At 40.3% G+C, this 72,089-nt stretch overlaps 1 protein-coding gene across 2 annotated transcripts; it reads right to left on the reverse strand.

Annotated features, from left to right (window-relative positions):
- Positions 1–11,157: 11,157 nt before the first annotated feature.
- Positions 11,158–27,453, reverse strand: MED30 (mediator complex subunit 30). Of its 2 annotated transcripts, XM_058813744.1 has the most exons (5): positions 27,348–27,453; positions 26,802–27,006; positions 25,785–25,943; positions 22,604–22,714; positions 11,158–11,584 (listed from the first exon to the last, which is right to left on the reverse strand). In XM_058813744.1, the coding sequence occupies exons 2-5, from the start codon at positions 26,973–26,975 to the stop codon at positions 11,489–11,491; spliced, it is 540 nt and encodes a 179-aa protein (XP_058669727.1). In that variant the 5' UTR covers positions 26,976–27,006; positions 27,348–27,453; the 3' UTR covers positions 11,158–11,488. The 2 variants fall into 2 exon arrangements, with proteins under 2 accessions (XP_058669727.1, XP_058669734.1); XM_058813751.1 differs by lacking the exon at positions 25,785–25,943.
- Positions 27,454–72,089: the final 44,636 nt, after the last annotated feature.

The raw sequence follows: 72,089 nt of genomic DNA on the forward strand, positions 1-72,089 counted from the left end.
ATTCACTGGCATCACAGAAGCAGTATTGGAATTATGCAAAAACTATCTCTCTCTTATTCCTTTGGCCTTACCTACTGTAGCTAAAGGGAGCACTTGCTCATTCTCTTTCTGAAATTTTGGGTTGACCCTGCCTGGATGCCAGGTACCCACCAAAGCCACTCTATCACTCCTCTCCTAAGCTGGACAGAAGTATAACAGAAGGCCCATGGGTTGAGATAAGGGTGGAGAGAGATCATACACCAGTTCTTGTCATGGGCAGAACAGGGTCAACTTAGGAAAATGAGTTTAATTTGTTACCAATAAAAATCAGAGTAAAATTGTGATTAAAAAAAATCTTAAATCACTTTCCCCTCCCTCCTCTCTTCCTCCCAGGCTCTACATCTAAGTTCTCCGAATCCTCCCCCCAGCAGTACAGGGGAACAAGGAATGGGGGCTGTGGTCAGTTCATTACACCTTGTCTCAGCTACTCCTTCCTCCTCATTGGGAGGATTCCTCACATTCCTCCTCTGCTCCAGCATGGGCCCCTTCCACAGGGTGTAGTCCTCAGGAACAGACTGCTGCAATGGGAGTCCCTTGCAGGGTCACAAGTCCTGCCAGGAAACCTGCTCCAGTCTGAGCTTCTGTCCTCAGGGGTCCCTGCCAAGAGCCTGATCCAGCACAGGCTTCCCAAGGAGTCACAGCCTCTTTTGGGCACCCACCTGGTCCAGGCACGGGGCTCTCCAGGGCCTGCAGGTGTATCTCTGCTCCGCCATGGATCCCCATGGGCTGCAGGGGCACAGCTGCCTCACCGTGTTCTGCTCCATGGGTTGCAGTGAAATCTCTGCTCCAGCCCCTGGAGCACCTCCTGCCCCTCCTTCCTCACTGACCTTGGGGCTGCAGGGCTGTTTCTCTCACATATTCTGACTCCTCCAAGCAGTTTTTTCTCTTTCTTGAATATATCATCCCAGAGGTGCTACAACAGGCTGATGGTCTCCGCCTTGGCCAGCAGCAAGTCCATCCTGGAGCCTGTAGGCATTGGCTCTGTCAGACACAAGAGAAGTTTTCAGCAGCTTCTCACAGAAGCCACCCATGTAGCCATCCACTACCTAAACTGCCACAAAACCCCAACACAGCCGTATTTTCTACTTTTCCCTTTTCTGGATCAGCTATTTGATTTGCACTCAGAAGCTGTATCTTCCAACAAATATAAATTATGCACACAGTCTGTGTCATCTGTTTTCATGCAATACATGTTTGCCTTCTCTCTCTGCAGTGAGGCTTCTGTGTATGCAAAAAAAGAGACTTGCATACGAGAGCACACCTTCCAGACACCAAGCTGGCTCCTTTGGGGCAGGACTCACTCTGCTGCACCATCCCCACCTCAGTCTGAGCCTGATGTGCTCCCAGAGATCAGAGAGCTGAGTTTGGGTTCTTTGAGGCAGTGCTTTAAATACCAGTGGGATGGGTGCTGCATCCCACGGTGCAGTCTCTTGTGCCTCACTGACGAAATGCCCCCCGGCGCCAGTTCCCAAGAGTGAGAGGTGATGAAAGGGTCAGCATGGACTTTTGCCAACATTTAGATCTTATCTAGGGATCACAGCAGCTCAGTTACATCAAGGCTTTGGCAAGATTGTGAGTTCCTGTTAGCAAAACCTGGGCTTCAGTGTTACAGTAACACACACATCTACAGGCTAAATGGGATTTGAACACAGGTATTGGTGTCGTTGTTGGACACTGCACTCGAAGCATCCATGCAACAGTACTCAGCATCCAACGCTTAAACAACAAAGCAATTGCACACATAAATAGCCAGAATTAACCAGGTTTCATTACTTGCTGTGTTATGTAATGATGCAACATCACAGTTACTGTATTTTACAAATTGGTCCCTTCACACTTGTTCCAGAGAGATGTAGACTAATGAAGCAAAGTTCTGTCATGGACTCAAGAGGCAGAAATGTCTCCGTAGATATTTTAAAAAGACCCTTGCTTGAAGAATTAATGTTGATAGAATAAAATGAAGATTGGAACAGGCTCTCTAGTCAAGAAATTCTGTCTATTACAGCTATCTTCCAGAAATAACATGTGCGTTCCTAAAGCTGTGCCTTCTGGAAATTTTGAGGAAATTTATGGGCCTTAAAAGTCAATGTTCTTAGACATGGATAGACACAGAAGAGAGGCACAATACAGAACAGAACTCTCTCAATTAAATGCTTAAAATGTTCCAGTAACAAACTCCCCCACATTAAACGAGATGACAGCTAAGTGAGGCATTTCTGATGTGTTCAGCTGCTTTGGTGCCACACAAGCAGATATCATCTCTAGAAGGTACAAGATCCAGCCTACAAAGGCTACTTTGTGTACTGTTTCTCTGAAACAATTTTTAAAGCAATTACTTGGAAATTATGTTCCACTGCATTTGCCATTAGCTTCAGTGGAATCAAGCTTTCATCCATTTCATATCAGCTTTAGGGCTGTTTTTTTTCTGTTTTCCTATTTCTGGCATGATGCAGTTCAAAGAGTAGCTGCAATCTGTCATCTCTTGGTGGATACTGAATGTATGTTGGGGGGAGGCAGGGGAATTAAAAAACCCCAACCTGCCAAGTCTTTCAGCCTTCAACCTTTGGTGCAGTACAAGGTTTACACGATGATTTAAAATCTGCATGTGTAGGAAATAAGGAAGATGGGCTGACTCTATACAGAAAATGGGTTTGGGACAGACACAGATTGATGGCTTTGTGACAATGACACTAAAGTTAATAGCTGATACAGGCAGACAACAGAGTCTATTTTAAATTTCAAATTGAACTCTGTGTCGCTCACAGCATCATACTGACCATTCATTGCTAGACCTAATTTTTTTCTGCTAATGACTACAAGAAGCAGAATAGATAATGATGTGCTCTGCTGAACACTTGGGAAATGGCATTAACTGATTCTCCCCCCCCCCCCCCCCCCCCTTCCTGTTTTAAAAACAACCATTTAATGATTACTAGGGGTGGCTATCCTTGAACACTCCTGAAGGGTAAAAATTAGTCACTCCTCTGGGGACATCTCTGTCGCCTTTCCTTTCCTCTTTGGAGACAGAAGGGGTGTAAATTGTGCTTGCAACAGACTGGGAAGGCTGAAACTGCTAAAATATAAGACCTTGACAAAAACCCTGGAGATGATGTATCACCAGTCTCCTGGGCAGTTGCACTCCACATTCACATTTGCACACTGCAGATAATTCCTGCCTCTCAAAAGCCTGAACCCAAACTTCAAATGCAAATTGTCTTGGAGCTGGAAATGGAAACCTGCATGCACTGAGACAGTTATTCACATATTTAAATAAAAAGCTGACAAACAAAAACCAAATCCTTCAGTCCAGAGGGAAGCATTTCTTTGCTGTCTAATTAATGTTTCTGCCATTAATCCCTCCTGTTTATCTAACCTGCACTTCAGGGACACAGATACCCATTGGTTTTGTACATCTCCACTGATAGAAACAGAGATCTTGCTTGGCATACCAATGCATGGCTGATCACCAGAGACTTGGCTTTATTACATGTCAGTGAAAGGCCTTTACAAAGCACACCAACCATAATACAAGGGGCTTCTGAAGTTTTATATGCATGGCACATAAAAGCAACTGAATTTGGGAATAAATATTTGTGCCTCAGACCTAAACACAGCCAGCACACATGCCTGAGGTGAGTGTTGCTGGTCTTATGCGGCAAGTCTGGGCTCTGTCACTGAAACCACTTTTCTTGGTAGGTGCTGTGTTAATGTGTGGCAAAATGGTAGTAGTGCATTTCATAATTTGCTTGCAAACTGTACTTCAAAGTATCAGCAGGCTGAAATTTCCACCTGCTTTCCTTACTCCAGTCTGTGACACGTTTGCACATCTGAAGGATTTGCTGTTTCTCTGCCTAATTTTCTGTTCAACAGGAAAACTAGCTGAATTGTTCACATCAAGTTCAAAAGCTCTAATATGAAAGCCACATACTTTTTGCTTGAATTAATTCCAACCCCACCCTGGCTTTGTAAAACTGATTTAAATTATAGCAGTGTCTGCAACTTCCTGTTCCTATTTATTGTCATAATAAAGTAAAATAAAAAAATCTAATTGTATGTGGCCTTACTACTACCACAAATCTGCTTATTGCTTTCTAAATGGTATGGTGGGACTCATAGTTTCAATAAAATCTAAGCTACAAATTATTTTGATGAGAAATTGGGACTGTGACAATCATAAATATACATGTAAAATCCCATTTTCTTTTCTGTGAGGAAGAGCAATGCCTATATTCTATTTCCATCCCTTACTTCTGTCTTGTGTGAGTGCTGGAGGGTATTTAAGATGTGGTTACTTAGACTATTCACAATCTTTAAAAAAAAAGTTCTTGTCTCTAGAAAGTAATTGAAAACTTCCACATCAAAAAAAAATATATGTAATATGTGTAAATGCTATAAAAGTAACATGTGGTTTACATAACCATTTTGTAATGCTGCTTCATATCTGAGGCAATATGTGATCAGATATTTTACATGCTTAGATCATGTGTGTCTGTGTCTGTGCTGTGTCTGTGCTGTCCTGGAGCAGACTGTGACAGCAGCTCATGCTGCAAGGCATGCAAGCACTGCAGCTGGTTTTGTTATAAGATGGGGAAGGGTGGATAAACAGCAACACGTGCCCCGTTAGTAAAAGGCTTTATAAGTTCTACTGAGTCAACAGGCAGTAATCAGGTATCAGCTACTTCACTAGGAAATGCATCAAAACTAGGAGTGGGAGGCTTGGGATGTGAGGTGGGGAAGCAAAGAGTGAGAAACGAGGTTCATTTCTTTGTCTGCTCCAATTTCATTCCTTTAATAGAAATTCTATGTGGGCATGTTAACCTGAGGAGGAATTTCAGCAGCAAATCATCACAAAGAAGGCAGGAAAGCCTCTTTAATACTTGCAGGTGCCATCCAGTCCAGATGCTCTCAGGAGCTCATTATCTGACAGTCATCTGATAAATATGCTTTACAACTGTACAGTCTAAAGGTGGAAAAACAAGTCAGGTCAGCTCAGTCCACCTCTTGCTCTGCCAATCCAACACAGGATTCTTTTTTTTTCGTTTTCCCAACATTTTGTTTAGCCTTGTTGTGCTGTTTTGCTTTAAAATTTCCATGTAACCCAAGAGGTATCTTCTAAACTGCAAGGGAAATTAGTACTTCATATCTTGATGCTAAGAGGTTTCCCTCTGCACTGCTGTTTGGTGAAATAAGTTATTGTTTACCTTCTTTCACTGTTCTATAGTAGAGCCACTCTAAATCATTTTAATTACCTCCCCTTTGCATCTACCCAAGAATTTCTGTATTTGAGCCTTGTCTTTGCTTTCACAAATTATTCTAATCATTATTCATATGGGACCACATCAGTATTCTTCTCTTCTACTGTGTTAGTATTATGGTGACCCCAAAACTAATTCAGTATTTCATGCAGAATTACAATATCAGAACTATTAATTTCAGAGCAAGAGCTCTCACACTCCCTACTATGCAATATTTGGACATGCATCCCAAAACCTCAGTGGCTTTTTCCCTCTCACTGTATCCACATTTGTCTCTTTAATGCAGGTTTAAAATGTGTTTTCCCAAGTCGTCTTTCATTGCCTATATGTTATGGCCGGGGAGTACCCGCTCAAGTTTTGATTGTTGCTGTTGTATTTCTTTATATTTTCCCATTAATTTTTGAAAGTTTTCCCACTCCAACAATGTATTTCAGTAACAGACTGTCTTCATGAACTTCCTCCCCCTTCTCCAGGACTGTAAATACCACTAAACCCACTATATGATTATAGAACAACTGCATTTCTATCCATTGCTACTCAGACAACTTTAAAATCACAAATCTTTCTTTCTTTCTTATAAGGCAAATCTGAATTTATTTTTCAAGCAAGATTTCATCATAAGCCACAAAGTCACAGGAGAAAATTTTAGCACAGACATGTACGTAATTCATTCCATTCATCCACTCCATTTCAACCCCATTCTGGAACATTGCTCTGTAGCTTTGGAGCAGGGGCAGTCAGCTGAAAGTGAGAGCCCAAGTGGCCTAAGCACATCAGGTCTTTTATAGGATTTAGGCAAAAAAAATCAGAGTTTCTACAACTTCAGCAGTGATTATCAGATACCATCAGCTGCTGGGAACACGTGCAGAAGCAGAACTCCAAACAAGCTGAACATGGAGGCACTCAATGAGCTGTGATGCTCCCAGAGTTAAGGAGACACATGGAAACTTGCCTCTGTTTGTTTACCTCAAACACACTGATGGTCTTTACTGGGCCTAGTCTGGTCAGAAGTGCTGGAAAACACAGATTCTGCTTCTGACTAAATTCAATCAATACAAACACTGTTGCAAATGATTCTTCACAGTGTTATTTGTTCTGTAGTGTTGTAACAGATGCCAGAATGCCCTTACGCAACATGAGCAAAAAAAATCGTTAACATTTACACAGACATTAGACAACAAAAGTTTTACTATGTTGTATTTATTCAGCTCTTACATTCCACTTTTCCATTACATTGTGTTAAATAAAAACTGACATTGATACATATTTTCTGTCACTTTAATGAATATCCTGCAATATGTATCAGTCAGCTTGCTCTTTTTACCTATGGAATAACCTTCCAAGTCAGGAAAAGGCCCTTCTCTTTTAAAGCCTTGATGCTCTACCACATCAGATTTCATTGTTATTACATAAGGGGAATGAGAAAACTACTCACTTCCTTCCCCAAATATTATTTCTTCACTGATGTATTTGTAAATTCCTTTATAATCCCCCATTTCCTCTGCTAGCATGAAGCAATTAAACTAATCCATCCTCTGTCAACCCCAGCCAACTCATAGTGCCTTTGGGTGCCACTGTACATTTTTTAAAATTTTTTTCAACTTCAGGTCTTCAAACCTGTATCTGGAACTTACTGTTCTCCACAGCAATAGTCAGCTACCTTCAGCTGTAGTGCTTTTAGTTTATGCAGCCATCCTGCACACCAATGAAATCTTGATTCCTATGAGACCAGAATCCTTGTCCTCCTCCCTCTAAATCCATTCTTTAGTGATTAATTTGAGTAGCATTTGTGCAAAAGTTCCAGCTTCTCCATCAGTAAGAAATACTACAGTCAGAGCAGGGTTTTTCTATGGGACAACAAGCATAGTCATGGATTTGGCCTTGCTGCCTCTATGGAAGACAAGAGGCAAGGGAAGCTCCTTGCATCTTTCCTGAGCAAGGCATAAATCTGCTCTGAACTTCTGTCTTTTTATGTAAGAAAAACCTTGGACTTTGCATAGTGCCTAGCAGGCATCTTCTGTGCTGTGACACTTCACCACACGCTCAACAGCCGTTACTTTGTGTACAAAGGTGTTGGATTAATGGTGGCATTTTAGAGTGTGTGTTAACTTGGACTATTTTCCACAAATGTGCTTTAAATTATTCTGCATTGTAGCTCTACTCACCCAGGTTCTATCCGGGCAAAACAAAGCCCCAGGAAATCCAAACCTCTCAAATATTTTTGTATTCCAAAAATGTAACGATCATACGTTCTGGTATCTGCTTTTGGAAGTGTCAGTATGTTTATCCTGCTTCTACCTTATCAAAAATATAAAAAATAGCCACAGAATCATAGAATAATTTAAGATGGAAAAGACCTCTATGATCATTGAGTCCAACCATTAGTAAACAGCTAAACTTATTACCAGTCAAATGAAAATGATGCTCCAAGTGAAGAGGGGGCACTTCCAGAGCCAGTCAGAGCTCTGTGTGTTCAGGAGGGACAGCAAGCCCAGCACTGTTGCAGCCAGCAATTCTGAGAGCCACCAGCCTCATGAGGAAAGCAGGGCAGTGCCAGAAGCATGAAGATAATTTCAATGATATATAATGATATAACAGTCAATGATACATAAACCAAACACTGAAACATCTGTGTTTGTATTGCTTTACTGGTATTTGTAAATACCTCATCTGGTGCCATTTCATTAAGCAGCAGTTAAAGTTCAGTTAGCATTAATAAAATATTAAATTTCAGAACATGCTGACACCCAGTAATTCATTCAAGTGTTTCACAGCTGAGGAATCACCACTTTTCTTCAAACTGTCATCTTCTTGGCCAAATCCTATACTTATCCATGGATCCGATAGCATTTGAATTATATTCACTATCCTTACTTTCATCTGTGTAAGTCAAAGTGTATGGTTTTGGTCCAGCACCTTGCACAGTCCTGCTTTGACAGTATTTACTGTGATAATTTACAATTCTGTCTATTTCTGCACTTTGCAATTTAGCTACTGCCCATCTATTCTGGTAGTGGTTTGAAGTGTTTCTCCTCTCTCCCAGATGAAAAACTGTAGCACAGACCTTGGCTACTGCTAGCAGCTACACAGAGAAAGCTGAATATTTTATCGCCCAGACATCTACTTGCAATAGCTGCACTCTTACTCACATTTTAGGTTACTTCTGTACTGTTTGTGTGTAATAAAAAAGTCACCAAACTTTAAACACATTTAGTAAGAAGACCTAGATGCCATATGAGCCATACAGTGAAGTCTAATCTCCATTTTTCATAATTGTTCCAAAAATAGAACAAAAATATGAAGAACTGAGAATTTTACATAATTAAGATGATGGTGCCATTTCAGAATCCACTTCAAATACTTCTTCTAGACTACTTGCATGCTTATGCATGCACTGAACAGAAAGCTGCCACTACAGCATGCAAATAGATAAATGCATTTGCATTTTAAACCAACAACAAAGTAAAATCTCTACTTGCAGTCATCTCTTTTTCAAAAGTTTTGCATATGGAATAGTTACAACTCACAGCTGCAGAAAAAACTATTATTTCTGACCAGCAAATCTGCCATAGTGGTGAATCCAAACAGGGAACAAACAATTCTGCTGCAGCCTTTGCCAGACAGTAAGAGATCTACTCTTGCATTTGCCACATGGGAGAAAAGAGAGAGATCTTATTTGTAAGGTGTTTCGACATCTACTCACACCTGAGTATTGTCATACTTTCAACTCTAGGTACACTAATCAAAATCAACATTTTTTACCACTTTATTTTCAACTGTAGGACTGGATGCCCATTTATCTGTTAATATTTATGGCCTTTGAAAAGAGAAACAAGACAACTATGTTGTACCTATTTTCAGGGAAGTCACAGAATGTTAACCAGGATCTGTTATGAGTGATTTTTACCTCAAGGAGTAGACAAATGATTTGAAATTATTAAAAAAACAGAATTAAAGAGAGTGATAGAACAACAAAACACCTGTGAGGGTGGTGAGACACTGGAACAGGTTGCCCAGAGAAGCTGCAGATGTCCCATCCATGGCAGTGCTCAAGGTGAGGCTGCAGGGGTCTCTGAGCAACCCTGTCTGTGGCAGAGGTGTTGGAACAAGATGATCCTCAGGGTCTCTTCCAATTCTATGAAAATCAGTGTAACCTTTTAAAATCCATGAATCTCAAATCAGTAAGCACTCAGTATCAAACCATTAGACTGCAAAAAAGGTAGCTTTTAAAAGGATATCATTTAACTGGATTTTAAAAGGATATCATTTAACTGGACAGTTCAGGAGGCCCTGAACAAGTTTTTCACACAAAACTGCTATGGAGTCTGCCTGGGCATGGAATAAGAGTTAAAAGTGATACACAAGAAGCAAATACTGAGGATGGCTAGTTTTCAACCTGATAAATACTAAGAGTAAAGCGCCCTATGGATTTATACTGAAACTGTTGTTTTATGTATCTTTTAATCTGAAGAAAGAGACATAGTACACTGGTAGTATTTGTAGATAATAAAATTTTTCAATATTATTTTCAGGGCAAATGAAAATTGTGAGGAGCAACAAAGTTAGAACAAAGAAAGATGGAGGTTTACGATTAACTCAAAATAATGAACTGTTCATATACTCCAAATTTACTAGGATTGATAGCCACAGGGAAAAGATTAATGAGGTCTTTATTCAGTGCATTCTGATAAACAAAACCAAAGTATTCCAACCATAAATACAGAAATACACCACCAGTCACAGTTGTTCAGAGCCAGCATGGCTTCATGAGGGGATGTCCTACTTGATGAACCTGATTTCCTTCTACAACAAGTAAACCCATCTAGGTGATCTAGGAAAGCCAGCAGATGTGATCTTTTGGGACTTCAGCAACGCTTTCAAATACTGTCTCTCACAGAAGCCTTCTGGACAAAGTGTCCAGCACACAGCTGGATATCTGAGTCACATGACATGTAAGCAACTGGCTGATGGGTTGGGCACAAAGTGTTACAGTGAATGGGGCACATCAGAGTGGTGACCGTCCCTTACAGTGAATGGGGCACATCAGAGTGGTGACTGTCCCTTACAGTGAATGGGGCACATCAGAGTGGTGACTGTCCCTTACAGTGAATGGGCACATCAGAGTAGTGACTGTCCCTTACAGTGAATGGGGCACATCAGAGTGGTGACTGTCCCTTACAGTGAATGGGACACATCACACTGGTGACTGTCCCTTACAGTGAATGGGGCACATCAGAGTGGTGACTGTCCCTTACAGTGAATGGGACAAATCACACTGGTGACTGTCACCAGTGGGGTTCTGCAGGGCTCCATCCTTGGCCCTGTGCTCTTCAATGCAGGACTGGAAGGAATACTCAGTAAGTTTGTGGATGACACTGAATTGGGAGGAGCTGTCAACTCCCTTGGGGTCAGAAAGGCCCTGCAGAGACCTCCACAAATTAAAGGGTTGGGCAATCTCCAACGGTGTGAAGTTTAACAAGGGCAAGTGTCAGATCCTGCACCTGGCATGGGGCAGCCCTGGCTGTGTGTACAGACTGGGGAATGAGAGGCTGGAGAGCAGAGCCATGGAAAGGGACCTGGGGGTCCTGGTGGATGGCAAGTTGGACATGAGCCAGCAGTGCCCTGGCAGCCAGGAGGGCCAACCCTGTCCTGGGGGGCATCAGGGGCAGCATCACCAGCCAGGCAAGGGAGGGGATTGTCCTGCTCTCTCTGCACTGCAGATAATATAAAAAATACTGCAGACTGAATTGCAGTATCTGATTGCTGATTTCAGCCCTCTAGTTGTCTGGAGTAACTTTCCTGTCTTGCAACTTTTCCTCTCTGTAGAGGCTATTTGCGCTACAGAATAAACTGAATATAAACATATGTTTTTATAATTTTTAATTGTATTATAAAGAAAATCCAGAAACACTTAATTTATAAAACCCCTTTCTGCATAGGAATCCAAACTACTACAGTAAATTACTGAGGCTGTAAGCAGAATCACAGAGGTAAAACTTACACAATGAATCTTCTATAAAAACAAACCCAAAACCATTTACATTACTAGAAAACAACCCAACATTTTAATCTTTGAGACTTTTCAAACATTACTGCAATATAATTGTGGAAAAATATGTTACTTCTTAGAAGGAAGTTAAGTATATCCAAACAGATTTGTATCTTCTTCAGTTACAAAGATTGATTTTCCTTGTTCAGTTCCTCATTGCCAACATGGCATTTATGTCCCAAATAAGATTTCGTAACTGATCCATGATCTGCTTCAGCTGCTGATTCTTCTGTTTCAGTTTCTGTGGGAAGAGTTTATTAGAAGTTTTTTTTGTGAACAGTTCAAATAGTGCACTCAAAAATTCAACAAAAGTTACAGTGCTATGAAATGCCATATAAATCTTTTTCTCAGCTGTCAGTGAGCACTATTAGTGGGATAATACATCCTCTTTAGAGCACATTCTAAAAATACAAGAAAGCCTCCAAAGTTAAGGACCATTGCTAGAGGGGAATGCTGGTTTGTTTCACAGCAGCCTTTTATCAAAACACCTGACACCTTCAAAAGCTGGAGGCTTGTGGGGATAGGTCCTCACTTTGAAAAGTCTAAAAGAGAGCACCCTAAGCTGGAAGAAAAAATATGGGAAGAAGGTAAATTTATGTGAATATATGTTTTATAAATTTGGTTTCAAGAAAAATGAGGCATTAACAATAAGTTTGAACAAAGCACAGGGTATAGGTGAAACAAATTAAGCTTTTGCAGCCCTTCTGCTATGTAGGTCAACTGTAATGCTTTAAGAGTCCTATCTTGGAAAAGGTTTTCCCAAGCATGCTGAATTTTTAAAAATTATAATTTGTTTTTGCAAACTGCAGAAGCATTTGGAGGAATAGGAGAACAGCAAACTAGCTTTCATTTGGTTGCATAGCCAAAACTCAGAAATTATGTCTCTACAGAAGAAAGATCATGGCATCAAGACATCACACAATTTCACTAAACTTTCATGTTTCACAATAATACCCATATTTATTGTTTCATTTATTCATTTTCCTGCTCAAATCAAAGCTGTTAAAAAGTAAGTTAGGTTGTTGTTAACAGCACCCAGTTTGTCTTTCATTTCATTCTGATGTGATAAGATGTCAGCCTTCCAACATCAGAGATCAAACTATTTATTCATTAGGGAAGCCCGGAGTTCCAAGTAAAGTAAAAGCCCAGGAAAGACTTGCTTCCATCAAAACAGAACAAAATCTTTCAGGTTTGATGTAAGTTTGCTATTTGCACTACACAAAAGGCATTAAAAGCATGACTCAAATCAGTAACACAACTGAATTTACTGAAACAGAGAGAAAATGAAGCAATACTCTGAAAATTAGTCTCCTGAATTTTGATGCAGTCAACACAACAATATTTTTAAATTGCCAACTGGTCAGCTGGGAGAGAAGTCCAGAGAAAAAAAGGGAGCCTATTCACTTCAGACCTGTAAAAACCAGTCTGCAGTAATATGGTAATTAGGCTTAGATTACATGGGGACCATAGTAAGGGAAACATTCCTAAATACAGACTTTGCAGGACACTGGAAGAGATAACACTCAGATCTAGACTCCTAAGAAGGATACAAAAACATATGCAGGACAGTTCATGTGCACTAACATGGAATTCCTAACCAAGTATTTGACAGGCTGAAAAGTGTTTTAAAGAAAAATACGCGCGTTTATCTAATGCCTCTTTCTTTTTCATTTGCTGATGCAAGACTTCACAATATAGAGCAGAGATTCACCTCCTAACTACAGACAAGAGAGAAAGCTAAGCAGCATGTAATTACTACAGCACTGAAATGACAGAATTGCAAGGGTCTTCCTACCAAAGGTCATAAATGCAAAATCCTGATGCTTGAGAAAGCACAAGAGGGATGAGATAAACAAGCATGCTCATACCTGTGGCATTTTTAAACATAATTCTGTTTGCCATCCTCAACATCCAATCCTAGAGAAATCAGTGACTGTTACATCAAAACTATCCGTCTAATGCAAGCTGTAACTCCCTCATACCATGCCATTTCAAGGTATTTCAAAACCCGCATCAATGGAAATGAAGGCTGAACAGCTGGTGATGGTAACTGAAGTCACAGACAGAAGTAAGAACCATTGACCTCTGTTTTCTCCCTCCATCCATGTCTAATGGTACTGTTAAATGCTGTTACTCACATGAACTTTGAGTAAGCTATGCCTGAAAGACTCATTCTGTAATACTGTTTTCCTTTCTTGTGAAAGCATTATGACACTGTAAATTGTTTGATCTTTCTCTGATGCTGCTAGACAGGGGAACATTTAGACAGGATTTCATTTGTTTTCAAAGCATCTGTAAGGACAAGAAGTATAAATTTGTTTATTTATCTGAAGATAATTTTAGATCCTCATTTTTAGTGAGGAGCTAATTTCTTAGCTCTTCTACTTATTCTGGAATCAGAAAAAACATCTAAGATGAAGCACAATCCCTGGGTTGCTAGGCTGTTGAAAGAATAAAGAGAGGAGAAAAAAAATCTACTTCAGAGAGCACAGTCTCCTAATTGAAATGCATACAGTGATCTTTATTACTGATCTTTGACAGGCAGTGGTCCACACCACAAAGTACTACATAATTAATATGTTCTGCACCACTGGAAGTGCTGCCCTCTGCTTAAGACTTTGCTGAGCCAGTAACATCTCAACTCAAGCCTAACCTTGAAAAGCTAGGTGAAATGGTCTTCTTGGGAAATGGGCAAAATCTTTAAGCAGCTTTTGCAGCAGTGACAAATTTTCATTTGAACAGATTGCTTGCAAGTTGTCTCCCACTCTTTCCTCCTTCTGTTGAAATGACTTAGTTGAACTCTAGGCTGCTTCTCAGGATTAACAGTTGTATGAAACAAGAAAAAGTACTTCATCCTACATACATGCTTCTGCTTCTGACTGTTTTTAGATAGCACAGGGAAAATCTATGAGGCAGTTTATAATGAGTTTAAGAGCCCTAAATTCAAGTTACATCTCTCAGGCCTGTTTCTGTTAGTTCCTTCCTGTCAGAAAAGTGATCTGACTGCAAACCTACCCTAGGGGGTCTTCTTTGGTGATGTTAATTTTCAGTGGGGACCATTTTGACTGACCTTGCAAGTATTATGGCCATCATGATGGGGCTGGCAAGGACTGCACCTCCCAGTAACCAACGAGACCTCAGCTGGCTTAGGCTGGGTAGGTCATTTACGAAAACATTTACTGAAGCACAAAACCCACATAAATGAAATGAGGTGGGAGAACCATAACAAAGATCCAGGAAACAGCTGTCTTTCAAGGAAGAAAAGCTGCCATAAAGAACCTGCCATGTTTCATACAGATTTGGGTTCAGTAGGACATGGTAATTTCAACTTTGACTGAAATCCATTTTTTACCTAAAGTCCTTTTTGCTTCACTTGCATTTCATTAGAAATCAGTGCAGTCTAGACCAATTCACAACTTACAACCAGAGATGTATCAAAACCTTCCTTTGCACAGTGTTCTTGTCTCTCTCCTCGTTTAAGCTCATGTATCCTTCAAATTTTAAAACAAAAACATCCCTGTGAGTCATTATGCTGCACTCAATCCACTTGTTAGAAATCCCTTATTCAGGTAAAGGAAATAATGTAAACACCATGGAAGAGTAAGATCATATTCCAAGTGGTGCTTGTAAAAACATCAACAGTACCTGTCTAAGTTGTACAGGGTCTTCTTTTGCTTAAGAAAAAAACCAAGAAAAGATCTGTTTCTATCTTGAAAATCTTGTATTGAAGACCATTCTCCTGAATGCTGTGCCAGCTGTGGTTTTTACCTGCTCTATTCAAGATCTACCACAGTACAGGCCAGAAGGACATCTCAGTATCTCAGTGTAACATTAAATATTAATAACCACAGTACTTTTACTTGCATAAATCTTAGCAAAATTTTAAAAAATTACTTTGTTGATTAAGAGTCTACTATAGAGAACTTGGATCACATTCTTTCCTAGGAGTATGGAATCATGGAACAGTTTGGGTTGGAAGGGACCTTTAAAGGTCATTCAGTCCAACCCTGCAATCAGCACGGACATCTTCAACTAAATCAGGTTGCTCACAGCCCAGTACAACCTGACTGTGAATGTTCCCAGGGATGGGGCATCTACCACCTCTCAGGACAAGTATTTTATCACTCTCAGCCTAAAAAATGTCTCCCTTATATTTCATCAAAATTGGACTTCTTTTAGTTCAAAGCCATTACCCCTTGTGTCCTACCACACCAGGCCCTGCTAAAAAGTTTGTTCCCATCTTTCTTATAAGGCTCCTTTAGGTACTGAAAGGCTTCTGTAAGATCCCCTGGTGTCTTCTCTCCTTCAGACTGAATAGCCTCAACTCTCAGCCTTTCCCCATAGGAGAAGTGTTCCATCCCTCTGATAATTTTTGTAGCCCTCCTCTGAGGCCACTCCAACAGTTCCCTGGCTTTCCTGTGCTGAGGAGCCCAAAGCTGGACACAAGACTCATGTTACTCCTTTGGACCATTGAACTGCTGTAGGAAGTGATTCTTGAAGGCCTTATGAAGGTGACAGTGGCCTCTGTGTTTCCAGGTAAGCCAAGCCCAAGAAATTCCTACAGAAACACGATGTTTGTAATAGGAAGGTGACATTTACTCTGTTCTTTTTTTAAATGAATCCTTCATAATGAAATCTCTGAAGTATGAAAGTGGAAAAACCTCTTCTTTTCCTTTGCTAGTTAAGAGACTATCACAATGCTATATGCATATAGCATATGTTATATGCACATAGCTGGAAAAAAATATTATGGAAAAAGTGCCCCCAACACTTTGGTTGAACTCTCTTAGAGCTGTCAAGCAGAGTCTTAACTTATGGCTGCTCAATTGATACCAAGGCTCATTTTCCATCATAACAAATGCATATATCAATCCATTTTTATTTTTTCCAAAGGGATGAAATATATTCATCACTAATACAGTAACTGCTGTGCAATTAAACATTAACACACTCACTGTCCAGTATCTACAGCTTTTCCTGATGTCACCCACAGGCATGACTGTTCTACACTTAGTAGAAATGAGAGACTGAATTTTCCGCCTTGCATCTCATCTGACAGCTGAAAGGAAAACTGCTCCTTCTGCATGTGTAACCCTGTGCTCCTGAAACAGAAACACCAGTGACAACCTGTGCTCTGCTGCAAGCTCAATACTTTTCACCTATTGACCCAGACAGGATTGTATTTATGCACTGATCTGTTGTTCTGAGAGGAATAAGCACCTTCATTCAAATAGATGGATGTTTGCTTCATACCAATTATTTATCGTTTGACAATGAGGTCTGAGGTCTTGTTTACTGAGTACCATCTAAGCTCTGTAGCTTGTAATGGAATTACTCATTCTCCAAGGTGCTTCTCCACCACACTCCTCAGTGTTACATCCCCATTCTTTATATGAAAATCCCCCAGATCTATGATCCTCAGCTACAGATGGCAAACTCAGTCACATGAACACTACAGATAAAACTGCACTGCTGCCAACTTTGTCCAAAGATATTTAAGATTCATGTTCATCTCTAAATTTTGTATTTTAACAGCTTCCCACATATTCAAAGCTACCATGAGCCATAAGGGGAAAAATGAACAACTACCACAGATAATTCGTGGCAGAGAAAAAAAAATTCAGCTCCTAAGAGCTGCCTTAGTTAGCTACTCACTACACACAATAAATCCTTCCTTCTCATTCCCAAATTCCCTGCTTACTCCATAGCCTAATGCCAGTTAGGCAATTCACAAACCAGGATTTTTATAATCTTATTTACTACAATACTGATTCAATCTAAATATTGCCTAGTCTGCCACAAAAGCAGAATAGCTCAAAGAACTCTTGCAGAATAGAAAGTGGGAAGGGGGGAAAAGGAACCAAATGTGGTAATGCAATAAAGGTTGTATAATATACATCTATATGAGGACAATATAGATTTTATAGGCAGCTTTATGCTCACCTTTTCCTAACTTTTTTCAACTTTGTAAGTTCGATATGGTTTTGATATGGATACAATGTGAAAAAAATTGTGTGCAACATTTTATACAAAACTCAAAAGGAAATAATTTATGATCTGGAATAAAAATACATCTGAGTCCTGAGAAAGCTGGTTTATGACATAACAAGACCACTCTACTTAATTTTCTACAGGAGAGGGGGGATATGCTCCTGATGAAAAAGGGAACATTTCAGCTCATTTCCAAGAAAGACAACGAGGGGGATCCAGAAAACCACAGGCTACTCAGCCTAACTCTTGACTCCAGAAAGACTGTGCAGCAAATCCTTCAGAAAGTCATATCCAGACACACATGATAAGGTGACTGGGAACAGCCACACTGGATTTGCTACAGATGCCTTGTGCCTGACCAACATGACAGCCCTTCTATTGAGAAATGACTGGCTGTGTGGCAAGGGGAGAGCAGGAGATTTTCTTCACTTCCATAAAGTAAAATCATTAATAAGTCAGGCTTTTGACACAGCCTCGCATTGCCTTTGAGCAAACTGGAGATGTGGTTTGGATAGGTGAATTACTGGGTTGATGGAAAACTGGCTGGACTATGGGATTCTAAATGCTGGGATCATCAGTATTAAGATCAAGTGCTAGTTGGTCACCCTTGAAGCTTCTCATATTGATACTAAGGTGAATATTCTTAATATCCTCATTAATGACCAATCACACTTAATGACCTAATCACCATATCAAAGTTATCAAATTGATGGGCAATGCCAAAATATACTCAGTGATGGCATACTGGATTCAGAGGAGCCTCATCAGGTGGGAAAGGCAGGCCAACACCTATCTCAGGAACTTCAATTAAAGCAACATCCTACATCTGCACACAGAATAAACTCGTACAACAGCACAGGCAGAGGGCTGACTGAATAGAAATAAAATTTGCAGAAAGGGATCTGAGGTCCTTTTAGATACTTTCTAACAAGTTTAACAGGAGTCATCAGCAGATCTTTTTTGCAACAAGGAAGACAAACTGCCCTCTGCCCTATATTAGCAAGAGTGTATCTCTCAGGTCAGGTGAGTACCTCTCATACTCTCCTCTATTTGGCTCTGGAGAATGACTGACCAATTTAGGGATCAATACAAAGCTCTGTCATACCGGATAATGCCCAGTGGGGGGCCACCACAATGATTAAAGCTGTGTTTGTTCAATCTTAAGCAGAGAAGGCCAGAGGGAAGGATCACAGTGCTATCTTCAGCCACCTAATGAAGCTCACAGAAAAGAGAAAGCTGGACTCTTCTTGAGTATACAGAGCAAAAGGATGAGGGACAGTGAATAGACAAGTTATGACAAAAAAAAAATCCAATGTAACATTAGGAAAATTTTCACAGTAAAAGTCAACCATTAAGAAGGGCCCAGAAAAGACAGAATTTCAATCCTTACAGGTATTTGAAATGGTGGAGCATGGACATGACTTGGAGAAGCTGGATCTAATTTTGCTGGTTGACCCTGTCTTGGGCTGGGGGCTGAACCAGATAATCTCCAGACCTCCCACTGAGCCAAAATTCCTCTGGTTCTATCATTGCAGAGAGTCAGTTTGGTACTCAAAAATTCATGGAGTTGTCTCCAGTGCAGATTAATCTGCCCAGAAGGTGTCCAAGTAACTAATTCTCCCCCTCTCTCCAAAGTGTTCCTTCATGCACACTCATATTTTGGGTGAAAAAGGACTCTGCACATATCAAACCAATTAAAATAAATGCAAATACTCTGAAAGGTGGTTTAAAAGGAATTTAGGTTTTCTTCATAGTCCTAAACAGCATCAGCTGCCAGGCACAATGTTTGTGCTACTAAAAAAAGCCCAGAGCTAAACTTGTTACTTAAGCTTAACTTAAAAGTCTGTCACTTAGATTGTCTTTTTCTCCTTAGCAAGATCACTGTTAAACACTTAACAAACATTAGTTAAGAATATCAAATACAATTGTTTTCTAAGGGCTACCTGGAATGCCCAAATGCTATTTTGCTTTGTTTTCACCCAAATGTACCTACACTACTCATTATGTGATGGTTTTCCTAAGTGCTCCATTGAAACCAGACTTACAGCATGAATGAAACCTAAGCTGTACTTGCTGCATTTCTCAAAGTGAGCACTAAAGAAAACCATTGATAGGACAGCAAAACAGAATAAATAATTCTCAAATTTTGATTTGGTATTTCTGTTTCAAGTCCTGTCAAATGTACTACAAGACCACAGACTGAAGGTGAGCCTGACATCTTGAAAATAATACTGATCATTCTATACTTTAAAGATAAAAAACTTAAGAGACAGAATATTAAACACTTGAAAAACATGAGCAGGAGAGGAAATCTTGGGAACATCTTCCACTTGCTGCAAATAGATTAATTTCAATGAAAACTGGATCAAAACATGTACTAAAAGACCAATTCAAGTGCTAAACTGATTCTGGAACAGTAATTTATTCCGAAAAATTCAACCACCTCAACGATTTATAAGCCCTGAAAACATATACAGATAAAAAAGAATAAGATACATTTTTGGGAACTGCAGGAGAGAATTGTTTAAGACAGATAGAGGTAGCCAGTGCTCAAGAAATGGTTTGTTTTGTAATAACGGTAGAAGCTTCTTACTGTGGGCAAAACTCCCTTGTGCTATAAAGCTTAATAGGTTTTATTTAAACCTACAGTTGCTAATTACTACTGGATTGCTAGGACAGAAATTCATTGCCTTGTAAACTAATCTATATTTTAAATTAACAGACAAGTACTTACATAGCCAAGGTCAGCACATACGACTTTCTGACCTAAAAGGTCCCAAAATAGCAGAATAACTAAGTAAAAAGGTGTCACAGTAAACCAAGATGAAAAGCTCCTGCAGTTTTTAGGAACTCTGTTACATCATCAGGTTTGCCTGCCCCATGAACGGGATGGTGAGCACAGGAAGCACCCGATGCTCCCCTCCTCCTCCTCCTCCTCCTGCTGAGGGTACTCCCTTCCCAGACACCTGCAGTAGCAAAGGAAAGCTGCTGTTTTTCCAGTCAGTGGTTCATGGAATGAGGAGATTTTGATGTGAGAACATATGATCCACAAGGTTTATAAGAGCTATTACTAGTTTTGGCAGCACTCCACACAGTGGGGCAGTTTGTGTCTTTGACTAAAGAAATCACACTGGCTGGGGCATCACAGCAAGAAGGGCAAAATTCAGAGACCCATGGCAGTGTAAGAACTAATTCAAATATCACAATTCAAATATCACAATAGTGGCAAAGTCCTGGGTTATTGCAACAGTGATTTTTTGGTACCAATAACATGTAAGACTGAAAAAAATAATGCTTATCAAAGCAAAAAGGATTAGGTGAGAATAGGACAAGGAGCTGAAGGAAGATTTTGTCAAGAATATAAAAAGCTTATTTAACTACCATGTTGGTTTCTCTGTCACAGAATTCTCATCAACATTTTGTATCACTGAAATTTTCCTAAAATTAATTCATCAAATTGAGTTGGAGGTGGACATTACACACTAGAGAGGCCTGAAGAGCTGTCAGATGTGCCAGCTAGGAACCAGAGCAAGCCCTCCTTGAACCCAGCAGCCAGTGTTAGAAATTAGGCCAATTATCTGATTCTAGTACCTTTTCTTTGCAGAAAAAAAAAAAAAGAAGGATTTATATATTTCTAGTCATAAAAGTGTTACCTAGTCTGTAATGTATTAAAATTTGAACTTTGAAAATGGTAGTAGATGTGCTTATATAACTGGAGGGAGACAAAAGAAAATAATCACTGAACTTTCAAAAAACAAGAAGTTTAACTTTCTTTTGCTGCAGTTACTAATACTTGTCCACAAGAATACTAGAGAAAGTTCAACTATCTTGTGAAGATTTCCTGAGGAAAATCTGGAAATTAGGTCTAGGCATTTAAGTATAAATACAGGATTTCACCCTATATTTACATGAAGATTTCAATGCATTCTCAATTACCAGTTTGCTACCAATGGTCCTGCAACACCATCAACCTTCTTAAGGCTGAGAACTCTTCATAAAAATTTATGAAATTATTTTCACAAGATCACACCAAGGAGGTTTAAAACCATATTAGCATACAAGTACAACAACAAGGGCAAAACCATGTCACAGAACTATTAAAACCACAGCAAATATGGACAGTTAAGGTTATTAATACCTAAAGATTGCAAATAAATGTGCATTAATTCACAGTACAACATTACATACAATATAATATATTCAACCCTGCTACATCAGCAGTGAAGAGAAAGATTACAACAGGAGAGCTGACAACTTCATTTCCCTAAATTCACACAGTCCTCATTCTTTCCTGTACAATACACATGCATTTTTCTAAATAAATGGGTTATGAAAAATTCAATACATGTATGATTGTGGAAGACAAATTAAAACATTGGAAATATTTTAAAAGCTGAAAATCCATCAATTATTCATTCCATAAATAAACATTTTATCCATTTATTTCTTTTGTTCGGTTATTTTTGTAGATTATAACTCCTTCTTACTGAGCATTTGCAGATATTACAGCTATAGAAATATGTATTTAATCCTATCTTTGTATTTTACAGATTGAAGAAACAATGTTCAAAATTGTGGTCTGCTAAAACTATGTATTTTTAATCTCTGTATTACATTAGCTTTTACTACAGCATAATTATTTTTAGATTTGAATCCCTCTTCACTAATTGTACCCAGTTGCACAATGCCACTCAAACTGAAAATTTAACATTTTAACTCATTTAACTTTTATAATTCATAGTACATTTTTCCTGAATGTGCCAAGATTCAGTAAATGTTCCTCTTTACAAAAGGAACTGTCTTCCTCAAACTGTCAAAATCCAGAAGGTAGCCCTGAAAGTTCTTTACCAATTCACATAATTGTAAAAATATTTACATCTGGTGTTCAATTATTTTTACACCTAAGGTAAGTTTTTAAGATAAATTAGTTCAATGGGCACCTTAGTTCAGTTTGTACTGTCAATATCTAGTGGGTAACACATAAACACAACACACTGTATTCATAAAAATAAATGTCAGTTTTAAAAGAGACACAAGTTAGAATTGTTAGAAAACCCAATTGTTACGAAACTCTACTGCCAGAGGTACAGCTACAAAATAGTTAACTAAAAGGTCAATACTGAAATATTCATAAATAAAAAGCATTTATTTCCAGTTTTCATGGCAGTCATCACACATTCTGTATTTAGGACAGCAATCTAGAAATTTAAGCTTTATGATGTGAAAATGACATTTCTCAGCTTATGCAAATTAATTTCAACTTTGTTACCTTATTAACTTCCATGATTTCCCTTCTCTCTTCGCTAGCAAACCGAAGCTGACTTGCAGCACCACGATCATCATGCTTGGAGCCATCTTCTTCAACATATGGAATAAGTTGCTGTGAAGACAAGAAACATCAGCTTTAGTTAAAAAAAAAAAAAACAAACAAAAAAAAAAAAAACAGAAAAAAAAGGGAAAAAAAGAAAAGATAAGAAAAAAACTCAAACACCCAAATCCAAGAAATACATATGGTACTACCATTTTCTCCACAGGTTCTAACTACCCAAGAAAAAGTGAAGAGAAGCCTGCTTGCCACCTCAAACCTAAAGGCCTTGCAATGACCTCAGTTGGTTCTTCCAAAAGACACAATCTCAGACATTACCAAGCCTTGACCAAAGAAATTTTGTAACTGCAGGCAGATGCCAGTCCTTCCATTTTAAGATGTTTGTCATAGATAATCCTTGTAGCTGAATTCTGCAGATTGGGGTTTTAAAATTCACTATTCCACACTAAGAAATAAAACCACAAACATAAAGTTCTCGTTATCATAAGTCATTTTAGTGATATCCTGAACATAAATATGACTGGCTTTACACAGCTACTTGGCTAATAGTCTAGTTATGATTTGCTGTTTTAAAGAGCCTCTGTTTGGCTGCTCTTAAGACCAGGCCCACAGTTACCTAAAATGAGTTTTTCTGTAAGTATTTCTCACCACGGTCTCCTCAGACACACAGAAGCACAGTTTGGTTTAGGCTGAAGAGTATCACAGTGCACTGTCTTTTTTTTAAAGCTTGGACAAAGCCAAAATTCCTTGACAAAAAATTTTTAAATGAATACTACTGTATGTTTTCTTCCTAAAAAAAACAGATCAAAAAGAAACATACTAGATACAAAACAAAGACTTGTTTCTGTGTCAGAACACTCCCAAGCTACTAAAAATTTCTTAAAGGACAATGCCTCCACAAAGTCCATAGTCTGACATTGTTTTTTCTGTCCTGTACTATGCAAAAGTACATCCACGTTCACAAACATATTACAGACAAATGGAAGACTGATAATGATAAAAGTGAGCAAGAAGACATTAGTTTAAAAGCCTGGGAGCAAGTTGCTCATCAAGTGCATATGAACTTCTTACTTAGGTTGGGGTGCAATATTACAAAGTGTTCAGTGCCTCCAGCCTCTGATGGAAAACTTACTTTGATTTATACCACTAAAAATGTAATTTCCTTCTATACAAAAATGTTTGCAGCCATTCTTATTAAGCTTAGCAGAATGGATAAAAGCTACCACACTAAACAATGCTGTGATAAAGTGGCAAATGTTCACCACTTACTACATTTGTAGGCCATAAAGAAGAAGTAGCAGGGCTGCTACATGCTCTTGGAAAAAACTCTCTGATGGAAAAATAAAGTAGCACTCAAAGAAGAACGTTTCTTTAAAGCCTCCCTATCTTTCAGAAAAGATGATAGATAAAAAAAAAACTAAACAAAAAACAAACCTACCAAGAAAAGCTGAACTATACCTAATACACAAAAAAAGCAGGAAATTTAATCTTTGTAGGCAGATCTCCTTCACAATTATCTCATGCCTTGCTATGTTGGTTAGCAAAAAGTTAACAATACTTATTACACGTCAGTACACATTACCAAAAATTATGAAAACATTTATATCAATAAAAATAGAATAAGCAATACTAGTAGGTATAGACGTCTCTTGACTGTGCAAAAAAAAAATAGTTTTGTTGATACTCTGTAAAGACATGGTTAGAATATCAGCCACTAAATAATACAATTGAGACTATTATTGAACTACTGGAAGAAGAATTTAAGAAAATTGATCCAGGGGGAATGGTGTGTCACTGTCATTCACTCTAACCAATAAAAACATGAGGAGGCAGGCATCTACTAAGTTCAGAGAAGAAGAGACTGAGAAGATTGAAAAAAAAACCCAACTATCAATAAAAAATTCTGCTGTGACTAAGTTATCAGTGAAACCTTGCATTTAAAATGCCTGAAGTGACTACTTATTTTCTCTATGGAGATTCTTTTCCATCCTGATAATGGGAAAAAAATGTGAAAAGTTATAGAAAAAAACAAACCAAATGCCACATCATTCCATTGTTATAAGGGAAAATAAGACACATGAAAAGCTTTTAAAGAGGACACAAGTTCAACACACTGTGAAAACAGGTTTTATTTTCTTAAATGGGAAAACTAACTTATTCCCCTGCTTGCTGTCAGGTTTCCAAATACATTTTTCTGAAACCCTTGTCAAAAGTCAGCAACTGTAAACTGAAACAGCAGTGTAGAATGGACTGTACAGAATGGACTTCATTTCTTTACTCCTATTCAGTTAAGAGACTCACACTTCAAATATAATGCTTGTATGATTAAAATTCAATGAACAATCAGAAGTCCATTAATAAAGTTGCCTCAGAATCCAGAGTCAGTAATTAAAGAATTTCAACGTTCTGGGTAATACAGAGCAGGAACAATTCAAATTGTAACAAAACCCAGGGTTATATTACTAGAAATTCAAAACAACTTATGAGGAAGATGACATTTAAGATTTTATGAATGACAGCAGTATTATTAAGAAAAACTTTGGCAAATCCTCCCCCCTGGAAGTTTTATGTTGTAACTTTTCTACCACCACTGCACATTTAAGTTTGGTTCACACTGCCCAGCAGGTTAGGAATGGCTGAGTGAGGGAACTATGGAGGCACAGATTATTGGCTAGATAAAGTAAATAATACTTATTTCTCAGGAGCCAGGCTGACAGGTGAGAGCTTGAAGCAGGCTTTTTACCACTTTTTTCCACTTGTAAAAAATTTGCCCTGATCCTCTTTTTTTCCCTAGGGGAAACAAATTGGTGGAAGTACCAAGAAGCCAGAGGGGAAAAAAAGTTAAAATTTTAAATTAAGTCTGCTTTCTTAGAATCACAGAATCAATTAGGCTGGAAAAGACCTCTGAGACCAAGTCCAACTTATGACAGAACACCATGTCAACTAGATACTAAGTTGCACAATCTTTCAACAAGCTCTAATTAATAAACAGAATTCAGTCCACTGAATAATTCCAGTATCATTGAAACCTGTTACGAGTCTCCTGCAACTGAGGGAGATGGATGATTTGCTATCCAGAGTGGTTATTATGATTTAGAATTTATACATAAATAAAGATACTTACTTCTATGGGAACAGGATCGAGCCCAGCACAGTTTTCATTACATTTGTCATAGACTAATCTTAGTTTTCTGAAGAGTATTGATAGCTGGCGGAGATGTTCCTGCAGCTTTGCCAGTCTGTCTTGATATGTTGCAGTATGATAAGTAACACCATTTGGTAACTTAGAGAACCAAAACATTAAAAAGTTAAAGTTTATGTCATATGAAATGAATAAAGATATCAGACAGGTTTTTGTATATTTTAGAATAAGATAATCACACTTTTCTTATAGCAATCACTGAATTTTTTATTTTCTTTAGTAGCAAAATTACATATTTGATGTGCTCAATCACTGCTGTCAAACACCCTCATGTATTCTACACTTTTGGTCACCATCAATCCCTCTGACTTTTCAGTGAGTGTCTTCACAATGCTTAAATATGACATCATTGTGACTGGGGTTGAGATTTTTTGTCTCAACCCCAGGTCATTCAATTCAGTGACACAAGAGTTATGAAAATACAGAAAGAATGGGAATGATTATTTATCTTGTACTCTTCACAGTGAAAACACAACAGAAATTTGTATGTTTTCTCAGTAAGTTGACCCAAATAAGGATTATGTTGTTTTTACTAACAAAAAAAAAAAAAAAAAAAAAAAAAAGTTTTAGGTGAAAAATATTAGAGTAAAAGATCAATGAAAATTCCTCTAAATTTACTCCCCGTATGTTACCATAAGCAGAGAAACATAACTGACATATGAACAGACGCCATTGTACATAAAAGAAAACACAGTTACTAAGCATATTGAGAGGTTTTTTTATTGGGAGGGCAATGACAATTCAGCATTTCTGAATTTCACTTAATGTACAGGACTAAACAAATATATTAAGAGTATCACTCACTTCTTGAACCAATTCTCTTTTTCAGAGCAGTTTGACTGAGTTTTCTAAACATCCTAAGGTGTCTCCTGAGTCTATACATACTGTGTGTCAGTGATAAAAACATGGAAGCTGGGTGTATGAATAGTTGTTTCTCACCTGCATGTTCCTCAGTAGCTGGAATATTTCCATGGTTCGGAAGACGATGTCCTGCACGGTCTCCTGGCCGATGCGGCAGAGCGAAGCCGTGTTCACCTCGCGGGCAGCCTGAGCCTGGGTCCCGGAGAAGGCGCCCGGCGGCATCCCTGCCCCGGCCAGGGGGGGAGTCGACATCTCCCGCCTCGACCCGTCACACCAGGGCAAGCTGCACAAGAGGTGATGATGGAACGATCAAATGCTTGTTTGACTCTATCCCAGCAAACTTCTGTAGGGTGGCAATCCCACTCCTCCCCGTACGCGGTTTTGTCCAACAGCTGAGGCCGGCTCAGGGCAGACACGGCTCCCTGAGGCACCGCAGCTTTACCGGGCGCTGGAACTGGGGGTGCCCCTCACGCACCTCCCTCCCCACAGAGCGGTCAGTGCGCTGCCCCTGCCCCGACCCGTCCCAAGGGGAACACGACAGAGGTTTTTGCTCAGCTCCAGCAGACAGAACCGCAGCCCTGGGCTCCGGTACCCGCCCGACCACCCCTCCCTCCGCTGACCCACCGGCTCCCGAGGCGAAGCGGTGCCCCGGCCTCGCAGCGTTCCCCGGCCCCGCTCCGCCCTGCAGCTGCTCCGGACGCGCCGGTCCCGCCGCACTCGGGCCGTGCCCCGGATCTGCCGGCGGAAGCGCTTCCCGGCGCCCGGCGCCGTCACAGCCGGCGGGCGGCAGCGGCAGGCGGGGCTCGACCGGCTTGGGGCCGCCCCTGCACCGCTGCTCTCCGTCGAGTATCTCGCTCGGGAGCCGGAGCGTTTTCCTGGCTTGCCGAATCCAGTGCGGCTTTGCGGCAGGTCAGCCAGCATGCGGGCTCTTGAGATTGAAAAGTTTGGGCAGAATCGCCAGGCAGATTCACACATTCCCACCACCCCTCTGTCAGATCATAGAACAGTTTGGGTTGGAAGTGACTTAAAGATCATTTAATTCCAATCCCCCTGCCGCGGGCAGGGGCGCCTTCCCCCAGTCCGGGTTGCTCAGAGCTCCGTCCGCCCTGGCCTTGAACCTGACAGGAGCGGGGCAGCCCCGGCTTCTCGGGCACCCTGCTCGGAATACCACCACCCTCGCAGCTAAGGACTCCTTCCTTGGCCTTAAGGAAGTCCTTAGCTAAGGACTTCCTTCCTAGCACCTAAACCTACTGTTTTTCGGTCTGAAGCCATTCACCCTTTCTTGTCACTGCAGTTCAGGATGAAGAGTCCCTCTCCACCTTCCCTGCAGGCCCTTTCGCTTACTGGAAGGCTGCTATGAGGTCTCCTCTCCTCCAGGCTGAACAGCCCCTACTCTCAGCCTGTCTTTGTAGGACAGATGCTCCAGTCCCAGTCACACTGATAAATAGCTGAATATCTGTTTTGTGGGATGAGTATGTATTGCCAGTATACACTTTAAAACCTGTGCTAATTTTATAGCTTTATGGGTACACTGCTATTCCTTCCTGCATAGATACATTATTGCTAATACAGAAAAGCCTCAACACTTGGCCTTCCTGTGTCACAGTATTTGCATGGATATAAACTAGCTCTGGGTGCTTGTACCACACGAGTACAATTGAGGCATTTTTGAAGCTCAGACAAGGCCTCCTATGTGAGGGAGAGGGGCACCCTCAAAAAGAAGTCAGACAGGTTCTGTGAGGCTTGACAGGAATGAGCTGTTTCTAGAGTAGCTAATGCTAACTGTCTGCCTAACAAAAACAATTCTTCATATGAAAAAATCAGTAATTACCAGAGTTTCACTGTCTTTTCTAATTGACATCATATCTAGGATTCTGTATTTGAGTGATTGTGGCAGTAAGTATCTAAATATGCAGAAGAGGACATTTATGTACCTGCAACTTCTAATGAATTCTTAGCACAGTAAAGGTAGTTGTGCTGTATTAAAACTGATCTTACAAATTATTTTTTGTGTGAAATGTTTTACATTTGTAATCCTGTAAAAATAAATCAGAATTTTGATGCGTGGTACACAGCAAAGAAAGAAGAAAGCAGTCAATGAACATTCAGGAACAGAACCATATAAACTTGCTGTCAGAGGCATTTTGCTTCATAAAACATTTTTTACTTCAGAAACAGACTACTGAGGGGAAGGAGCACCCCCTTTCCTAAACTGAAGCTTTTTGCTGCCTGGCTAAGTTCTCCCTAGTACTCTGCCTTACTCAAGTTGCAATATAAATAACTATATTTTAGTGAAGATCTTAGCATAAAGGATACAAGTGTTTTCTTAAGCAGAGAGGAAAAATGGTTTATAGAAATAAGAGGAGGATATTTTCAGAAAGCAAAAGAACATCCCATGGTGTCTAGCTAGACAATACTTGGGAAGAGCAGCCTCTGGAGAACTTCAAAGGGCTTGTTTGAAGCTTTGCTTCTCATTTCACTGTACACTAAGAAAATGAGGCAAGAACTGTTCAAGTGTTGAGCACAAAGGATATGGTTTTCATCTTCTGATTGCATGCCCAAGAGCTCTGCTCACAATGCTGAACCTGCTGCCTCAAATCCGATGGCAGAAGAGTAATGAGGGATTCTGACCACCTACTGTTCAGGGCTGCTGGCAGACTCCATACAGAGTGGTATCCTGCAGTATAGGGCTGCAATGTACAGTACAACTGAAATACAGAGCCAAGTCTGCACATGGACAGTGCTGGAGAATGTTCCTGGGAGGCCTAATATTCTTCATTGCCACTCTCTGGAACCATCTGAGTCTGGGATTTCATTCCCAGACAAAGGAATCTTCTTTTAGATAAGAATGTTTTTCTGGTCAAAAGAGATAAGGATGAATTTGCTTTTAAAAGCAATCTATTAAGCAACCACTCTCTGTGTTCAGTTTGGGCCAAGTGGTTTCATCTGGAAGGTGTCCAAATCAGAGATCATCTTTTATATCCATTTCAGTTTCTGTGGCATCAGTTCAAACCAGTGTCTTAGGACTCTGCTGCCTTTGTTGTTGGCTTGTAGGGAAGCTACCAGAAACCTAACAAAGAGCCCATGTCTGTGTGTAATACTCTAGTCCAATCAATTTTAACCCAAATTTGAAATTTGAAGGACTCTTTAAAGAGTAACTACTTCAGTGATTATAATTTTCACCATAATAATGGCTTTTGAAATTTTTTTTTGTATTTTACGATATACCCTGAGAAACTCCAAAGATGGTTTTGCTGTGCTCTATAAGGAGAGTAAAAATCCTCAGAAGTGAGGGAAAAGGATAATTGTTGCTTTTGTTCAAATAATTTTCTCTAAATCGGTTGATAACACTTGCAAGGCAATGTGAATCATTCTGTTTAAAAATAAACAGAACTGGTGAAATTCCTGGATTATCATCTGTTTTCCTCTAAGAAAGAAGAGTTTACTCCCTCACAAGTCTCCTCACACTATTCCTGAAGCAGCAGTGCTTTGTTACTGCTCTCAGGGTGACAGATGGGCTTAGGGGAAATGTGTTAACCACGGAAGGACTTTCATTCTCCACCCTGTCCCATTCAGCGTTTATGTGTTCATTCAAGGAGAAATAATGGGACTTTGTGGAACCTTTGCCAACAACAAACAGGCATGGCACAGTTTTACTGTTACCAAGCTGTGGTAGATAACAGTATAGCACATAACTTTTTTTAGTATGTGGCCAAGACTTAAGGTAGGTGCAGTTTAATTCAGCAGAGATTATGTTTATAGACCAGAGGAAACATTTAATGGCTGTGATTAGGTGAGGAGGACTGGGTGCTTGAGGAGTTTTTTTTGTGTGACAGGGGGGGTTTTGCAATGGTTTTTCCCACATCCAGGCAGGTATTTTCATGAACTATGAAAACATCCATTTAGAGGGAAGCAGGGCCATCTGTGGTAGTGCTATATAAGATGGGATAAATTAGACAGGCTCAGAGCCCAAAGCATCAGAGCAGAGAGTGATACTCCATGCCCCTGCTCAGTAGGGGTGAACACAGCTGTTTTGTGGACCAAGGGGAGGCTGGAGTTGAGCAATGAAGAGCTCTCTGCCTTTACAGGATTCCCTTGCACAACCCTTGGTGCTGTAGGTGATGGAAGGACAGCAAGGAGAGCGAGATGGAAGGGGCTCAGCCTTGCTGCTTGCCTCTTGCTTCTGTCATCTGTGTACCCATAAGCAAACGTGTCTATAGTTTGTGTGTGCTAATGACACGGTCTGCCGGGCCACTGAGAAGCAGGGTCATGCTGACTGGGTTTCATACAGGTAGTAACCAACTTCAGTGGTTTGAATTGGGCTGCCACAGCCCAACCTCTGAATGTTCACAGAGTGGCCAGAAAAAATGATCAGGAAACCTCTGATTTCAAAATGGCTTTATGGGGTGATGTGGCCCCATCACACTCCCTCATTGTCCCCCTCTCCCTCCTCAGCAGTACAAGAGGAGAAAACAGGATGGAAACCTCGTGGGTTGAGGTCTGCATGTGGATGCACATCTTCCCACAGACTGGTCCGAATGGCGCTGCAGTGGCTTAGACGCTGTCGGGCTCGCATTGACTCCATAAGCCAGGGTCAGTGTGTGGGTTACTATATTTACTATGTGGGTTTACTATTTCCCTTAGGATAAACATAAGCATTAACAGAATATGGGGAAGTCAGATGCAGAGTGACAGTCCAGCCTTCATGTGGGCTGTTTAAAACATGATGTGGCTTTTGGTTCACACTCTGCAGTGGGTCCTACACACCATTACTTGATCTTGACAGGCATGTTGTATCATCAGTTCTTGCTTTCTCTGTAGTTTCCTTCTTGACATTCAGCTCAGGAATGTTGCCCTTGGCCCATTTCATATTCCTTTAAACACCAAAGAACTAGTTTTGTAGTCAGTTGTTTCTGGCATGAAGATTGTTATCCTTCCCCATGTTTTATGTGATGGGCTGTTATGCCCAGCAGCTGGTACTCTCCCTGTAACTGTGACAGAAGAAAAAGGAGCAAAAAGAATACCTTATTCCAGGGTATCACAGTGCAGAAACATCATCCTGGTAATTTTTCTGCTTTTGCAGTTGTTCATTTGCTTGTCTCCAAAGACACGTGGAAGTCTCAGCATAATCTTGACATTGTGGCTTCAGACCCAAACCCAGAAGCAGATGTATCATGTCTCCTTTGGTCTCTCACTACCCAGCACCTCTCCTGCAGCCTTCAATTGTATTGGTTCTCCAAGTGCTGAGACTGAAAATTATTTAAACAGAACAATACCAAGTTTCTCTCCTTGCCTCAAAATAGCTGTGGGCAACCTGTGTCTTTTTGTACTGGGCTTTTAGACATTCCCCCCCCTGCCCCAGTCCTATTTTTCCTGAGCAAATGGTCTCATATGGGACTAGCTGTTTGGAAGAAGAGGCATTCCAAATCAAAGTTTATATGAATTCTATGTCTTCATCAGCTAAATGTGCATTTGTGACACCTGTGGATAAATTTTCAGCATGCTTGTTTGATGACTTCTCTTGGGGCTTGCAGAAAAATGGCTTGGAAATGGAACATTTGCAAAGAAGCGGATGCTGGCAAGAGAAAGCATTACAATGAAATGTAAAATATGTGCACTGTAATTTATACAGGCAACTAGCTTCTGGAAAACTTGACCTCTGGCCAGCAGAGGACAGAAACATATCCAAAGAGACCGCTGAAGCAGTGACTGGTACCCGGTGGGATAGAGATGGAGGGACTAATTATATTTTCACAGCTGTTACACCAGTGCTGGAAGTATGTTGATGACAAATGACTTTGTGGTGGACTTCACAGTAGTTAATACAGGAGAAAAGCTAGTCTGCCCTATCGTTTGACTGCTTATGTGCTATTAGCATTATAATCAGGAGTGCAAGGGTGGTTTTTCCCTTCAGGGGTCATTGCCAGTATGCAGTTTCCCTTTGTTGCTCCACAGTTGGAGGCATGGTTCTCATTAAGGTGTTGACAGATGATATTCCTGTGACTCACCACATAGTAGGACAGACAGAGAGGTCCTGTGCTTATTTTGTTCCTAAAACATATCCTAGTGTGTGAGGGGATCCTTGCTGTGCTCTGTGGTACATGGATTTTGTCTTAGACCCTAAAAGGTTCAGCAGCCCAGGGTTTCTCTCTTCATCTGTCTCAACTGATGTTTTATTTCTCTCTCTGAGTGTAAACCCCTAGCAGTAGGTGAAAAATTTCTCTGCGACTTTTCAGAAACAAACCCACCTCACCCACTGTCATTTGGGTGAGCATTGAGCACCCATCAGTGGATTGCAAAGAACATTTGTATTCTTGAAGTATAATAAGGCTCATTTTTGTTTCTTGTATCTGTGGTACAAGATGTTTTCTTTCACCTTAACTTCCTTCTTATGAGCAGAATTGTGATTTATTCAGTGTCAATCAAGCTAGATTCTTCAGCCTCGTTTCTTATTCACAGGTTCCACAACCCTTTCTGCATATGAATCAGATATTGCATGTAAACATGGATGGCATGTAAAATAGGTTCAGCCATTCTGGTGCTACAAATCTGGTCCTGGGAATTTTCACATCCTGGTCAGTAGCTCCCCTGCGTGTGTGACCATCCGTAGACTCATTCTGTGTCCTTCACTCCCTCATTGAACATTCATGCACACAATATATTCATCCCAAGATACATTTTGCTCTTGTTGTTTTCTTCTTAGTAGATTTAGAATGATTTAAACAAACACAGACATACATTATGTGATTGTGTCAGATGCATTATGGTAGCAGCAGAAGACTTCAGGTAAGAGTATAACCTCATTCTGCTGTGTGAGTACAGAAGAAAACAGTCCTTTTCCTTGATGGTTTATGATTCAGAGATTGTATATTTCATAGCAAAGAAGTAGATAGATTAAAAAGGGACCTAATGGCTCCTGGATAAGGAGGTTGGAGTGTCCTAATTTACCATGAAAGGCATCAACAGTATAGATGGCAATGCAGAAAAAATTATAAGGGCATGAAAGATGTATAGTGCGGGTCATGTCCACAAAAGCCATCATCACTCGATGCAAGTCAAATGCCACTTGTGTCTTCCCAGTGATATAAGACTATATGAAATAGGGAATGGAATAATAGATAGGAAAAAAGCATAGCTGGAGGCAGATGTTTGAACACAAATCATCCTTCTAGGCTGATGCATTATTGCGGGGTTCCTGGACTGACTCACTGGCATTATTTATGCAAAACTTCTGGCCACATTCCCTCTGTGCAATATTACAAGCAATATATTACAGAATGGAGGATGTCCTCTATTTCCCCAGAGTTTTTTGTCCTGTTCCTATATAACCTTACAGATGTATATCACAATTACCAGAAGCAGTATATTTCTCATTATAACCTGAATCTATACACAACATCTGGACATTTTTACTGACCACATTCCCATCTAGTGCAGGCTTGGATGATGGCAAAACTCACCATCTTGCTGGATCTGTACTGATTGCACATTATCTTTTAGACTTTTTTCCTTAAACATCATGTATCCTAATTTCATTATGGCACGTTGGAAAGTTTTTTGTAGCTTGTAGGGTATGGTATGTAGTGAAGCAGATGTTCAATAGACTCTGTATGACTGCAACTGTACTAATAAATTAAATCCTCATCAGGCTGTTCTCTGGGTGCAAGGCCAGTTGGCATTGAACAGTCTATATGAATAATATTTGACTCCATTAAACTTTGGGAAAGTGCAGCAACACACACACACTGCCTGCTGGAAAGGATTGCTGTCTCCTGGTACCTCCCAGATGGTTGGTGGTACAGTGCTACTGACCATGGTAGTCTAGTTTTCTTTTTGCAATGCATTCTTTCCAGTATGTACACTATAACAAATGCATTTTTTAATTTGCTTTAAAGATCAGTAACTTTGAAATGCAAAATGAGATAGAGGAAAAGCAAGCTACTAAAGAAGAAACTTCACAATCTTGTAATCCATGTCATTTTTAAGAGGATAATGGAATTTGGTGAACTTGTTTGTTTTTTTAATTGTTATAGGGGCTTTTTTAATATGAAATGTGACATGAGCAGTGCTTTCTCCACGAACCGTGTGAAGGGAGAAGTCTGGTGTTATTTCAGTTTCACAGGTTTGTCAGTATCTGGAACAAGGCTTTTCCTGGAATGAAAATGATAATTAGTGATCTGAGATCTAAGTGTGTTCTGAGGTTACAACTCAAAAAGGCTTATTAGCAGAGTGAACATACTGAGATGCCATGTGACAGCATGAGGATCTCCAAAGATGGAAATGCTTGCAGAATTTGGAGAATTCCTGCTTTGGATGGCTTACTTCCAGTCATCTGTAAGTAGAGACTTGGCCATAGCTAGTAGCAATGCTTTTGCTGAAAATATTGTTAACAAGAGGAAGAAAGGCGTGTCAGCCCCACAGAGCTCCCATATCAGTCTCTGCTGCTGTATCAGGCTGTTCCAGATGAGAAGTGCAGTGATGTTACTTGAAAGGAGCTGCCACAGACTTGTGGCTTATGCTGCTTTGACAGGCACAGCAGAGGAGCTGCCTCAAACCTAAGAAAACTCTCATGGCTGCATCTGTCTTTACAGATATGTGGAAAGCAGGAGTGCAGGCAGACAAACTGTAAGGGTAGAGAGGCAGAATACATTAAAATTACATGGGCACTGTAGTGAAGGATTCTGAGAAAATTCAACTGTTTTAAACCAATGCAATGAATTGCCAAAAAAAAAGGAGAAACAGAAAAGCACAATAGCCCTCTCATGTAAAGCCTTACTACTGAATCCTTCAAATGGGTCTTCAGCTCCTCTGCAGAACTCCCTGGAATCTTGCTGCATTAGCAGGTGGCATGACATGGGTTTTATTTGCACTGGCAGTGCTGACAAATCACCTTGGCTTCATCACTGTGTACTGTGACTGTTGCAGCTACCCTCCCGTGCCTCCCTCATCAAACTGAAAACAACCATTGTGGGGCTCTTCAGCTGCAGTTACCTGCTTCCTGGAATATGGGAAGGTTTGATCTGGATTTTAAAAGACCCCATCGAAAAAAAGAAAATTAAACAATTGCAAAGGCCCTAAATGTAGGCCTTAAGAAAACAAAATATGCCAAAAGCCAATGAAAAATGTTTCCACCAGGTATTTTCATTATTTAGAGAGAACTGCACATGTGATAGAAACAGAATTTGTTAAAAAGCCATATTTTCCTCATTCTCAGCTCTTTCCATCTGATCCCCAATTACTCCAGTAAAATCGTTAAAATTATTTTTGTGTGTTTTTCAATGATTTTTTTTTTTTTTTTTACTTCTGGAATGTGAAAGAGGGAGGTTTCTTTTTGAAAGTGCTCATCTTTTAATATATAACATGAGGAGTAGCAACAGATGTTTTCATTTAACTGAATAGAAGCTTTCAATTAAATGAACGTTTTTGATAGAAAATTTCTGGCCAGCACTATCTGAATGATATATCACATGGCTCTGTGATGACAAGAAAAAAAGTGAAACAGACTAGAAAGTAGTAACCTGAAAAGGAGAATATGAATAATTTGTTTGATTGTTCAAGCAAAGAAACCACAACAAACTAAGGTAATCAAACCCCCCAAGCTTAGTATTTATTGTGCAATTAAAAATCTGAAAATTATTCCATTTTAATACTATAAGGGCATTAATGGGAAGAGTGTTGCAGCTTTGGGGGGTAAAAAATGTGACTTTTAAATATATTTTTTTAACTAATACTAGCTCTTTAGACGATGCCCTTTAAGAAAGCACTAGCAAATATCATCCAAGTGTCATCAACAGAAGAAGGACTCAATATGCTCTCCTGGTGTGAGGCTGGTAACAATAATAACAATCCATATACATCACTGTAAAAGAGAAAATATGAAAGCAATGTTATTGTAGACTTTGTAGACTTCTTTTCCTATTTTTAATTTCTAGAGGTATTATCCTTAGCTTTCATTGTTTCAGCTGAGGATCTTCAGACCCAAATGTCTTTATTTTTCATGTACAGGTGCCAAATTACTGTATAGAAAGAAAGGTTACATAATGCAGAAAGGAATATATTTTTTTAATTCAGAAAAATCTCTGAAATCCTTTTTGCAGCCCTTAGAGAATGAAAGTCTGGGTCTAGAAAGAATGTTTACAGATAAAATCTGTGACCTGTTGCTACTTCTACAGCTGAGATTAAGGAATTTTTAGGTTTATGTAGAAAGACTGCAATTTAGCAGGATGTGTTCTACACACTATAGGACAGTCCTTCCCTTGGATCTGTAAATATACATCTTTCAAATATTTTTTCCTTCTGTTAACCTGTGCACATCTTCCCACTGGAGATGCAACACTGCCATCCTTTCTTCTTAATATTTAATGATAAAAATGTATTTAGGGGTGCTGCTTCCATTAGTAGCAGAAGTGACAGAGCAAACATACATATTGAGGGTGGGGGGAGAGGTCCTTTCAGCAGCTGATATCTGCTGAGTAATAGCTGCAGGCATGAGAATTAAAAGCCTATACTCAAGCATGAAAAGAAGAAAAGATCAGTTCAGCGTTTCATCATTTGTCATTTGAGTGAAACTAGTATTTCAAATCCATATCCTCTGATAGCATGAAATGTGAAGTTTTCTAGGTGACTTATCTTTTGTCTGTATGGCACTATATGACAGCAGTGGCAGCATCTAGTGATTCATGTCTTCAGGGAAGTGGGTAACAGGAGGGAAAAAAAATGAATATTGGGTTGATGGCAATTGTCATGGTTCCTCTGACGTCAAAGAGACAGCTATCAAGTGGCAGGAGTTGAGAAAATTTACTAGTTGAGCATCTGTGCCATCCTCTATTTTATTAACTGGCAATCCTGACTGAAAACTAATGAGGGAGGAACTTAAAAAGATTTGATTCACACAGACTCAAAATGTGAGCTGCAGAATTGAAGCCTAAGTGTGGAAGATTTTGGAATATGGGTTTGATGAACTTGGTTCAGTTCCAGTAAGTACAGGGCCATTTCTGAGAGACATATCATTGCTGGGATAATTATTTGAATCCCAGCCTGTGCGCACATTCTTCCTATATTATCCAGCTAACACAAAGTTAGTGGAAGAATAATTCTTTACGGGACACTGAGCCACTGGTGGGATCCTAACAAAGAATGTCAGAGAAAAGTCTTTCTCTGATTTTACATTCTTTTATTTTTAAAATACTTTTGTTTATGGTTAAAATTGTTCAGAATTAATTAACCTTATCATTCAGCCTTCCATGACCAATAGAGTTTAAAAGTTGTACTATTTCAGCTGAACTAATTAACACCAACCCAAGTAATACATTTCAGATGTTAATCACATCAAATCCTCAGGCTAAATGGGAAAAAAAAGACATTAGGGACAGAACTGCCACTACTGAAGTAAAGGAAAAGGCTGCATTAAATCACTAAAGGCCTAAACATCAGGTCTGAAACAACAGCTCTTCTCAGACTCATAATCCCACAGGGAGCAACAATCTTTCATCCTTATAGAGTAAATATAATAGGAGTCAGTAGTTTGCTATGCCTCAGTCTTTAGCCTTAGAATTTAAATACCAAGAAGTTGTGTTTCATATGAGCAGATCTTATGGGAAGAGCATGTTTTAGTTCACCCAATTTGCCATCACTTTCACTATTTTCAAAATCTGCATATCTCTAACTCTGGGCTTTTTAATGTTGCAGTAAATTTAGAACAGGAAGAACATGGGAGCTCTAAGCACAAAGCAGGAATACAGACTAAGGGCAGTGCTGGCAGCTGTTGTACTGAAAACACTGAAAAATGCTGCATGCAATCAGAAAATTAATGTGTTAAACCAGTTTAAAGAACATAGTTGATAATTTATCACCATGTATTTACAAAACTGTTTATATTGACTAATAGATGATTCTGTTGCATCACTCCAGCTGCATATCTGCAGTGGGTTTTGTTTTCTGAGGTGACACCAGGCTTGGTTTCTGTTAACATTCTAATGTTTTTGCAGTCCCTTAATACGGACAGAAGTGGTGGAAACACATATGCAGTCCTCAAAACTGCAAGACTGCATCTGAATATCCCACTTGGCCCTTTCCCCATTGTTTCTGCCATATTAAGGTCAGCAGAAACCAGTGACAGTCTTACTATTACTTGTGGTGTGACAGAACAGAGACAGGTTCTTACTGGGATGCCTTTAGCATTTCTGTCTCCTCATTCAGCTTCCTGTCATTTCCAACAGGGGCAGTTATTAGCAGCCTTCTCTTTGTGTCCAGTCTCTCTGTGTAATCTACTTAAAAATGTTCCGTGGCCATTTCCATGCTCACATTTCATGGGTCTACCTTTAATGAAACCCCACCTCAGCTGGTTTTGTTGGCTCTGATCCAGGCAAGTACTTGAGTATATACTTAGCTTTGGGTTTATTGGCATTCCAAACTCAGACTAACATCACACTTTGGAGAGCTGTAAAAAGAATAACTGAATTTCTTATTGAAATTGCCATACAAGGTTGATATAAAATTTTGATTAGTATTGACCTACTAAATAAGGTATGTTAGAAAGTCATTCGGGACAGAAGTGATTCCTGAAAAAACTGAAGAAACAGACGACATAAATTGAAAAATAGTTATATGTATCTGAATGACATATTTTAGTAATATTACAGTACAAAATTCTACATTTAGGAGAATATGTTTATAATAGCATATTAACCATAAAAACTAATATTTCACATTCTTGCATAGCATGTTAAATGTGTCTATGTGTGTATCTGTATCTGTTTGTGTGTAACTGTATCCATATGAAATGTACACATCTGCCCTGTAATCTGTGTGTCGTAAACCATTGTATTAAAAATGTAGATGAAATAAATAATGCTTTGTGACACCTCATGTATTTCAATTGCTTGACTGAAATTTTGAGAATTGTCCATCTGTCTCAGATTAGGATAATGATAGCAGCTCTTGTCTTGTCTGGTGGTTATTTATTAAATGTCAGAAGGATAATTGGTCTGTAGGAATTGTGCTACTTCTGGTGAGGCCCGTTCTGTGATGTGTATACCATGAGAAGATGCCAGTGCATATTGGTTGTGTTTATGATGGGGAGAACACTTTCAGAATGAATTTAAGTGTTCCTTAGCTAAAGGAGAAAGGAAGAGTAGAAAATAGCTTCAGATGAAATGTTCCTTAGGCACAGACAGAATCCTTATTTGACCATATAAGGCTAGACCTAAATTAGAGCACAACCTTCATATGAGCCAGGAACAGATTGTCTTTCTGGCAAAAAGTGAGTGCATTGCTTCAGCAGCCTCTCCTTATTATGTTGTTCCTGATGCCATAAACTTTGTTACAGTGATAATTGCTTTTTTCTGTATTCCTAAATCTTCTCAACACTGGCCCAAGAGTGGAGATCAGCTCAGGCCAAACTGCTCATGGCTCCTGATCCTTGTGACATTAACAGGTCACAAGATCTGAACTAGACCACCCTACCTTCTTACCCTCTGATTGAAAGGGTGAATCAGGAGCTAGTGGGAAAGTCTAAGCTATGGTGGATAAATCCAAAGCATTTTGGATCTCTTCTTAGGAACTAACTCTTGAATAACTCAATAATGTGTTTGTTGGGCTGTTCTGAATTTTGGATATTTACAATCAGATACCTGTTGTGGATATGAATTTCATTTTTAACCTCAATTTTCATAATTGTTGGAATTAAAAAGCTCAATTACAAGTGTCTCTGAAAATTCAGAGCTTTGTGGATTTCTTCTGCTCAAGATCTTTATGTCAAGATGAGGAAATAAGAGGTTAAAAGGTGAAAGTGGTGAGAGTGACATCTGAGCATAGCAGGCCAAACAATTCCATATTTGGAATGCTGGATCAATGCTGTGATTCAAACAAATTTAGCAAATATGAAAGATTAGAATAGAAGCTGAATATAGACAAATCAAAAGGACATTGACAATCATTCTCAAGGCTGACAGAAGAAAGCTGCATGGATGTGGCCAAGCAGAGCTCTCCAGCTGCCCTTGGAGGGTAGATGTGTCCTCCTCTCTTGGCCTGATGTCTGACAAGATCTAGAGTGGTGCTGCAAACTTTCATTCAATGGAAGCAGGCCTAGTCCCTCTTTCATCTAATTGGGCACTCTTTGAACACAGAATATTAGAGTTACAACATTATATAGCATCCTGAAGAGGGATGGCTGGTAACAGGTGGAGGAAGGTCATGGTTTTTGTTACCATAGTAGAGATCTGGGGAAGAGATCAGGTAAGGATAGCATTTCTTTGTAAATATTGGCCATCTGAAAGCTGTGGTGTGGAGACTGACCCTGTTGTCCAGACTGTCCCACTTTTCAAAGGGGAGTGAAAGCTACCTTACAGCAAGTGAAGTCCCTAGGACTGCTGGTCATTCATCTGTCTTGACTGTAGAGATCTTAGACTGAACAGCTGAGTCAGGGAAGGCAAGCCCCATTCCCAGTGCCAAAGGCAAACCTCCTGGAGACAGCTCTATCATAGCTAAAAATAGGAAGCAGGTATCCAGAATCCTGTGTCTTGTGTGCAGTGCTGTTCTTTATGTTTAAAGATGAATGTTTGATGACTAAGAAGGATCAAAGTGGAAGATTTCTGCTAAGGAATGTCGTAGACATATTTTTGTGAAAATCCTTTCTTAGGATTTTTTTCCCTTCTGAGAAGCTGAGACCTCAGAAACAAAATGTAAACAATGGTTATCTGCTGCTGTGGAATGCAACAGGTGGATTTTTGATTGGCCCATCTTGGATGTTTATAATTAATGGCCAAGCTGTCTCGGACAGAGTCCGGGAGAGCTGCCTTTTGTTATCATTCTTTTCTATTCTATTCTTTGCTAGCCTTCTGAGATGAACTTTTTCCTTTTATTTCTTTTTAGTATAGTTATAATGTAATATATATATATATATATATATATATATATAATAAAATAATAAATCAAGCCTTCTGAACATGGAGTCAACATTTTTGTCTCTTCCCTCATCCAAGAACCCTGTGACCACTGTCACAAAGGAAAAACTGGGGTCATCAGTTAGGTCTGGAGCTTAATCTTGAGAAATCATATCCATTTCAAAGTTTGAAATTAATATGAAGGCTGTATGAAAAGTGAAGAAGTGGAAATGTGGCTGTGAGGCAGAGAAAGTGTGATTAGTTAGCAGACAAGCAGGTTTTAATTGCAGTAGAGAGCTGAATGTGACAAAACAGACAGTCCACCTCGTGTTCCAAAGATGTCCTACTGTGCCATATGACAATGACAGATAAGGGGAGCGTCATTTGGAAAAATATAAATTGAGAAGAGTTGCTTTGTGGGTCTGACTGATGAAACCACCCAGAAACTGAGACTTTATCCAAAGAGGATTAGTAATTTAAACATAGGACTTGGTGTCCTTCAAAGGATTGCAAAGGTGAAAGGCTGTCATACCAAAGGAAAAATGGCACTTTGCTACTTAGTCTCTGTTTTCAGAATGAGCTGTAGGCAGGACAAAGGAGAGTGAAGATGTCAAAAAATAAAAATATCAATAAAAGAGTAACAAAAGGAAAAGAATTGTAAAAGCATTTTAAGTTCATCTGTGATAAAATAGAACCTATTTACAGAAATGTCTACAGCAGCCTTCTTTCATCTGAAAATCCATAAAATCCTGCACGAGCTGAGGTTAATGGGATTTATAGCAGAGTAAGATTTGATTTTTATACAGGAGCAGTTTCTTTGATACAATTGTATTTGTTTTCTGGTACTGTCTGCCATGCTATGTCCTTACATTCAATTTTGTTTTCTGTGGAACTGTTTTGTTCACATGAGGATTTCCTTTGTGTCAGTGTCATCACAAGTACCTTGTCCAGCCTTTGTTTCACTTCCCCTGCCTTGTATCATAAAATGCTTTGTCTTAAGAATGTCTCAAGGGGTCTAAAGGTGTGATTGGATTCACTGATCATACACCTAGACTCAGATATCTTTCAGGAGGTGCCAAATGCTCCCCTCTATATATACTGACTTTTTGTATACGAGTGGCTGGAAGACCTCAAATCCAGTCATTCTAAAAGCCAGCTCTGAGAGTCTGATGAGTTTTGAAGTTTGAAACAGGATCCCTGATTGTAGTTCATGTGGTGCTAAACAAAGGACGCAGTTTGTGTTTTTTAACATGTTTTCATTATTTAACTGATACACCTGGCCAAAGCCTGCACCCCCCTTGCATGTCCTGCCCCTTCCCTCTCCTGGCAATGCACTTTCTGTCCTGTTCATGTCAGGGATTCAGTTTCCATTCCCATGGTCCCTGTATTGACAGATCATTTCAAATGAAAGAGACAAAGCAAAGGCAGCAGGAATTCAGACAAGCAACTTGGAACAGTGGGAGATACATGTTGCCAAATGCCCAATCTATCACTATCGGCATCACTGAACCCAACATCTTTCTGCACTTTTGAATCATCATGGACTTTATAAACCACCCCCCTCCCAGTTTCTAAATGTCTTTGCTGTTCTGTATAATTTTTCTTTATAGTGGATATTATTTCCTTGGTTTTTTCTTTGCTTCCACACATATTTTTATACAAGTCAGAAAAGATGTTTTGTCACCTGCAGCTAAGCTGCTGACTGAAGCTGGTTGGCATATGCACATTAGGCCAGGAATCCACAAGCTTCACTGGCTGCTAATAAAGTGTCAGATTGATGGTAATATTGAGATTGTCTGACTTTTAAGTACCCATATATAGAGCCTTGTTAGCCTTATTAATTATTTATATAGTACTAAAGAAATACATAGCACTTAACTAACAAATTAGTAGATTAGGGCCCTTTATTGAATGCTTATGGTGGCTAGTTTGGTTTGCTGTGATGTATAAAAAATTAGTGGACACATGCAACTGCAGAGGCAAATAACACTGAAGAGGAACTGAATCATGGAAGCAGCAAAGATACAATGCTGTTGGCTTTAAGGATGTCCTTTTTGGTGACTGGGGGTAGTCTTTGTACTGCAGCCCCAGAGAGCTGGGTTTAACAGCTGAGTCCTCAACAGATCTTCTGCTCAAGCCTTAGCAGTGCATAGTGTGTAGTGCTGTTGTGCTGCAGAGCAGGGTCTTAATATATGCTTAGCTTTAACTTTTGGCATCTTGACTTCAATAGACCTGAGGCAGCTTATATCACCTGAAGATCTATAAAAATTAGAGGCCCACAAACTACCTACCTTAGCTGAGTTCTGAGGAGATATCTACAAACATTTGTGCTGTTTTATCTGATGTCACTAGGGTTTATTTGTAACTTATCTGGCAGAAGAAGGTGAAATATGCCTTGCATACAATTTCCAGGGCAGGTACAACAGAGACTAAATCACTGTTAACATACTTTGGTTTTTTTCAGTCTTAATGTGTATTTTCTGCTGCTATTGTACAAGACATAGAAACTATTTAAATCTTTATTTTTATCTTTACTTGTTGACGAAGCAATGAGCCAGTTCTAACGCTGATCTCTAAGGTATGCAGACATTCTTTTCAGCAGGGAAAGGATTTGTTTATGACTACTTGCTATTCTTATCCCATTGTTCCACTTTCTTCCTTATCTGTTGATGCTTCTTTCTTCACATTAGACATTTGTTGCTGGTGGGCTGTTATCAAGTGCACTAGGACATCTTAGCTAAGGGCTGCATCTCTCATGAGCAGCATGTCAGAGGGATCTTCAAAGAAGTCTTAACAAAGGATGCATTTGAAGCAAGAGAAGTCTGGCTATTTTAACTATTCTTCCTTTTGATCTCCGAAAGTAGATTGTGAATATGACTGCTCTGTATTTTCCTGCTGAGTCCCCTGACTCTTTTTCTAAAAGGTTATGTTAGTTATTTTCTACTCCAAAGAGACTCTTTCCCATACTAAATGTATTTCTGAAAATGTCAGCCAAAACTCCTCCACCTTCTATTCTTGTTTGTTTTTAATATTCTCAGTTTCCTACAGCCTGAATCTCAGAGCACCATCAATTTTCAGGTCTTTCAAACTTTTCAGAGAAGTTTGGTGCTACTAAATGTCTTGTTTGTCCTTACCACTTTGCTGACTGACAGCAAAAGTGATTCACCTCTTGGATCTTAGAATGTGGCTTATCACTTTATTATTACTGTTACTCCCCCTCTGCAGCTTCTCCTGCCCTTGTGCAACGAACAGGTTTGAAAATCTGTTTGTCAGGCCTTAGTTTTCTTACTGATTATTTTCTTAAGTTTTCATGCTTTCATTTAAAAGTTGTAACAACCTATCACTCTGTTTCAAGGTGAACTGAAATATAATTTATTTTTTAAGAATAAAAAGCAAAATAATTTTCCTTTCAGTTTTAGTGGGTTTTGTATATAAATTTCCTGACATTGTTGAATTAGAATAGGAGGAGCTGTACAGGAATTGATTTACCAGACATTTTATTTTTCCAATCAGAATAAAAATGGCAAATTAAAAAAGTTTCCATTAATAAAAATATTTTATTCTGGTCCACTAACATTTTCTTTTCAGTGAAATCAAAAATTTATTGTCAGTTTTGACAATCCTAATTTTCCAGAATTTGTTTAAGGGTCAATGTAATTCGAGAAGTTAAACTAATATATTTATTGCACCAAATGAGAAATGTTCAATTTTTACATTGTACCCAGGCTTCTTTTTTGTTAATTACACTGTCTGCTCTAATAAAGCTTGTTACATCTCCTTGCAAACTGATTCTGTGATGGATATGGGTAACTTTTACTTATTTAAAAATCTTCACTGTTGTGCTGTTGTCGTGATTTAAGCCCAGGTGGAAATTAAACACTACTCAGCCCCTCGTTCAACTGCCTCCCCTCTCCTCCCTTACCCTGGTGGAACAGAGAGGAGAGTTAAAATAAAACTCATATGTTAAGATCAGTTTAATAATTAAAATTTAGGTAAAATTCAATAATAATGCTAAATAATGATAAGGAGATAATCAAGTGAAGCACAATGCAATTGATCACCACCAGCTGACTGATGCCTGACTCCTTTCCCCAGCCCAGATCAGCCACACTTCTGGGTAAGTGCGCCCAGTTTATATCCCAGGCATGATGTTCCGTGGTGTGGAATATCCCTTTGGTCAGTTTGGATCCCCTGTCCTGCCTGTGCTCTCTCCCAGTGTCTCTGCATGCCTCCTCACTGGCAGAGAATGAAACAAAGGGAAAAGAGAGTCCTTGACTTAGGATAAACATGATGTAGGAGAACCCAAATCATCGGTGTGTTATCAACACCATTCTCATTCCGAAAGCAAAACACAGCCCTGTAACAGCTACTGGGAAGACATTAACACCACCCTTGCTGAAACCAGGACAATATCCAACCTTTACTCCATGCCATTTATATCATGCCATGTCATTCACATTCCTCAATATCCCATCACCTTTCCTATTTTTCTGTTTTGATAGATATACAAACACCATTCTCTTAGTCTATGGAAGGTGTCTGTCAAATGTTCATAAAATGTTCACACACACACACACAGAGTTTGTTGAATTATTTTAGACCATGACTTTTGTCCTTTATCCTTGGTGACTGTTTTTCAAGCAGGAAAGATGATGTAAGGTGTTGGATTGTGGCATGCTGCACGTTTGACTCAGTTGTGATTTCAGTGCAGCTGGGTTTGTTCAGTTTTATCAAAGTTCATTCTTCATTGGTGTGGGTGCAATGGTCAGAGGCAAGGCGGTCTGGGATGCCCAGAATGCTTCTGGTTAAGATCGATGCCGTGAGGTGCCCAGTGAGGTGATGCACACGTAGCCAGCACTGAAGTGGTAATACACAGTGTTGGATAATTATTATCATAATGCAATTTAATTAATTGTTGTTTTTCACCCAAAATTGATTTCCCCTTGGGCACACACCAGATTTCCCCATCCTCCTGTATTACTCACCAAGTGCACCCAAGTTTGTGAGCAAAAGCAATCCCATGGATGATTTTGCCTTTGCCTGAGCCCAGAATAACCCAGACTGGTTTTCCCAGTATGTTTTTAATGTGCACCAAAGAACTTTATCTTCTTGTACAGTACATAAAAATGTATAAACTTGCTATAGTTTTATCTGTGTGATCACTGGAATGACCAGTGTTAAGAAAGGTGAGGAAGTGAGATGGTTTTCTTAAAAGATACAAGAATGTTCATGAAGAAGGGTATACCATAATGTGGGGACTTTGGAATTAAGACTAAAGTGGCTGTAGGCATACTGGCAAATGGGCTTGCTTCTGGGAAATCTAAGTAGTAATGTGGATTTCTTGTCAAGTTGTTTTATTAACTATTTTCAAGGTGGCTGGTTACTATATCTGATGAGAAAATCTCCTGATGGCTGTAATCTGTCTCTTGACTGTAGTCAAGTGCTTCCCTGGGACTGCTCGATTCCATTTCTTCCTGCTTCAGACATCAGAGACAACGTAGCAGGAAACTACATGGATGACATGGTTAATCCATCCAGAAGGGAACTGAGAGATGGGAGGAATTTTAATGAAAGATTTATTGTTCATAATACAAGTAAATGCCTTTTATTTTTTATTTTATTGCAGCTTTCCAGTCAACCTGGAGCTGATTCCTAGCCTAGCAAGGCATAGCGGTGATCAGTTTACTCAGGTGAAATTGGAAGGAGACACAAGAAAACCAATGTGTAGAACTGAAACACAGTATGAGGCATCTTTAGCATATGCTTGTAGGGAAAGAAATCATGAAGAGGAACAGAGATATTTCCACTTTGTCATGGGGAGTTTGACATACAGCCAAGATGACAGCAGAAATGAAAGGTGGCATGATCCAGGCATGGTTTCTAGGGCTCACTGTAGCTCCAAATAGCGTGAGCAGAGCACACAGAGCCTGTAGTGACTATTTTACTCCAGGTAGCCTGGGGCTTACAACTTGTAAATGAGAGTCTCTACCTGTGTCATATACTTTGCTGTGGATTATTTAGTATCTTGAATGCATTTGGATGTACCAGAATTCCCAATGCCTTAAGCTAGACACAATTTTGCTATTTGCAACTTCATATTATATCATTTTGTCTCACTCCTATTCCATCATTTTTAAGGAGAAGACAGTCACAAACAGAAATACTCAACGTGAGGTTCCTTCCTGGGGTACCATGGAGCAGCTCTCACAGAAGAAGGGGAATCACAGGGCTGGGAGTTTCTCCATGAGGGAAGACACTCCTGCTGGAAAGTCACTGTGCTAAATGAGAGGATTCTCCACTAAAAGCAAATTCAGACTCTTGTTTAATAAAAGTCATTAACAATGAGAAAAAGCTAGGAAGGATCTCAATTTGGAAGGCTCTACCAAGTTTTAAGAAGATGCACACCTCCTCCTACCCTTTTAAATAATGCCAAAATCTATCAGCTAATCTTGAATTTCTATCCAATCCAGAAACATCACATTCATGTAGTAAAATGAAGATACTTTTACCTCCTTAATCTCAGAAAATTATCTATTTCCAATGTTGTCAATATATGAAAAATGTCCCCATGTGTGGTGTATAGGAATGTCAGAATATGTTGTTAATGAAATATGATTATTTTCTTTTTTATTTACAACAAAGTCTTTTTCCAAGCTTGAAAGGCTTGAAGAAACAAGCAGGCAAACATTTGTTTTCAAATCTTAAAAAGAAACATCTCCAAAGGGAAAGGTAGAAACTCTTTACAAGAGGAAGGAGATGCTTCTTTACCTCAATCTCCCTTTTGAATGTCAAATCTAAGGGTCAGAATGGGTTGCAATCAAAAGGGGTGATTGCCATTACTATTGATACACCAGAGTTTGCTTTTCAATCGGTGCCTTTGGATCTGAGGAGAGTTTGTGAAAATTTTATCAGACTCTATGCAACCTGTACCATAAGCAAGATGCTGTTTGAGTACCTGAGTATAATCTTTATCTCACCTAATTATAGAAAACAGCTCTAGAAGGGACCCTGACAAGTCCTCCAGGCCTTCTTTCACTGCTCTTCATCCTAAACCAGTCTCATTTGTTCCTGAAAACCGATGTCATGAGGTCTCCAGAGTCACCTTGTGCAACCATTTCTAGTGCCTTAATCTTCTTTCTAACAGCACTTTCTTTGTTATCTAACCTAAATATCCCTTTATGTTACTTTTTGTCCTATTCACAGTGAATGCAAAGGGGCCATGTACCCCTGCAGTGCCTTGTAAGAATTTCTCATGTGCATGAAAACTGTTAGTGTGTCTCTTTTCTCTCTTCTTTAGGGCTGAACCTCTAACAGTAGCACAAAGAGAAATAATGACAACAAAAATAACCACGAGGTCCAATTTGCTGCTATGTCCTTGCAAGTTATCTGCAATGTGTATTTTACTCCTCCGCCCCGAGGCCGCCGGAGCAGAGGCGCTGTTTGGGACGCGGAGCGCGGGCCGGTGGTGCCACCTGGTGCCAGCCCTGCCCGCATCGGGACGGGCGGGGATGCCCCGGACACCGAGGGCTGGCGGGGGACACTCACCCATCAGCCCAAGAGCAGCCTAATGAAAAAATATCCACTAAAACAGCAGGCAGGAAAAATCCTTGCTGTCCTGAAGTCCAAACCTTCGGTGTTTAATTTCTTCTTTTCGGTGGCAGCAGCTGCTTCTTCCAGACCAGAGCTATGAAAGGCTTTTAAGAGTTAAACATTTTCCTAACTAATTTGAAGTCCGTATGAGACACGGGCATACAAGCCTCAAAACAAGGAAAATCTCCAGATATAATCCCTGCCTCCCACTCTCCGACGTCAAGATCTTATCTTAAACAAAGCTGACTTGACACCAATTAGCAAGCAAACAGCTGAGAAAAATAAGAATAGCTCTGAACTTTGTGATCTTCCTCCAGTACAGCACAAAACTTCTGAGAGGTTTGATTTGGCCTGGAGAATTACAGAACATCCGTATTTTCCAGCTTGCACTGGTTGGGTCATGGTGTTAACCAGGCTTAACAACTGGTGTTCAGGTTCTGGTGCAGTGTCTAAAAGAGAATAAATTACTGTTGCTATTGACGACTCTCCAACAGGGTAATATTACACATAACTGGATGTGGCAAATAGTTTCTATTAGAAAGAGCTAATTTTAGGAAATAAAAATGCTAATTAGATGTATTGTTTGCTAGATTTTTTAATGAAAAAATTTTGAAATATCATGTACTGGCAAAGTAAAAATATTTTACAAAACTCCCCAAAATGTATATTTTCTATATGGTTACACATTAGAAAAAGTTTAGAAAAAGGAGCGAAAACGTCAACAATATTGAATTAATAGACTGAAAAATCTTCTTAGTAATTTTCTTTCTACATTTCTAAAACTTACATGGCACAATGAAAACAAGAAATGTACTCCAAATTTTTTAACATCTTTAACTATGGAAAATCCGTATTCTTGATGGCAGAAAACTGAGGAAGTGGGAATGGGAGTTGTTGCAATTACATGGAGAACTGGAAGCTGAATGGCATAAGCAGTAAGACAGAAGGGGAGATCACAAGAAATTAAAAGATGGGTCAGAGAGATAAAAAAATAGAACAAGCAAAGGAGTGAAGAAGGAACAAGATCATGTCTGAAAGAACATGGAGATTACTGTTGTACAATGTAGTAACTCAAATATGTTCCTGCATTACTTGTATGAATTTTACATTAAATTTACCCAAGTACTGGTCTTTTTTTTTTTTTCTTTAATTTTTTTATTATTATTTAACAAACTCATCCTCCACAGCAGCAATCAATTTCATTTCTGCTATGTACATGTATTTTTGCTAGGTGCATCGAGCAGCAGGCTGGGAGCAGAGGTAGGCTTTAAAGGTTCCATATCCAGCTATTCCTGTACATGCACAAATGCCACAGAAACTGCACAGTGCCCCTTGTCTTGGTCCCTCTCTATCTAGAACATCCCTGACACAGTGAGGTTATCATAAAAAAGTCTAGGGAACAACAGACTTTAGTCACAAGCATGAAAATACCAAATTAGCTACTACAGAAAAATTACCTTGAACATCAGCTTAAACTCGATGCACCAAATCATTGTGGCTGCTGTGCTTGCCATTTACTTTAGCAGCTATGAAGAATGAGCAACATGAGCTGGATTTGGCTTCATAGAAGAAACTGATGTGTATTCTGCTGTCAGTAATTAAAGGAGATTCATTAGTAGATGCTGACATGGAAAATTATTTTTGTTATGAAGCATGTAGAGATGCAGCAGCATGAAGGGAGTTTCATAGAGATAAATGGAAGTAGTAGATGTTGGATGGGCTTTGGGTAAAATTTATTTTTGTCATTTATTGAAATAACTTGCTACTTTTTATAAATATCAGAAAGTAAATTGCCTGAAGGTAAAGTTGTGAAGTAACCCATGAGTTTTAGACATGACATATTTCACAACTGGTGATCCATTGCTGTCATCTGTAACAGTACCCCTTATGCACATTGTCTGACTCAAGGCAGGTGCCATAGGTAGCAAATTGGTCTATCTCTTCCACTCATGATTCTTCCAGAATCATAGAATATCTCAAATTAGAAGGGACCCGTAAGTATCATCAAGTCCAACACCCTATTCCTCACAGTATTTCCTAAAATGAAACCATATGACTGAAAGCACAGTCCAGACACCCCCTGAACTCTGACAGGCTTAATGCAGCAACCATTTTCCTGAGTCTGTTCCAGTGACTGACAACTCTCCCAGTGAACTTTCTCCTGAGGTCCAGCCTGGACTTTGCCTGATGCAACTTCATTCCATTTCTTTGGGTCCTTTGAATGGTCACCAGAAAGAGGAGATCAGTGTCTGCCCCTCTGCTGCCCCCTTTTCTGAAGTTGAAGACTGTGATTAAATCACCCCTCATTCTTCTTTTTCTGAGCTTGAACAGAACAAGTCTCCCCCAGCCCCTCCTCATAAGTGTTCACCTCAAGATATTTCTCCATCTTGGTCACTGTCCTCTGGACACAGCCCAATAACTTTATAGACTTCTTTTATTGCAGTGCCCAAAACTGTACAGAGCACTCGAGGTGAGGCCACACGAGCACAGAGCAGAGTGGACAGTCACCTCCTGTGATCAGCTGCCATGCAGTACCTGATGCACCTCAGGATACTCTTGGCCCTTTTGGCTGCACTGTTAATTCATATTCAACTTGCCATGGACTGAGAGTCCCAGATTTCTCATTCTCCAATTTCTCCATTGGAGAATGAGAATTTCTTATAGGTATAGGACGACTCCATCCCAGGTGGAGAATCTGGCAGTTGCTCTTGTGAAATTTCATAAGATTGGTGATTGCCCAGCTCTCTTAAGGTCTCTCTGCAGGAACTCTCTGTCCTTCAGGGAATCCACAGCTCCTCCTAGTTTAGCACTGTCAACAAATATAATTATGTACACATGATTCTTCTGCCCAGATAGTTTATAAAAACATTATAGAAAGAACAAGCTCTAAAGAGAACTGGCCTTGAAATGGAGTCCTGTGGAACTCCACTGGTGACTGGCTGCTATCATGATATAACCCCATTTACTGTAGTCCTTTGAGCCTGATCCATCATCCAAGTGATCACCAGCTTATGATGGACATGTCTTTGTGATGGAAAGTTTTTCCAGAAGACACAGTACCAAAAATTGTGCTAAAGTTAAAAACATCACATCTACTGGCTTCCTTTTGTCAACCAGGAAGGTGACCTTGTTATAAAAGAAAATTAAGTTTGTCAAACAGGACTTTCCCCTCCTGATCCTGGCTCTTCACCCCCTTGCTGGCTGTGACCACTGACTGCATTTTCTCTCAAGTGATTTTCAATACCTCCCAGAATAATGTCCATAATTATACCAGGCACTGAAGTGAGACTGGCAAGCCTGTAGTTTCCAGGGCCTTCCTTCTTACCCTCTTAAAAATTGAGACGTTTTCCAGCTTTCAGTCAACTGAGGCATCTACAGGCTTCCAGACCAGTTGAAAAATAATGGAGACAGGCAGCTTTATCTGTGTCCTGGCTTGAATCCCATTGAGCCCCCTATGGACATCCAGATAGAGCAGCAAGTTTTGGACAAGGTAAGAGTCAGCAGAGAGTTTGATCTCCCCAGTCATGGTCTTCCAACACTGGGCTCTGAGGATCCCAGACATGGTCTTCCAACACTGGGCTCTGGGGATCCCAAAGTCCAACATCTGTGTTGAGGACAGACTCATAGAAGGCATTAATATCACGTGGTAAGTTCTGAACACTCGAGTTACTTCCTGAACTCTGCTTTGTCTTACCTACATTTGTCGCAGACATTTTTTCATAGAAATCCTTTATTTGGGATTTGTTGATCTTCTGGGAAGCTGAGGCCCCAGAAGAAGAATGTAAACAATTGTTATCGGCTGGTGTGGAATGTAACGTGCAGCGGTGATTGGGCTTCTGTGAGTGTTTGGATTTGCTGACCACTCACAGGAGAGTTTGTCCTTGCTTTCTGCTGGACACAGAACTTTGTTATTAATTCTTTTCTATGCTATTCTTAGCTGAGCAGCCTCTGCAACTTCTCGCTTTATTCTTTTTAGTATAGTAATAATGTATTATATATCTTATATCAATAAATCTAGCCTTCTGATCATCAACCAAGATTCTCGTCCACTTCTCTCACCTCTGAAGACCTCATCAGGTCGCTGTAATATACATTACCTATGTAAAAGATAGGTACCTACTCTATGCTATTTATCCAGCTTTCCCTCTGTAGTGAAAGAGGCACTTGAAGAGACAAATCAGGTTATCTGTGGTGGGCTTTTGCTGAATCCCTTGGGACAAGCTCATCTCCATTAGCTACATAACAGCACTGAAATTGCCACCGGCACCTACAGCTGGGCAGTGAGAACTCTTGTACTTTTATGACTTTTTTTTTATTACAAAAACCATTAGAAAAGAAATAAAAAGTTTTATATGCAAGTTGCTGGGACATCTCAAATAGGGACTCTTAGAGATATCCAAATCAGCTGCCCTTCAAACAATAACTCCTTCAGACTCTGTCCCAACAATCACCTCTAGATGAACTCTTTAGCTCTAGAAATTCCCTGCCACTATTGATGCTGTCTCAGATCTGCTTCTTTCTCCAGCCTCAAAGACTTTCAGCTTCCCCAGGTCAGCTTTCTTCGAAAGTGCCAAGCCTACAGTGTACCTCCAGATTTCATCCCCCCTTTCCGTTGAGGACCCTATTTTAGCTGCTCATCCTTAGTTATCTCTAAAAGTGTTTTCTTTGGTTTCTCATTAGCAAACCTTGTCCCATGCAAGCTGCCGTGCCCAATGACCACAGTACAAAGGGCACTACCTGCTTAGTTGCCAACTGGCTTCTCTTCTCCAATCTTTGCTTCTCCATTAAAATGCCCGTGGCAAAACGAGAGATGGGATGAAAAAATGAAAGGTCTCATCACAGGGTGGGAGCTGTTTTCAGCTGAACTCTTCCTTACACACCATGACTCCAAGTGCACCCATTCCTACCCAAGGGGATTAAGCACTTTTAGCCCTGTGTGCTGGCCTTCCTCATTTCTTGCTGCACTGGGCCATTGCTGGGAAGTTGCTAGGTATTCTAGTTAGGAAGATGGATATTAAAGTGCTTTACTTGTGTGAATGAGTGCAGCAAGCAGGTTTCTTTGCTTCCTCCTTTGTAAGGTTTTCTGTGTTGCTGTTTAGGTGGCCTGGAAAGGCCCAGGGATGGCCTTGGAGAGCTGACGCTTCAAAGGACGAGGAGAGACTTCTGATCTTGTCTCGGTCTTGGTGTTTATTAATTGTTTATCTAAAAGATTTTCTTTCAGCCCGACAGAGGTCTGCACAGCAAGTCAGCCATGGGCACACTGCCGAAGCCCCTGGGCGGTCACTTATCTTTATACCCTAAGTTACGTGTACAATATTTATCATTTCTCCCCAATACCTTCTACCCTTATTAACCGGTGCACTTTTAGTAATAACCAATCCCAAAGTGCCACCACTACCACAGAAGACGGAGGCCAAGAAGAAGAAGAAGAAGAACAGGACACGCCCCAATTCCTCCATCTTACTTCTTTAGACCCCCCTGTACCAAAATCCTAAACCCTGTGTTTTACACTTTAACTAACTTATCCCTTCACCATTCACCCAGTGAATTCCTCCCAGTCCTCATACAGGTCTCATCTCCTGTGTAGGATCAAAATTCTGCCACCAGACACTTCTGGCAACATTCCAGGATTCCCGAGCCCCCCAAGGGTGGTCTCGGCCTCTCTGCACCTCCATCCTGAGGTGCTGAGATCCCACACTCCTTCTCTTGCCTTCCTCTTGCTGTGGGTATCCCATTCAGTATTTGGCTTTGTGCCATGAGCAGCTGGCACCCCCTGACTCCCAGCAGATGAAACCTGCAGGACTGGAATGAAGATGTGCTTTAATTGGTCCCTGAAGCAGTGCAGGAGTCCAGAATGGGATATTCCAGTGATCACACAGCTTAAATATTTGATACCCAGGGTAGACTTTGGAGGTTGACTTGGTTTTGTTTGTTTTAAATCATAAGCAGACAAGCCTCCAAAGTGAAATTTGGCTCTGAGGGGTGACCTGAGCTGTTATTCCATATGCCACATTTTTGTATCTCTTGGGTTTCCTTATTGAGTTTTCACCTGCTTAGAAGTGTTATTTTCACCTTCAGTGTTACATCTGAAATTGGAGTATCTGAAATCTGTGTCCTTTCTTCTTCCCCAGCAGCAAAGTTTATGGGATTCAATAATTTATAACTTGGTTTCTGTTCGTTGGATATGCAAGTATGGAGCAGATTCATCCCAGTGTCCCATAGTGAAGGGTTAATAGTGGCTATCAGCTGGGAAATCTTTTCCTTTCTTAAATACGCCCTTAAGCACACACCAGGGCTGATTTCTGAGCAAATGTGCTTGCCAAGGTTTTTAATTCTGTGCCTAATTTTTATGGGTGTCTTTTTCTTGCACTCCTGGTTTTACTGCATGAACTTTGAAAGTGTTTTTCCTGACGTGAGAAGGGTTAATATGAATTTCTTATGACCTTAAATTTAAAGAAGATACCACTGAGTCTATGACATAAAGATGTCAAATAGGTGTTATATCTAGTCATAATAAGTAATGTTTTGTTGTCTGCATCATTCAACAAGAACAGAAAATTACTTGCTGCTTAGTAATTAAACAAAATACTTGAATAAGCAACCAGTGTTTAGAAAGCCCTGACAGATCCCATGTAAGTTCAAAACTTAAAAAAGAAAAAAATATGATTGTGATAAATCATAGGCAATGCTGTCAAAATTAAGAGTGAGAGTAAGAAGTTCTGGAAACATTTAAGATGAAATAATATATTTTCTGAAATGACAGATTATATTTATCACACACATAATATTTTGTGTTGTTTAAAACAAGTTATTATTTTAAAGAGGGGAAAAAATTTAATCAATATTTTTCAATTTTATCTTTCCTGTTTTCCGCATGCCTTTCTGCTCTCTTGGAGCCTCTGATATGGCAGTTTGCAGAATACTGTGAAGATTAACACAAAAGAGAAAAAAAAATTTTACTAACAACAGTCTAAGGACTTGGTGCCCCTGAAATATTAGTAATGAATTAAAAATTGTCATAATAAAAGAAAAATACTTTTGAAATCTGAAAATTCTTTACATTATTTTTGATAAAATAGAAATTTTCATATTTAAAGAAAGAGATAGGAATAAATTTGAGTCCTGAATTCCTTTTAGCCCATTTGATTCAGAAACTGGAATGCAAATTTAAATATTCTTGTTACTAAATAAATAATAGTATCTTCTAATAATTTTTATTGCAATTTATAATTCAATTTTAATTTACCTTATATTTTCATGCAAATTTTGTCTGAAATAAAAGACATTATAGAAAAGAGATATTAAATGCAAATAGAGTTGTATGTGACACTGTTTTACATGTGAAACTATTTCAAAATCTATGAATTTTATTGCAGGTATATATGTATATATATATTTTTCATTTTTACAACAATCTTCAAACAAACAAACAAACAGAATATTTCAGCAGAGATGCAGACAGGTCCCTTGGAAGTCCCTTGAATGCAAACGGAGCCCCATGGTGTAGCTGAGTCTTCTCTGGGTAAAGGCTCAGTGCCTCCCCTCACCTTCCCCTCCAGCTCTGTGCACAGGTGCAGTGCTGTGAGTTGGGGCATCCCAAAGTCTGCAGCTTCTGGGGCAGTGGATTTGAGGCAGGCAGAGCAATGGCTGCCTCAAATCCATTGTTGTTCTGGGGTGTGATTTCCCATGTTGGACTCAGGAGAGCAATCCTGGGACGCCAGTGTGGGCACCACAGAGTGGAAGTTACCACAGTGGCCTCCCTGAGGCAATGCAGGGGCTGTGCTCCCACCCCAGAGACCACCCCACGGTCACAGGTGTCCCATGACCTTCAAAATCTTGACATGGGTACTTGACATGGCAACTGAAGGCTTCAATGGCAGCTGAAGGCTTCAGGTCCATGCAGAACCAGTTCATTTCTCATTTACCAAAGGCTCTGGGCTCCTTGTCCACCACGACAGTTCCTGAAAGGGTTAAACTCCACCACAGACTTTAGAAATAGTAATTCCAATTAAGGTAATCGCCAGGGAGCAATTGAAGGAGAAATAAAACGTAGTGTTCTCATTTCCATAAGCAAATGAAAACAATTTAGATGACTTTTATCTAGATGAAGGAAAACGCCTATGTAAAAACTAATTACCTTCCGTGGTAATTATGACAAAGAGGAAAAATATCCAAGGATATTAAATGGAGTTTTATTAATAGATGAAGTAAGCTGAAAATGAGAGTTGTGATATATTGTGTTTGGGCCTAGATTCAATAAAAACTCTCTCTGGCTTCCACTTCACAGCAGCCCCATAAAATCAATTTATTATATGAAGCCAGATGGGTCTTTTATTGAACCTGGACCTTATTCATTAAATAAAAGCAATTATCATCAGAGTTAAAAGAAACAATACCTACTGCTTCATGAATCAGTTACTATCCCATACATTTAAGTGACAATAAGAAAGAAAAATATATTTTTAAATCAATAGACATACAGTTCATCAAGTGTAAGAGCAAGACCCGTAATATATTTTCTAGTGTAATTTGTTCCTCATCACAAGGTTCATTTAAATCATAATATCTGCTTTGGCTGTTGAATTTGGATCAACCAATGGCACCAGCCACGTGGAGAGTAATGCTCTTGGTCTTTTCCCTGGACCTCCAGTTTCAGACATGGGGCTGAGAACTGGTGAGGTGAGGGATGTGAAAAACGAGCAGTGGTGCTGAACAAGACTCACCATTCTTTGCGCCAGTCCACTTGATGTGAAATTTGTTCTGCCTCCTCTGCTGGCGGTGCTTTCCCCCAGAGACCAACAGCCCCTGGATGTTCAAGTGCTCTCTACAGGTCCAACACTGTTCTAGGGAGGCCCTGGCATGAAGCACAAAGACACTGCAGTGGGCTTGTGTGACAAAATTTTGGTAGAAGGTGAGTACTACTGGGATGGCTTCTGTGATGAGCTGCTGGAAGCTTCCCCACATCCAACAGAACCAGAGCCAGCTGGCTCTGAGGCAGAACTGCCTCTAGCCAAGGCTGAGCCACCAGTGACAGTGATCGTGCCTCTGGGATAATGTATTCAGGAAAGGGAAAAAACACCAGCAGAGAGAGGAGTGAGAATATGTGAGAACAAGAACACTGAAGATACCAGTGTCAGTGAGTAAGGAGGGCGAAGAGGTGTTCCAGGTGCTGGAAAGAGATTCCCCTGCAGCCCATGTAAAGACCATGTGCAGGCAGCTGTGCCCCTGAGCCCATGGAGGGCCACAGTGGAGCAGAGATCCACCTGCAGCCCCTGCAGGACCCCAAACTGGGGCAGAGGGACACTGAAAGGAGGCTGTGAGTCCATGGGAAGTCCATGCTGGAGCAGGTTCCTGGTGGGACTTGTGACCCTTTGGAGAACTCTGTCCTTATGTGTACCCAAAAGCCTTTAGTTATGTTGTCTGTCCCCTGCCCAGCTGAGGAGGCTGAGTGATAGAGTGGCTCTGGTGGGTGCTTGCATCTACTTGACCTTAGATGAGACCTCAGATGGGACATCAGTAGATGCTAAGGCTGAGTGTCAGAAAGGTTGTAGGATGTAGGTATAGACATCTCACAGTGCCTGACCTCGGCTACCATCATGACAGTGAATGAGAAATGGCCCCACATGGCAGAATTTTTGCTTCACACAGCTAAAAATGGTACAGTATGGAGGAAATCAGAGGAAAACACCACCAAAGGCAACCCATTCTAAGGGGCTGACTAGAAACATGGTGTTTCAACAGGACTGACATTCACAAGGTTGTGCTGTTTAACCCCAGCCAGCAGCCAAGCTCCAGGCAGCCACTCACTCACTCCCCCACAAGTGGGATCAGGGAGAGAATCACAAGGGCAAAGCCAGAAAACTCATGAGTTGGGATAAAACCAGTTTAATAGGGAAAGTAAAGAAGGAGTTCATTCACTGCTTCCCAGGGGCAGACAGGTGTTCAGCCATCTCCAAGAGAGAAGGGCCCCATTACATGTGTTGGTGACCTGCAAAGACAAACACCATCATGCCAAATGTCCCCTTCTTCCTCCTTCTTCCCCTCGTTGTATAATCTGAGCATGACGTCTCTCTCTGGTCACTTTGGGTCACCTGTCCACAAATCCAAAACATACTAGCCCCATACTAGCCAATGTGAAGAAATTTAACTCTATTGCACCTGAAGCCAGCACACAGGGAAAGCAATTAAAACTTGACTGAACTCAGACAAGAAGGGACCTTCCAGCAGGGTTTTGTCAGTGCTGCTTGCAGAGATGGCATGCACTGAGTTTATATATATAACTAAAGAGTCCATAGACTTAGATTTCACTATTTTTAAATATATAATATTTTTAATATTGTATTTTTGAATTATTTCATTGTCACCAATGAAGTAGTTTCAAATCAATACTGGTGATAATAGTGTGATTCCATAAAGCAGTGCTTAAAACCCCAGAATACAGGTCTTGAAATTTAATGCATTGTCTTCAGCTGTTTCTAGCACAGTGCCTTTCTCCTGGTTCCCTGGAGGAGTTTGTATTGGAGTTATATCAATTTAGTCACATCTTGCTCTGTATTTTATAACACACTTATAAAAACTTCCCACAGTTAAATCACAACTCACTTGAGCCCAGCCTCTAGTTTAAAAGCTGACCTGGAAAGCATGCTTCGCTTTTCAATTTTGTTCCTTTAGGTATTTTTCCCTCCATCTTTAAGGATGATAATGATGATGATTTGTGTTGCTGCTGTCCCACTGTGTTAGCCCCTCTGTGAGCACTGAACAAAAAGGTTACTCTGCAGGATGTTTCTATTGCTTGCTTACAGCCTTTATTCCCAGGACACCAGTAGTGGGATTCCTGCTTGGCAGAAGAACTGAAGTGCTTAGCGGGGTGAGATGCAAGTCAATTTTTCCTAAAACTTTAAAGCTCTCTGTGGGGTCACACCTGATCACTGGGAGCCAGCCCCATGCCACAGCAAATCCTTTAAAAGCTGATGAAGTAGATGAGCTTAACCACTCACTGGAGTAGTCCCTGCTGTCTTCAAAAGAGACGAATCTGAGGGACTCCATTCCTTGTGCCTGCTGGAACAGATGCACTTTGTGCTGGTAAGCCTTTCCTGGCCTCCACTATCACACAAAACCAGTGAGGCCTTTCTCAGGCACTTGTGCTTCTTCATGACTGTGAGCTGGCTTGGCACTGGCACACAATGAAAACAGAGGCATAAGAGCACCCCAGTAATTCAGATTCTGACAGCCTTGTGCTCCTTTTCTCCCTCCCATATTTTCTTTTGATCTCTTTCCAGCATTAGGAAAATGCTTATGCCTGATGACTGTATCTGGTTTGTTGGGCAGCAGAAATAGGCAAAAGGCTCAGAGTACTCCTGCTGGTCACAAAAACTTCATTTATGTCAACACATCCTGAATTCTAAGTGATTATTTGGTACCTTTCAGAGTTGAAGCCAATGTTCAGTCTAAGGTATATAAATCCTGAACAGTTATTGAAAATGTATTGAAAGAAGCATCTGCAGAGAAAGGAGGAAACCAGAACAAGCTAGCAGGAATCCGTAACACAGGGATGGCACTGAAATCTGCCCTCTCAGACCCATGTGAGGAGGCACACTGGTTACCAGGACCCAGAATTTGCTCCTGAGAGCAAACATGGGTTTTTGTTCTTTTAAAAGCAGAACAGAGATGACTTTCAAAGTGCAGGTGCTGAGGGGCTTTGTTCTTCAACACTCAGAGCATGCTCTCAGGAAGGGGTGCAATGGGTTGACAGTGTCCCAAGCCTTCACTTTGCACCATGCAGTTTACATTAAATCAACACTACATTGAAAGCTCAAACAATCTTCTCCACCCCTTTTATTAAAAAAATATATAAAAAATCTGCAGCCATACATTGTTTGCAGGCTGATTCTGTTGTTGTGTGTTAGGTACTTCCAAACATGGCCATTGGCTGCGATTGCTGAGGGCACATGAACGTGCTCCACAGCAGCTTTGATGTTCAAACAGGGCTGCAGGAGAAGCAGGAATATACAGACACTGCAGGCTGATCCATATCTTTCTGGTGAACTTTCAGTCAGCTCTTGAACATGAATTTTGGGGTTTTATTTTAGGCTGAGGCTGCTGACATTTGAGTGAGTACACTGCATTGCAGTTAATGGGGGGATGAATTTGAGGGACGCACAAGAGCAATTAGGCTCATTCTGGCTCGTGCTCCACTTGCCTTCAGACTACCTGGTGCATAGCCTGAACACAAGCTCTCTGTACACCTGACAACAAGCTGCCTGATGTACCTGGCTCCAAGGCCAGACCCTGTCCAAGAGAGCCCTCAGCTGCCCCTGGAGCTCAGCCATTAAAGCACTGGGAGTGCTTTCCCATTTGCCATTAAAGCACTGGGAGTGGGGTTAAAGGCAACCTTGAGGCAGCGCCTCTTATTGCAGCGCAAACACGGATCCTAAATCCAGATTTGCACCCTGCCCTGGGGCTTTCACCCTGCCACACTTGCCTCTCCCATTCCATTTTCTCCTGTGTACTCTCTCTCCTAATGGAGAAATGGGTAGTTCCTTAAGGAGAGAGGAAGAAAAGACTCTGGCTTTTAAATAGGAGAGCTGTGCATTATAGAAGTGCTCAAAGCTTAGAGGATAGTAGCTAGCTGAGCTAGTGGGACTGTCTGCCTGCTTGCATCAATAGCTGGGGATTTAAAAGATGTTCTCTGTATGCCTTGGGGGTCTGATTTAACCATTTGGGGTGGGTTGTTGTGTGATGGGGTGAGTGGAGGGATTCATTATGTAAATCTCCTGACTTTAATGTGCTTAAGGATGTTTAACTGCAGTATCTCAGCAATGCAGTTTGTAAAAGATTTGTATTAATCACGGATCAACCTTCATTATAAGTTGAATTATTTTGTGGGTGATAAACATAAAGCTTTTCCAGACTCAGACACTGTAAAAAATATCGGTGTCTTGCACTGGAGTATTTGGAATGGTTTATTTTAGATTTTGATTTAGGTCTTCTGTATTATCCCTTCTGCTTCAAAATGGTTTATTTCAGAGGGATTATTATGAAATATAGCAATGTGATAAAATCTGCAGTCCACCAAAGCTGTGATTCAAAAGAAACCTCTTTCATATTTCCAACTTATGTTTAATTCTATTTTAGTCATATATTAGTCTTTGCTTTGCCATCCTTTAATCAGAGATTTGATACCCGATTAGAAATGTTTGGGACACAGAAGGGAAAAAAATCCCTCCTGGAAGAGAGTTCCAGCAGGGCAGGAAAACCTCTAGATGGCAGAAGTGCACTGCAGAAAACTCCAAATCTTAATTAAGCAACAAGCTGCAGAGGGGTTGTGTGCCAGCTGTGGGGAGAAGGTGCTCTGATTATTGACTGGTCCACTGACCTCTTCGTCCTCCTCCAATTTTAATTGCTGCTCCAGATGATCTGTGCTTTACAGCCACACAGACATGATGGCAAACTGTGTCTGAACAAGTTTCCTCATGGATGTAGTTTTTATCTTTCTGCAAAATGACACTGCGGCTATTTTTTTAAAGTTGAAGTGAAAGGCTCTGGCAGCTGGCAATACATGGAGTTTGAGATGACTTCTGTTAGCAGTTAATGCCACCCCTGAAACTTCACAGGGAGCTGCATCCTTTATGAGGCTGTGTGACTACCCCTTGGGAGGTGATGTCAGTGTACAGTCCTTTAAAAAATAAAATCTCACCTTCTGTGTAGGTGGGCAGTACCCATCTTAAGGTATTTTTGACTTAGAAATAGTGCAGGAAAGTTTCAAGTGTCCTTATCTGTCTGAAAGAACTGTCAGCAGCTCCTATTGTAATCAGTTACACAAGAAAATTCTGGCATTGAAGCACATGGAAGAAAATCATTCTGTAAATCTGAGGTTTAAGCAGTATTAATGCCTGACACATAGCTAACTTCTGTGCCAGTGAATACTGTTACAGCTTCATCAGGATCTCTCTGCACAGTCACCTTGAGAGAAAACCCAACTGCTTAGGCTTGCATGGTGCCAGATAAGTACATTTAGATAAAAGTCCAATATCTAGCTGTGCAGTCCTATTCCTCAGTCTGGGTAGAAATTTATTTAAGATTTCAGAGTATTCAGTTTTGAAGGAAGGCCTTTTGATGTTGACTTCTGGTTGCTGATTAAAAGCAATTAAATGGTACTCAAAATACTTGGATGGGTCTCCAGTCCGCCATATGGCAGGCGTGTGCTAACCTTGAGGCAGCTGCAGGGATAAAACACAGTCCTTCTTGAGATTCTGCTTAGTATTAGGTACATAAACCAAGGACTTGAACCCTGAAATAAGTCCTCAAGACTGCAGGAGCCCCACGTGTGCCTCCAGACATTTGTGGTGGCCATGAGCCATCTGGGCTTTGGGTATCTGCAATGGGATGGCAAGAAAACAAGTATAGAAAAATCTTTGCTTCCTCCAGATCAATTGCTTTTGGCAATAATTACAAAGGATAGGCTTTTTATTATAGTGTTTTCCCACCAGTTCTTTCTTCCTTCCATGGACCCCAGGCATGTGTCAAAAACCAGGCAACAGTCAATAATATTGATTGTAGATCACAGCCTTGGTGGTGTCTCAGTGGAAATCCTGTAGTGAACTACCTGGAGCTGTTTAGCTGTGTAAAGCAGCATAAGTTGTCCCAGGAAATTCCAGAGATTCCTTTTCTTTTGTAGCAAAACCCAGTGAATGATTTCAGAGATGTGCCAGCTCTGGCACAGGTGGCTCTTGGGCACTCCCATGCACTCAGTGGGACTGGAGCCACTGGGGCCTCCTGTCATGGCCACGCTGGTAACCTGTCAGGGATTTGTCCCTGCTTTTTCCAGGAATGCTGACTGATTGCTTACTTGGCCTTCTCTTTCTAATCTCTTCCTAATCCTTTACATTTCTCATTTGTACTTCAAGCAGCAGATTTCGCATTTCAAGCAAAAGACCTCAATACGTGACTTGGAGACTCCCAGAAGTATTGCAATAAGATGTGTGACTACAGTAAAGACAGATATACCCAATATAGCTGGCTAGGCAGCACTGAAGATGTGGCAGCACAATTTTCAAGGTAGCCTAGTGCCTCAAGGAGCTGTTATTAGCATTACTGTCTAGAAGGATGCTTCTGTCACTTTTTCTGCCTGCTTCTGCAGCTTTTACAGCACTCGTCCTTGTTCTCAAGATACCAATGCTAATGACAGGGGACAGAATTGTTTATCTGTTGCATCTCACATTTTTTCAACCACACTAAGCACTAAATCAATGCATCATCACAGGGTTTGAGGGCTGCTAGCCAATTCTTCAAGTGAGAAATAGAGTCAATAACTTTGCCCTATTTTTATCAAAACCAAAGATCCTTGCATGTTTTTTAACTGATCTAGACTTTAGACCCAATTAGACTAGAAATCAGCTAATCACAAGGTATCTACCCAGTTTCAGGCAGACTTATCTTCACAGTTGTGTATCCATGATATGTTCTCCAGCTTTGCATTTCAGGGAAAAGTGAGTGGGTGGTTTTTTTGGTGTATTTTTTTTTTTTTGGTAGTTTGTGGGGTGCACAAATGTTTTAGTTTATTCAGTAGATTCTTCCCGTTTTATTCAGATTCTCATAAAGCTACAGGTAGACCAAGGAGTTTGTACTTTGTGTTGTATTTCTGCTGGGGAAAGTTTTGCATTGCAGACAGCTTGGCCAATGTTTAATAAAATGCCTAGTGCTCTGTAGTGATAAAAGTAAAATCCTCAATCCCATTCACATTTAGAGGACACTTGAATAGCTGCTACTTGAGGCATGAATTAGTCTGAGAGTTTGTGAAAAGAATACATACTGTATTTTTTGGAAGCTTTTGATAATTTTAGAAAACTCTTCCCTCTGAGAAACTGTCAAAGCACATAACATGCTGAGTGAGCAAACCCCTTGCAGGGCTGGAGGGCACGTTACCCATCAGCAATGGCTGTGGAAGAGAGCCCTGGTGCTCCCAGTGAGAGCCAGGCTGGCAAACAGACAGGATGGCCCCTTTGATCTGCTGCTCTGCTTGTGGGCACCCTGCAGCTGCTGCCCTGCAGAAGGGTGTGAGGGTCTGAGGGTTCTGGTTGGTATTTGGCGTCTGTGACTCCTCAAGCTTAGTCCTGTTCAGATTACAGATTTCTAATTTCGCACTTAAATATGTTCATTGCCTTGTTCTTACACTTTGTTTGCTAACTTAAGCAACTCTTCCCTGGCTGAGCCTCCCAAGATTTCATTTTCTGGTTTGAGCAAACATCCATTATGGTAGTTTCCACAGAACCAACCTTCTTCCTGAATCGGTTCATTGCAGAGTGTTAGGGTTGGAGGGAGGGAGTCTGGGGCTGGAGATAGCCACAAAAGTCTTTGGAAACTGCACTCAGGCTCTGCATTTTCTGATTGGTGTCCTGGGGCTTGAGTGCAGCTACACAGAATGGTGGGTTTGATGTCCTCTACAGAAACCTGTCACCAGGAAAAAAATCAGCCTGAATAAAGTTGTATTGTACTTTCAGAATTTCTTTTCAGAGTCCAGAGACCAGTCTGAGCCTTCTATTTTCTCACTGACATCCTGCTGAGGAATTAGCTCAGGGTATTGACAGGCTGTTTCTGAGAACACGACCTGCAGAGCTGCTACTGGCCATAGCAGCCACAGGACAAGAGCTTTCCTGGAGTGAGAGCAGGGCTGAGCCCTAAAGTACAGGGACATGCAGAGTTAGAGGCATCTCCTCAGCTCCCACAAATGGGTGCATAAATTAAACAACTTATTTACATGTGGAGGGATTAATATTTTCTACTGTCTTAAATTTCAACCCTTTATTAATTAACAGATAAGCAAACCTCAGGAGCAATGTCAGCAACAAACATGTCAATGAGTCTCCATGCCAACTTGAGAGGCAGCATAGTGTTCTTTCTTCATGGTGTGCAGCAGCATGGTGTTCTGAGTAGAGCTACTCACTTGCCAACAGCTCTGTTGCAGAGAGCCTTTTGATATTTTTAATTTCCTTTCTGATATACACTGAATTGGAAACTGAATTTTATGGCAAAAATGGAGCAATAAAAATACTTATTGGTCAGATCACAACGTGGTGTGTTGGAGACTCTGGGTACATCCACATTAATGTTTCAGTTTTGGTCAGAGATAAATTGAAGTGGCATTTTATCATCCTCATTGAATGAATTTGTTTTGGGTGAAACTTGGCTAAAAGATGTGCTTTGGAAGACACAAGTTGATGCTTTCCAACCTGCTGATAGACATTCAGCCAGCAAACCAGACTGGCACTAACCCTGGAAAAACCTTTAACTTGGGCCCTGGTCTCAGTTCTAGCTGTTTTTCTTTACAGATTCAGCCTGTGCCAGTGTCAGCAGAGCCTCAGGCAGGTGGCCCTGCCCAGCCTCCTGCTTCACAGCAAAGCTTCTCATGTGTGTGTGACTGCCCTGAGCCGGGCAGAGTGGGGCTTGACCCCCCTGCTGCTGTGCTGTGCTTGTGCCCCTACCTACAGGTTCTGTTTTACCTCAGAGTAAAGGTCTTTAAAGCCACCTCTGCATTGTTTTAACTTGGGTAAAATGTCAACATTTTGAGCACCTGTAGTTAATTTGCTCTGATCAGAGCTATGGCTGATTTCAGCTGACACAGCAAGCACACAGATCAGTGCCCCAATGCTGCAAGTTAACCCAGCCAGAAAATGAAGAATAGACCATTACTGGCTCTGAAATGTCTGGTCTGGGCAGTTTTTGCTTAGTGGTCAACTGGAGACCTGTGGCTGTGCCACCTGCTGCTCTGGTTTCTGAGGGGACAGTGCTGGGACTATGAGTCTGTCCCCTTGTGTTCAGTGCACTTCGTTTGCAGATGTTGGGACGTATTGGCATGACAAATCACAGTTTCTACCACTGCACAACTCTGATCCATGGCCAGAAAACATCCAGCCTGCGTACTCAGTGTCTGGGCTCAGCAGTCTGTGTCCTTAGGTTGAAGACTGACTGCATCCAAGCCTTCTTAGCAATTATATTAAAAAAAAAAAAAAAACAAAAATCAAGCAATCTCCTTCCTGACCATGCAAAAATTATAACTTCTTACAGTCTTATCCTCCTTTTTGAGTAAATATTTCCTAAGACAGGAAAAAGCACCAGCCTGGATTACCATCTCCAGTCAGTTCTCTCCCCATCTCCAGTCAGTTCTCTCCCTCTCCTTATTGTTCTGTCATCCTGCCTCCTAGGTATGAATGTCCAGAGGCTTTCAAAGAGAAAGCTAACAAATTTTTATTTTTGTTTATGCACAAAAGAGTATGTATTCCTTCCTCTCAGTGTTCAAAAGCATTGTCACTGGTTCAGCTCATACTTACAGTGTTACAAACTGAGGTGTGCTTAAAAATAATGACAACTGAACAACATTATAAGAGTTCAGTTGTTCAACTAAACAACATTATGAGAGTCTTCCACGAAATAAAAAAAAAAATCAGCCTTGGGAAAACTGGGGAGAATACTGGGACATAGCACTATTTTCCCATATATTCAGGAATGTGTTTTAGGGACTGATCTAACAGGTGCATTGGGCAGGTCCACAGCTGGTAGAAAGCTGTGGGCTCTTACAGAAGACAAAGATGCTCTTTGGAGCAGATGTGGACTGAGAAACTCCAAATCAAGCTCTGGAGGGGTTTTAACATTTCTCATACTTCTCTTTTTTTAAGGAATTCAGGCTCTGCATTTGCTGATTGGTGTCCTGGGGCTTGAGTGCTGCCACACAGAAGGGTGGGTTTGGTGCCCTCTACAGAAACCTGTCCCCAGGACAAACATCAACTGTTACCTTGGGCTTTTCTTACACTCAGAAGAGTGGAGGCACTTGCTGAGGGGATTCAGGCAAACTGTGCATTTTATCCCTTGTAGAACAAAGTGCTGAAAATTACCTGGATGTTCTTATATTTTTGGCTTCAGTCCTGCTAAGCAAGTTCTCACAGTGAGTTTTGTAATATGCTAGGACAGTGGTACATTGAAAATATATTTTTTAGTAAAGTTTCATGCCTATTATTTTTTTTTCATTCTATCAGCTATAATAGAAATAAGCAGAGAAATTAAAGCACATTTATGCATCAATCTTTATGGAGGAACATGGGGAAAATCCTATTTAAAGGGCACTTTTATTTAAAATCACATCATAGGCTTTAATAGACTGAATGTCTAGTACAACTTGTGAAACCCAGGAGCAGTAAATCACAAGGACTGACTGATACTCATCCAAGGATTTGAAAACAAACAAAGCATTAAAGAGGAGCAACATTGACAAGGATATATTATAGTCTTTACAGCAAGGGAGCCTGAAAACTTAAACCCCATTAGCATGATGCTTATCTTCAAAATGAAGCTCTGGGCATCTGAGGCTTCACAGATCAGTAAACTTTATTATGATAGCAGGGAACCCGACTGAGGGTTCAATTAGGGGTGGCAGTGCACAATGCTTGGATAACTATAGCTCCTCAGGATCAAAGCAGCCCTGCTTCTCTAAGAAAAATGTGCTTCTCTACCTTGTTTGAGCTCTTTTCAGTGTTAATGCAGGGGACCTGCTGGAAACAGCATACTTGGATTTTCAAAAGACTTTTTGATAAGAGCTCTCATAAGGGACTATTAAAGTATAATTGGGCACCATCAGGTAATGCACATTAGTAAAAATAGGCTAAGCCTCTGATACACTGATGGACCCAGAATTTTCAAGGTCTTTCTGAGGAGAGAGACATAAAAGTTGTCATGGAGAACTCTGAGCAGAGGTGCACAGCAATAGTTGAAAGATAAAGAAGGGGCTGGAGGTGTGATATAGAAAATTATACAAGGATGGGCTGCAATTGAAAAACTGACACTGAATTCAGGTGGGCCAAACTGCTCCATGCCCTCTTGCCTAGAAAAAATAAGTGTGAGCCAACTCGTAAAATTTTTTTCCCTTCTGCCAGCTTCTTGAGGATGTGAATTTATGGGTCAAAAGGTGGATATGCATGGGAAAAATGGGAGGAACAACCAGGGAGCAGCTTCTGGGCTGGCTCCTAGCAGGGATGCTGCCATACCAAATTTAGAGCAGCTCCAAGCAGAATTATACCTCAGCAGATTGTAATTAGCAATAGGCAATATAATTCCTAGGAGTCTGTGGGCAGAAATGCTTTGAGATGGACTTGCTGAGTAGGTCAGAGTAGTTTTTGGCATATATGTAACTCATGGTGATCAATTCTGTATTTTCAGGAGTATTATATCTTGTCCAGTTTAAGCACATCAGTGTGTTTTTTAACGTGGCATGTATTTATTGTGGATTGACCAAAATAAAAAATCATGATAGAAATATATTGCTAATGTATGATATTATTAAGTAATTCTATAGAGGCCTGATGTAATAAACAGGAAATCCATGTGGGGAGGTTGAGAAAATTCCCATTAATTCAATGTCTTATTAATTTTCATTATTTTAAATAATAGCAAACCCCAAATATCTTTGTTTCTTAATCAGTGTAACCCCAGCAGATCTTAAAATGTTTTATAAAGGAAGAAGAGCTCATTATCCTGTCTTACTGGCAGGAAAACAGAGGCACAAAGTAGCAATTGCTGCAATTAGAAATTAGGCCTTGGTGTTTTGGATCCCAGAGCTGGGAAATACTGATAAGCTGTAGCTCAGAGACAATCTTCCCCTAAAACATCTGTGGATGCAAGATATATTGTTAATATAGTTCTTAGAAAGATGTGTTAATTTGGATTTATTCATGTTATATTTTTCCCAGCTTAATGCTGAGTTTTATACTGAGGCAAAAAAATCTCAGCATCAATGGGAAGTAAATGCTATTTCCTCGTAATGATTTCTGGACAGGATCTCTGTTCAGTGCACTGCAAAGTCAAGTATTAGTGCTTGTCAGAAAACAGTGTTTCTGCATTATAAAAAATTGCTTTTTGCAAGGCTGCATTTAAAAAGAAGCATAAAATCCCCAAGATGTCTGTGAAAGGTGCCTTCCCAAACCTTTTAGATCTCTGTCTAGTGAAGTTGGTGTTCTGCTTGAATTTGGCAGACAATAATTCCTATGAAAATGTCAAGATTGTTAGTTTTATTGAGGATTCTCATACCAGTGATGCTGCAGCTTCTAAGATACCTAGCTTAAGGATGGACAAGTAGGAATTAATTTGCTGAAAGTCTGTAAACCCAGAAATGTTTCAATTAATCCTTCCTACTCTGTAAATATGCATCTTCTGATGAAAAGCTGCATTGTTAAAAAATTTGAGTTATTCTTTAAACATTCTAGTATCCCTTAGCCAGGCACCTAGCCAGGTGTCTAAAGAGGTTATGGTAAGAGACTTTGTTCAAGATGAAAAACCTTTCACGTCTGTGCTTACTGTAAAATTTCTTTAATAATATAGTGATATAGTGGCTTTTTCTATAAGTTGGCCAAACTACAATAAATTAAGCATGGTTCTATTGCACAGTAGAAATGTGATACATTGAAAAAAGATTTTTCTCTTCTGCATGAGCCAAAATTCAGTCCATATTTATATACGTGCCTGAGCATAACTCAGGATGCTGTAAAGGTTCAAGATATCAATTAGAAGTGGGATAAAGATCTTATGGTGCTGCTTCTAAAGGTTATGCAGGAAAAGATTGCCCTGAAAACTAATTAGGGTGACTGTGATAGTCAAATATATGAATGTATCTTAAAATTCTTTAGGTATTTCCTATCCCAAAAATGGGAAAGAAAAGGTTTGTAACTGGCATAATCTGTAAGTTTGACACAACTTTAGTTCCCTATTATCTCCTGGTGGTTGATGACAACAATAAATTTTTCATTGTTATAGGATGGGATGGTCTCTCAACCTAGTACTTCTTATTCTGCCTGATAACCTTCTCTCATGTGTCAAAATTCATTATTACCTACCCTGGGTATCAATCTGTGATTCCTGTATTCGTAGGCAGGCTACTGTATCCTCAGAGTCATTTGCATGTCTCTGAGTTTCAGAGCTTCTTCACCTGAGGATGCTGCAGGCAGTCGTACACAGCATGCAAACAGCCTCCTGAAAAACAAACTAGTACTTAGAGTGCCACATAAGCAGAATTTATTAAAAGAAAATAGTTTTTAAACTAGAAAACTTTTACAGTTTCCACTGTGCTTGCAACCCTACAGTACCCTGAGGTGAGTCATAAATAAAAGGCATGAATTAGAGGTTCTTTTCTAATATGCTGCTTAAGTGTGTTGTTCTGTTTTCCTGGGCTCTGACCAGTCTGGAATGCTCAGCAGGAGGGTGAGCTGGTGTATCAGCATTCTCAACAGCTCTGAGATGTTTGGACAGAGACAGCTTTCCTCAAGAGAGCTGAGGCTGGATGGCAGCTCTGGAGATGGTTAGTCCAATTGCCCAAAGCAGGGCCGGCTACAATGGGTTTCTCAGGGTCATGTCCAGCTCAGTCTCCAAGGATGGAGACTCCCCAGCCTCTCTGGGCCATTTGCTCTCATGCTCAGTCATTTTCACAGTAGAATACTTTTCCTTACTTCTAAGCAGAATTTTCTGTATTTCAGTTTTTTGCCGTTTGCCTCTTTTCCTCTCACTGAGCACCACCAAGATTAGCTTGACTTTGTCTCCTCTAGTCCCCCATCAGGTATTTGGGTAAGACTTCTCCCATGAGCATTCCCTTCTCCAGGCTGACCAGTTCTGCCTCCCAGTCTCACAGCACGTGGCAGATGCCCCACTCTCCTTTAATGAGCATCATGGGCCTGTGTGGCGCTCACTGCAGTTTGTCACGTGTCACATTCATATTTTCTGGAAAAATCCCTTTGCCCAGGATTTTTCTCCTGGGAAGCTGAGAAGCCTCAGAGAAAAAGGAAAACAATAATTATCTGATTTGCTTCTCCTGTGTGTTGCTGCTTTGGAATGTGTTTGGAGATTGTTTATCCAACAGGTG

Source organism: Ammospiza caudacuta, chromosome 1 (assembly GCF_027887145.1).
Source record: "Ammospiza caudacuta isolate bAmmCau1 chromosome 1, bAmmCau1.pri, whole genome shotgun sequence".
NCBI classification, from domain to species: Eukaryota; Metazoa; Chordata; class Aves; order Passeriformes; family Passerellidae; genus Ammospiza; species Ammospiza caudacuta.

Coding starts and splice junctions, on each gene's coding strand:
- MED30 (XM_058813744.1), bottom strand. CDS start 26,975: ATGTCGACTCCCCCCCTGGCCGGGGCAGGGATGCCGCCGGGCGCCTTC. Junction 25,944..26,801: donor AGCTACTGAGGAACATGCAG/GTGAGAAACAAC, acceptor TGGTTCTCTAAG/TTACCAAATGGTGTTACTTA. Junction 22,715..25,784: donor TCGATCCTGTTCCCATAGAA/GTAAGTATCTTT, acceptor TTGTCTTCACAG/CAACTTATTCCATATGTTGA.